The sequence below is a fragment of the Condylostylus longicornis genome, unplaced genomic scaffold, assembly GCF_029603195.1.
Source record: "Condylostylus longicornis isolate FDR11 unplaced genomic scaffold, ASM2960319v2 ptg000012l, whole genome shotgun sequence".
NCBI classification, from domain to species: Eukaryota; Metazoa; Arthropoda; class Insecta; order Diptera; family Dolichopodidae; genus Condylostylus; species Condylostylus longicornis.
The window spans coordinates 632,115-704,203 of record NW_026577981.1 but is presented as its reverse complement, the minus strand read 5'-3'; the positions used below and the strand labels follow the sequence as shown (position 1 = coordinate 704,203).

Sequence of the window (72,089 nt, the reverse complement as noted above, 5' to 3'; positions counted from 1 at the left end):
CATTTTCTTAATTTTTCTACATATTGAGCTATGTGAATCTCTTAAAGTCGGATCATTACTTATCAGAAGCTGTTGTCTTATGATTCTTCTTTGTTCTATAACAACCCATGTTTCGTCAGAGATCCATTCTTTCTTTTGATGGTTAATGGTGCCCAAAACTTCCTCACCAGATTGACGATATATGTCCTGTGTTAGTTTTTGATTTAAATTTTGACGGCAGCTAATTTTCTGCTGGACACTTGATACAAATTCTTGCTTGGTAGCTTCTGTTCTCAACTTGTGAACGTCGAGCCGCTTTAGTCTACTACCTTCTGTGACTCTTTTGGCTGCTAGTTTGATTTTTATGTCTGCTGTTAGGAGCATTTGGTCACTCTGCGCATCCGCTCCCCTCCAAGTTCTCACGTCCGTTAGTGACTGGCACAGAAGAGAGATAACTGGAGAGGCTATGTTGAAGCCCTATGTTCCCTAGGGGAATCACAAGGATAAAAAAAAGTTAAGCGGCAACAGTAGGAATTTAAAAGGAAGCCCATCATTCAGGCAGTTTTGCAGTTTTTTTTATCACGTTGTGGATAATGAAGAATATATGCTAGACAGAATTAATAAGGTGGCCATCGTCTTCATTGTTGTACACCGTGTTTAATAACGTGGATAGCAAAATTTTGCTAAAAGTATTATTTGAATACGTGACAACGGGTAAAGGATACAAATAATTCCGCAAGTATTTCAGTAACAGAAAACCGTTCGCAGAATGTGATGGGCTGGAAAGTTATTCCTTGAACAAATAATTTGGTGTGTTTCAAAGAAGTTCGCTTGGTTCCACATCATTATCCTTATATATATAAGTAGTTTGCTAAGTCTAGGTCTAAATGGCAAACAGCATCTATATGTAGATGATTTATCTATAGTCTATGTTGTTAATACAGGTCGATAAATGTAAGGTAGTATTAATTGAAGTATAATTTGGGTACAAAAATTGATGAAACTCGTATACATTGAGAAAAAATTTTATCTGATTTAGATATTTCATTTATAGAGAACAAACAGAAACTATATATGAATTGACAACAACCATACTTTATAACTAATTCACAATATTTTTAATTCAGCTATATATTATTTTAAAAACAAAAAAGGGCTATTGCCAAAAAAACTATTTATATTGTTATGTTAGCAACACAACACGCGTATCAATCTAATGGAAACTTACATATTTCACCCTTTCAATAATTTCGTAATTTCATTTTTAATTAAATTTCATTACCTTTTAATTTAACGTTATTCTTTTTATTAAAATCAAAATTTGCATTATTATTTCCTTTTGTTTTTTTTATATAAAAGTTTCATGTTTCAAGCGAAAAGCCAAATGAACTTATTTTTTGCTTGAAACATTAGAACGTATGCACAAAGGTTAATGAATTTGAAACACCAATAAAAAGTTATGAATTAAGTTTTAATTTTTAGATTTCGTAATAATAAGTAGGTCAATAGCAAACGTAATAATTGTTGTTGTAAAGCGTTTGTTCTTTTATAAAATAATATAAAAAAATTAAAAAGTAAAAGTAATGATAAGAAGTCAGTTCGTGTTAAAACTTAAGAAAGTTAACTTGTTGAATTTGTAAAATAAAATAAAATTCAAATAAAACTCTTGTGTATTTATTTTAAACAAGAAAACTTTAAATAAAAAAAATTAAAATAAAATTGGCGCAGTCGGTAGGATGCGTCAGGTGTAATAATAAAATTTTAATTAAATAATTGTAAAACTACACAAGTATAATAAAAAATTTATGTTAAATAAATTTGTCAAAAAAAAAAAAAAAACTAAAAGTGTAAAAATTAAAAAATTAATTTAATTAAAATTGTCTAAAAACGTTACACTTAAATTTTCAAATTTTTTGTGGCGCATTAAAATCAGAAAAAATTCAAAGTTAATTGTTAAAAACGAACTCACAAAACAACAATTAAATTTAATGATTATCAAGAAATAAAACTAATAAAAATTATAAAAAATTAAAATTTGATTAACCTAATACTCTAATAAGCAAAATTTAACAAAAACAAAAATTACAATAAAAGATTTTATGATAAAAACCAATTTTAACCAAAACCTGTAGAGAAACAAAAAAAAAAAAAAAAACAAAATAAAAAAATAAAACAATCAACAAATAAAAAAAATTAAATTTGAATGTTCAAACGCGAAAGTGCTATCAGAAGAGCTAGAACAACAGCAAAGAAATTTTACCAGAAGAGTGAAGAGGATTCAGACATAGAAGCATCAGCCGGGACATCTCAAGCAAATCAAGATCAACAACTTACGTTGCAGATAGATCCACTAAAATACATCGAACGTCTGCCAGAATTTGATGGGAAAGGTAACGACTTAAATAATTTCTTAGAATTAGTTGAATTAATAATTCCATCTATAATTAAATATGATATAAGTAGTCAGAATTTACTTTTTAGTAGAATTAAAAGTAAATTAATTAGTAAAGCTAGAACGATAATAGAAATAAACAATAATGCAAAGACTTGGCCTGAAATACGCGAAGTTTTAATAAAAAATTTTGGAGAAAAGAAAAATTCACTCCAAATTTATAATGAACTAAGGAACGTAACGTTTACTTTTAATAGTGTAGAGTTATATAATAACATAAAAAGTATTTTAAGAAGATTAAATAATAAGGTAAAGGAAGAACCTAACTCAAACTTTAATACCGATACAAATATTAAGACCGCGTTAGAAATTTTTAAAGACAAACTACCCGAACCCATGCGTTCGATAATTTTTAGTAGAAACCCTTCAACTCTCGAAGAGGCAATAGATATTTTACACGAAGGAAATTACGCGAATTATTATCCTTTGGAAACTAAAATTAGAAATAACAATAATAGAAATCATCAAAAAAATCCTAGTACTAACAGAAATAATTATAGTCATTATTCAAACCATTCACAATCCAATAGTAACGGTAACAATTTTAATAGGAATAATTATAATACTAACAGAAACTTTAATAATCCAAATAATCGAAATCAAAGCTCCAATTTTTATGGATACAATAGGAACAATAACTTTAACTATAATAATGAATTTAGTAATAGTTTTAATAATAATAACAATAGCAGGAGTCCATTTTCTAATAATCACAACTCAAGACCAAATTCAAGAAACCAAATTTCGAATGTAGAACCTATTGATGTAGATCCTTCAATCAATTCTAGAATTAACCCTGCAACTGATAGAAATCGTATTCAAAATTTTCATGTGCAAGCCTCGGACAACAATCTTTACCCTATATAAAAGTGCAATCTAAAACCAGGCCTTTACGATTCATTATTGATACGGGTGCGTCAATGAGTATTATAAATAAAGGAATATGCAACCCAATATACACAAGTAAAATCAAACCCACAACTATTACAACCTTAACTAATTCAACAATTTGTGATACAATAGTAAATATTGATTCTTTTGTTGAGTTCGATTCCAATCATAAAATGTGTTTTCTCGAATTAAACTTCCATGATAAGTTCGATGGAATCATAGGTAATAATATTTTACGTGTTTTGGGAGCTGAGGTTAGTTACCAGAGTAACACCTTAAAATTAAACACTGGTATCCCACTTTTCTTCAATGAAAATGAAGAAAAAGACTATTACATTCCATTCCCAACTGAAGAATTAAAATTGTTTCACCAAGAAATATTCCTAGCAGAAAACCAAATCAGATGCGGATATTTGGACGCATGTACAAAAAGAGAGCTTTTGAATCTGATAAAAAAATTTGATAGTGCCTTCTATCACGAGGGTGACAATCTTACATTCACTCATGCTATTAAACATAGAATAAACACTTTAAACGAATTGCCCATTTACACAAAATCTTATCGGTATCCTGAGGTACATCGTCAGGAGGTTAATGATCAAATTCAAGTCATGTTAAAACAAGGTATTATCAGGCATAGTGAGTCCCCTTATTCCGCGCCATTATGGGTCGTTCCAAAGAAACAAGACGCATCGGGCAAACAAAAATGGAGGGTTGTGATTGATTATCGCAAATTAAACAATATTACAATTGACGATAAATATCCCATTCCAAACATTGAAGATATTTTGGACAAATTGGGTAGGTCAATGTACTTCACTACTCTAGATTTGGCGAAAGGGTTCCACCAAATAGAAGTAGCTGAAGAGGATATAAAAAAACCGCTTTTAGCACGAATAATGTCCATTTCGAATTTGCCAGGATGCCGTTTGGTCTCAAAAACGCTCCTGCCACTTTCCAAAGACTGATGAATTCTGTTTTAAAAGATTTCATTGGAAAAAGCTGTTATGTTTATTTGGATGACATTATTGTGTTTAGTACTAGTAAAGAGGAACACTTTGATGCTTTATATAAGATATTGCAAAGACTAAATAGTGCTAATCTGAAGATTCAATTAGACAAAAGCGAATTTATGAAACAGGAAACCGAGTTTTTGGGCCATACTGTAACGACCAACGGTATTAAGCGTAACCCTAACAAATTAGATGCCATCAATAAATTCCCGATCCCAAGAACACAAAAGGAAATAAAATCATTTTTAGGTCTTGTAGGATACTATCGTAAATTTATTAAGGATTTCGCGAAAATTGCGAAAGCAATAACTAGTTGTTTAAAGAAAGGAAAACAGGTTGACATTACTAATACAGAATACAAAAATGCTTTTAATAATCTGAAACTATTAATTTCTACTGATCCTATATTAGCATATCCTGATTATACAAAGAAGTTTATTTTGACCACCGATGCTAGTAATTTTACACTTGGGGCTGTGCTTTCTCAGGACAACCACCCGCTTTGTTACGCCTCAAGGACGCTCAATGAACATGAGTGCAAATATTTCACTATAGAAAAAGAACTGCTTGCTATAGTGTGGGCAACAAAGTATTTTCGCCCTTATCTGTTTGGTCGAAAATTCACAATTAGAACTGATCATAAGCCTTTACAGTGGCTTCATAATTTAAAGGAGCCAAACTCCAAACTGCAAAGGTGGAAAATTAAATTGGAGGAATTCAATTTTGACATAGAGTATCTTTCGGGAAAAGAGAACAAGGTTGCAGATGCCCTATCACGAATTCATATCAATACAAATGATATAGAAAATGACGGTACATGGTCAAATAATGCAACAATTCACTCTGCTAACGAAGACAATAGTGAATACATTCCAATATCTGAAGCTCCAATTAACCTTTATAAGACTCAATTAATTTTTAAAATAGGGCCAACTCCTAAAATTAAAACAGAAAAATTTTACGGAAGAACAAGAAAAACAATTTTTTATTCAAACCCTAACGAAGAATACTTTATTAACATTTTCAAGGAACATATTCCGTCTAAGGGAACTGTGGGTGTTATGTTTGATGATATAAACATTTACACCATATTTCAAAACACATACTTAAAACATTTCTCTAGAAATAAACTTTTAAAAATAAAAAAATGTTCTCTCTTGTTGGAGGACATTGTATATCGCACAGAGATTCAAGAATTTATTTTAGATCAACACCAAAAAACTAACCACCGTGGCATTAACGATGTCTATTTAAATTTAAAGCAAAGGTATTATTTCCCTAAAATGAGAGAGGAAATACAAAGAATAATTAATGATTGCCACATATGTAATAGTGCAAAATATCAAATATCAAAACGCTCAAATATCAATCAACAAAGAAATTTCAGATCAAGTCGAAACAATAACTAAACATGTTAATTTAGTTCCAAATAAAGATACTAATTTAGAACTAGATACTAATTTTTATAAAGTAATAAGTTGTAACACAAAAATTTTTAAAAATGTAGGAAATAATAATATTCAAGAAAAAAATCTCATCCCAATTGAGGATGAATGTGTTTCAAATTTATTAACCACAAATCTAATGACTTGCCATTATAAACAAAATTTAGCAGTAGAGATAAAACCAATATCCAGAAGTATTATTATAACAAAAAATCTAAAAGAAACTACTCTTTATAATAATTGTGGCCAGCAAAGTGATATAATAATACGAGCAAATAACTTAATAAAATTTACCAATTGCAAAATTTCTCTTGGAATTTTCCAACTAGAAAATTCCGAAGAAGAATATCATCATAGAATTTCACCATACGTAAATCGCAATATAACTGTAGCAAAAATTTCAAATCAGTTTCATGCAGATGATTTGTATTACACACAAATAAATAATATAATATAAATGGTTTTACTATAACAAGTGTTGAAACATGTTTATGTTATATAAAGAATAAAATTGTTTCTACTTTGAGCAAAAATATTAAGATTCTTCAACTATTTTATTTAGAAAACAGAAATATGATCTTCGAAATGGTTTACGAACAGTTTAGATATGCGTGATTTTCGTGTAAATACAATTAAAACAAAATATATTCAGCTGTTTAAGAGTAGAGTAAACAATATTTTAAGACTAAGCTTTGATGGTTCTGATTTGGAAAGTCATATTTAACATAAGTATTTATTTATGGCATTATAATTGATGAAAACCTTATTTGGCAACAACAAATCAATACACAATTAATTAAAGCAAAAAGAGTTGCTGGAGTTTTTGAACAAGTTAAATGTTAACTGCTGGAGTTTTTTTAACAAGTTAAGGATTTCTACACTTATGCACGTTTTACTTATCTGTAACGTGTTATTCATATATGGTGGAACGTATGCAATAAAAATTCAGACGTTGCAAAATAAGATAATGAAGAACTTATTTGAATATAAAACTAGAACGACCGCGTGAAATTCATATTAGCAACAAACTATTACCACAAATTTTTAATTAATTGTAGGTTAGAAATTCAGACGCTTTCAATATTTTATGTTAATAATATAAGTACAAATGTGAATTTAAAACAATGTTTAAAACAATATTGAAATTAATGTTTGAAATTTCACAGTTTAGCGACTGTTTTAAAAAGAAGTGTGAACAATCTGACAGTGATGTTCGAGAGCACCGAAATTTATCAGAATTGCATGTTTACTAGCAATATACGAAATATATTTCAAAAAGTTAGCGCATTACGAGAGCTTGCTTTTAAACATCCTACAAAGATTTTTTTTATTTAATTTCTTTTAAAAATTAAAAATTAAAAATGTAGCAAGGCAAAAATCCTTGTTTATTAAATTAATACACTTTTAACCCTTTGAAATCAACAAGTAAAAGTGCTGTTTAAAGTTTTTAAATCATGATAAATGTTGTAGACAACATTAAATGTACCTACATTATAAAAAAAATTACTTGTAAAGATTTGAGAAAAAGGACCTAGGTGCAGGTGCACGCTTAGAAAGTTGTGGGTCACTGGTTCGAGTCCAGTTCGAGTGGATAAAATTTTTAATTTTTCTGCCTTGACTCGTTCCTTTAAGGTTATCTTATCCGTCTACTAAACAACTATATGTTGTATTATTTATTTTTGATATCGTTAGGACAATAGACAAAATACCTATTTTTCTGATTGTGAATTGACGAGTGTTTGCAGCAGTCTCATGTAAACAATACTTGATCATGTAGATTACTGTGTAAAGCAATGTTAATAACAATTTGCTGGCTATTTCTTAAAGCCCCTGTAGTCGGTAAAGCGGCAACCTCTTCTTCTGAAATAGCGATTTCTGAGACTATAATGGCATCTCATATCTTCAATATGACATGCCACAAGTGCATCCAAGACCATCTGCAAGCTCTACAGTGCTCAAATCGAATGTTACATATGTTACTTAGAGGTCATAAAACGAAAAACGCAATATAAAAATTTGTTGTGAATTGTACATATATTATACCACTTATTTAAAAACAAATAGAAAGCCACACGCTATTAAAATAACATGCTTTCACAATTTCAAAAGGGAAGTGCGTATAACTTTAAATAATAATTATTGCATATAAAATCTAGTTTAACTATCAATATTCAAGGGATAGGAGAATAATGATTGAAATAGAGTATAATTTCAATTATGGAATAAATCTTCAAAATTTAAAAATTAAGATATTTAATAATTACAATTTTATAAAATAATAAATATTAATAACAATATAATAATAATTTTTTATTTCAAAACAGCAAGGAAGCATTCAAATGTTTCTTTGATCTTCAAACTTTAGAATGTTAAATTTGCGATGCATTTTCATTGTAATGTTGCTCTTCAGCTTACTTTAGCTTAAATATATTGGGGAGCTTATTTCCCCAAATTTCTACAAAATTACAAAATATTTATATTTAATCACTTTTTCTATTTTGTGCCCTATCATCTACTACCTTCAGATATATGCAAATATTATTTTAAAGCAATTTACAGTTCTTCAATTAAAGCATATTCAAAAAGCAATAATTTCAAATTTTTAATAGAAACGTTGTAATTATTAAATATACTCATTGCCTGCAAAAAATTTCCTAACACCCAGTCGCCACTGTTTATATTAGAACAGAACTGCAATAAAGCATCTTCAGCAGAAACTCCCGAATTAAATGGAACTAAAATAATTTATAGCATTCAGATAAGTTACAACTCTACGTTTAATTGCCTTCTCCAAAATCTTAGAAATAAACGGTAACAAGGAAATTGGTCAATAAAAAATAAAGAGGTATAGCATATGATCATGGTCTATAATTATTAATAACTCGTCTATAATTTCGTCACCCCGAAATTATTTTGTCGTATATCCCGGAAATCTAATTTCGGGAAATTGAGTTTGAAGTTTGAACTACAAAAGCAAAAAATTGAGTCGAAAAAGTGCCTAATTTTCAATAAAGATCTTGTAGTATGATGAACTAGCTTTAAAATGGTATTGTAAAATAAACCCAGTCCGAACAAAAATTTCGAGATTTTGGACATTTTTGTCAAAACCATTTTGTCGTAAGAGACACGATTTACGGTTTTTTTTTCATTCTTGCACGTACGACAAAGAAATGTAGATACATATACCACAAAATAATTGCAAATACTGAATGTCGAAACATACATATATAATGTAAATTCAAAGCCGTTTTAGTGGGAATAATAAGTTTTTGGCTTTCTGATTCCTATTTAATAATGATTTTTAAAAATAGCTTAATCTATTTCAAATAGCCTCCGAGACAGAGAATTACAAAATGAGTATTTTAATATTTTAGCAAATAAAGTAAATATTTGGGCTGCATAAAACAGTTAAACTTTTCTTTCTGCTTTATTAAACAAAACGGTTTTACTCACAATTCTTCTTGAATACCAAATTATATCAATTTGAATTTTGTGTAAACAATTGTATCACAATAAGTTTCAATTAATTTACAAAAAATGATATACATATGTATAAAGTATTCAAAATGATAGAATTATTCAAAACAAAACAATTCCTTCAAAAGGCTACCACGTTCTTAAAAATTCGATTTTAAAAATGAATTAAATATTTTCTTTGGTAATGAATTTTTTTGAATATTTTAAACAAACTTCAGTATTAAAAGTATAAAATAACACTAACACTTTGTTCCATAATAATAATTTTTATTAAAATCAATTATTTCTTATTACTTCATCTTCAGAGAAAATGTACATATTTGAGTATCTCAGAAGATGATATACTAATCGAGCATAAGAATGTAAAAAATAATAGATTTTAATAAAAATTATTATGAAACAAATAGCTAAAATTCTTTTATTATTTTGATAACAAATATGTATTGTTTGAAATATTAAAAAATATTTCACCAAAGTTTGATAAAAATTGTAAGAGAAACAATTTTTCCAAAAATATTTTATATTTGATAAAATTAGATATTTTATCAAAAAATTTATTGTTATAATTTTTCTAAGCATAGCCCACTAATTTATCCAAACATAAATTGTGAACCATTTTTAAATTTAAACAGGTTGGTATGAATATAAACCGACTGAATTATATCCTGCGACTTGTTAATTTGAGTTTAGAAATTTGTTTTAGAAATATCTGTCAAGTCATTCCACCGTTCCATTCCAAAGCTTCAGAGATATATGTGACCTACATTGGACGCACGACTGCCAAGTCTCTGACTTTACTAAATATTTAAAATAAGCTTTTGGAGTTGTATGGTAGCTAGCCGAACCCATTGTCCGAATTGGTTCAATTACAATAGCAGCCTTTGTTTGCACAAAAGAAAGAACTTGTAAAAGTTTGGTGGTGATTGCATTATTCGTTTTTGAGTTATCGGACGGACAGACACGACTAAATTAATGCAAAATTTTTTCGCAGAATAAGAATATATATACGTGTTCATACCTAGGACGAAGGTATGAACACGTATATCCTTCACGAAGGCGCAAGATATATTACCTTTGGTTCAAAAGACTTGTATTATAATATGTATTTGAAATTTGAACTTCTAACTGAAGAAGTCAGCTTTTAATGCAAAAAGTAATCCTATGGTAAATAGACTTTTATATCTTTTTTTAAACTTGATGTAGCTTTGCCAAACAAAACTTTTACCTCAGTTTCAACAACTAATTTTGGTATTCCAATAATGCCTTGTTTGTTTTTAAATACAAGTAGTTTTAATATTGGTTAATTTAAATATAATATTATTTTTTCCATTTGAAAAGATTTAAATTTTTTTTTTGTTTCAGATGAAATCTCCCAAAATACCTAACCAAAAGCTTTCATAAAAACTTTTACAATTTTCGAGTTCTTCCGCAACGCTGAAATCTGGATTCTTTTGTATATAGTCCAAATCAAACTCATTTTCAAAAAAGGTTTTTTTGTTTAACATTTGTTTAACAAAATACGTCAGTGGCTTTAATATATTCGTATTTATTCAATAATACTAACCGTTAGAATTTTCTTCATGAAAAATTTCTTCACAAATTCTGGATAAAAGAATGTGAAATTGAAGTTAAATTGAACTTGAATAATTGTCAGGTGGTGATACCATCACAACAACAATTCAATTAATGCGCAACAACAATTTCAAATATGTACGTGCAACAAATTAGTATTGTATTATGTGGTATACAATACTAATTCTATGCACGTACGACACAATAAAATTTAAGAGATTTGAAATAAAATTGTTTTTAACGTACGACAAAATAATTGCTTAAATTTAAAACTCTATTTTTATATGAAATTTTTGTGTATACATCCACAAATTTGGCATATACGAGAGAATAACGCAAGTTCAATGTACTCATCTGTCCTTTACGACAAAAAAACGCAAAAATATCTCAGGAACCAAAAGAGCTAGGACCGCGAAAGTGACAGGGATGGATAGAGCTTCAAAAACTATTAAACTATAAATAGATCAGTAAAAAATTCTAAACAGTTTTTTAAACTAGCACAAATTACATATTTTTGTTACCACTTAGTTAATCATAGCAATATAATAGGGACAGTGCAATGCAATTGTTGGAATGCAACTCAGAAATCAAATTTGTAATCATTTTGACATAAAGTTAAGAAATCAAGTATAAAATACTAGATAATTTTTTTATTTATCTCACGGTTTTAATTATATCTAAATATTTTAAAACTTGTAACAGTGTAATTTATTTCTTCAATGCATTCAAGTTGAATTTTTTCTGATTTGTTGCTTAAAATTTTAAATTTGTTGCTTAACTAACTGTTTGTTGAAATAACTAGCTGATCCCAAAAAGATTAGAATTTCTTTAAACTTTTTGGAACTTTAAGTTGGATTGGCTTTTGTTTGCGAAATATGTCTGTTTTTAGTATGATAGCCCAGATGCGCAATCTCCTCCAAGTATATATAATTTTTCTAAAAAATACAAAGCTGGTGGTATGCAATTCGAATAAATTTTTATTAGTATATAATTTCATTAATAAGATTTTCCAAATTAACTAGATTTAAGTATGTAAAAATACTTAATAATTAAAAATACGAAAGGGGAATCGGCTCAAAAGATAATCTTTCGAATTCATGTTGACGATCACATGTCAGAAAATGTTTTGCTCTTGTCTTCAACCAAAATGCTGAGAGTCCATTTTTCCAAATCAAAAGTGATGGAATACTTCGCTTGCCAAAATTTGTGTATTTGATTCGTTATATTGGGTTGCGATATTAATTTTTTTGGTTATTTACTTTTCAAAGATGTGACTACATGTGACAAACATTTTTGCTCTTACCTGTAATTCAGGATGTCATCAGTTATCAAAATTTTTATCTGAATTGTAAAGGATTTTTTGGAACTTAATTTTCAATTAAGTGAAGTTGATAAAGTCAACTAACTTACCTTAAGTTGAATTTCTTTTAAATTTGAAATACACAGTGAAATCATTTTTGCTTTCTTATCGAGTTGAAATCATTTTCTTATAGAGATTTCTCTTACTCGAATTTGAATTACTTCTAAAAATCCATTCCAAAAATAAAGGTTGCAATAAATTATTATTTGACGTCTTCTGTATTTCGTTATTAACTTTCATTATAAAAATGTAAGAACTGGTCCAAATTCTGATACCTTAGTTTACATTATATTCTTTTATTCAACGTATTACGCTGTCAGTGTCGACCAATCTACAGATTGACAATAACAATAAAAGATTTTGTTAAATGGGTTTGTTCAAGAATAAAATGGATATTTAGAAGATTCAGAATTTGAGCAAAGTAGTTCCTAACCTTGCTATCGTTTTTTGCTATTTCCCTTCTACTCTGTTTATCATTTCATCTATTTCTACTATCTGATTCTCTTTAATTATGTTTTGCTATTTCCCTATGTCTCTAAGATTTATTTAAGTTCTTTAATTGATTTTGCGCTTTACACTACAGTTTTGTCCCTGAAATAATCTCTTGTTTTATTTGAAAGATTCCCACTAATAGACACAATAATTAATTTTTCCTTTATGTCTCATACCGCATCAAAAATATCAGTGCTATTTACTTTGGGGATAAACCCTTGTATTAAAACTTTTCCTAAATCATTATAATTTAAAAGTTTGACTCACAGATGACAAAAATTTTGCTGCTTCTCTTGGTAAAAATTTACACAATGTAGAAAAGTATCACCTTATTATTGAAATTTCAAAATCCAATTCCTTGCTGATAACAAAAATAAATAAACAATATAGATATGCAAGAATTATGAAGAAAGCCGACAAACTAAAACAGACAAAAAGTTTTTTTTAATATTATGCTCTCAAATTTTTCTTGACGTACATTGCACATCTGGAATTATATCTACTCATTGTTTTATTTGCGATTGTGTAACATTTCGCTTATACTCTTGAGAAAAATCATGTGAACCTATTGAAGACCCTCGTGTATCAATATCGAAATCGACAATTGACGTTCTAATGCGCCTTCTATTTTTTCTTTCGCTCATTTTTAAATGACTATATGAAAAATCTTCAATATTGTAAAACTCATTAAAAAAATTGATATAATATACAATTGTTTTATATGTATATCCATATCATATTAAACTTAAATTTTGATTTGATAAATTAAAAGTTATTAAAATTGAATTTATTAAATCATTCAAAAAGCTAATTGCATTTGCGAGTTTTTTTTAATTTTGTTGTGCATTCCAAAGGATTCGTACCATTCAACTAAACATAAAATGGCAGCGTCCAATTCTACGATCCATAGAATGCTAACCACACCGATGGACAAACACAACTTTAGATCAGGAGTAACTTCATTTTGGACACGGATATGAAAAACGGTTATTCTACTGAACGTATTAACAAACTCATTAAGAAGAAAAAACGAAAAATTGAGCAGGAGAATATGAGCACATTGTTTAAACAGAACAGGATATTGGAAGAACAAGGAACAACATGGACATCTTTAAGTTATGATCATCTCTGTACAAACTTGATAAATAAGTAAACACAATATTCGGACATCGGAAACCAATAGTAAATATCAACTTAGGAACTTGTTAAATTCGGCTAAGGATAAATTGAAGATACATGAAAGATGCGGTGTGCACAAAATCAATTGCAATAATTGAGATAAATTTTACATAGGACAAACGAAGAGACCCGTTACAACAAGACTTAAGGAACACTTAAGTGAAATAAAACGTGGAAGGACAGCAGGATTTAACAGGATTTTCGATTCTATGGTTGCTAAACACATTTATGAAACGGATCACACAATCACGGAAGATAACTTAAAAGTATTAAAAGAGGTAAAAGGAAAACACAGGAGAGAAGTTCATGAAAGCATGCAAATATATAAATAAAACAAGGACTGCCTACTGAACACGGACGAAGGTAACGCGGCTACTTGGCTCTTTAAATTAATTATTTGACCAGTTTTAAGGTTCAAAAAATGTATAAATTTAGTTTGTAATTAATAATAAACAAAAAATATATATAAAAAATAAGAATTTGATTATTGATAAATAAATAATCAAATTCTAGATTAAGTCAGGTAGATAATTATATTAAGTCAGGTATAATATTCCTAATTTTAATAGATTTTAATTTTTATTGTTTGTTTTCTTAATTAGAAAAAAATCTGATGTGGTCAGCACATAACCGACCGCATTGTGTATTGTCTAGTTAAATAAAAGTGTTACAGAATATTATAAAAATGTCTGTTAAATACTTCTTTCCAATTTTAAGGACATTAGTAAGCTTATAGTTAACATACTTAGAAAAATGTAAATTTGGCTCTTAGTAGAGTTTCGCTTTGTGCTACCCGAATTCCCTGAAATGCTCGCCAGTTAGTTTCGGTAACAACCAGAACTCAAATATCAAATTTCAAGAAATTTCATCAATTTGTTCTGTGGATATGATGAAAAATGTAAAATCGGCCCGCAAATCAGTTCTCGAGCCCTGATCTTTCCAAAAAAGTTATATGTTCATTGCTTTAATATGAGGAATTCATATATTAAATTTCAATGAAATCGGTTGATTATTTCTCTTTATATACACAAAAATGTATATTTGGCCCGTAGTAAACGTCCAGTTGCCGATGTCTGATCTTTCCAAAAAATTTACATGTTCATTGTTTTAATACGAGGAATTCAAATATTAAATTTCAATGAAATCGGTTGATTATTTCTCTTTATATACACAAAAATGTATATTTGGCCCGCAGTAAACGTCCAGTTGCTGATACCTGATCTGTTCCAAAAGCTACGAATTTTCACCGGCGGTCAAGCAAAGCTCACGTATGAAATTTCAAGTAAATCGGTAGAATATTTTCTTCAAAATGGTAAAAAATGTAAAATCGGCCCGCAAATCAGTTTTCGAGCGTTAATCTTTCCAAAAAATTTACTTGTTCATTGTTTTAATACGAGGAATTTAAATATTAAATTTCAATGAAATCGGTTGATTATTTCTCTTTATATACACAAAAATGTATATTTGGCCCGTAGTAAACGTCCAGTTGCTGATGCCTGATCTGTTCCAAAAGCTAGGAATTTTCACCGGCGGTCAAGCAAAGCTCACGTATGAAATTTCAAGTAAATCGGTAGAATATTTTCTTCAAAATGGTAAAAAATGTAAAATCGGCCCGCAAATCAGTTTTCGAGCCCTGATCTTTCCAAAAAATTTATATGTTCATTGTTTTAATACGAGGAGTTCATATAAATTTCAATGAAATCGATTGATTATTTCTCTTTATATACACAAAAATGTATATTTGGCCGGTAGTAAACGTCTAGTTGCCGATGTCTGATTTCTTCCATATCATAGGAATTTTCGCGGACGGTCGAGCTGAGTTTATATATAAATTTTCAAGTAAATCGGTTGAATATTTTCTTCAAAATGTTCAAAAATGTAAAACAGGCCCGCAAAAAAGTGCAGTTCCCGAGGATTGATATATCCCAAAAGTTGATTAATCCGTGCCATGGTAGAAATAAACTTACATATAAAATTTCATTAAAATCGGTTCAGTCGAACTTGAGATACACGCGTGCACACACAGACCGGCAGACCGACAGGTCTATTTTTAGCAGACTGCTAAAAATAGTTTATTTACTCTTCCCTACTATGGAGAAGTACGTTCCCACCGAAAACTCGATAAGCAAAATTTGTTGCCATCACATAACCTACCTATTGTTTACACAATACGGTCGGTAAAAAGTATAATGTTACATTTGGAGCAAACATCTCTTCGAGAAATTGGAGCCATTATAGGTATAAGTCAATTTACAAAGAAAACGGAACAGAAACCATTAAGTCACGAAGTCGTCGACCAAAAATACGCACTTCAAAAGAACAGCGAGTTACTGTCAACATGGTAAATAAAGTTGGGTCAAACCAATGGTTTATGTTGTAGCACTTTTCCCTTCAACAAGTGAAAATTCTGCTTTTAAATACTGTCTATGTATACTTATCACACTATTAAAATTTATTTTCATTCATATATAAAACTATTCTAGGATTGCATATATTTAGGATGACGCATATATGCAGTCTTCGATATAAAGCAAAAATTAATATAAAAAGGGGTTAACATAATGCTCGATTTTAAGGGTTAATTGTGTGAGTTAAGCAAAATAATTATATTTTTTAATTTCATGGAATTTACTATTAGCCTTCTGCGTTTATAAAAATTTGAAAAAGCTTGCGGTTTCGGAAATATAAGGTGTCAAAAATTCAAATTTTACGAATTTCAAAATGCGATAACTTAAGAGGGGGTGGAGATGGAAAAAAATTTTCTTCTAACGAAGTGAACTCTTTGTTAATGTCTAAAAGCTCCTAAAATTTCAAAGTTCTACAGTATGAGGTCAAGAAGAAAAACGAGATCAAAAATTTCAAAGGAAAAAAAGGACTTTAGATAACGGTAAATTTGAAAGGCCATTTTGTTTTTCTAAAGTTTAACTATAGTATACCGCGCTAGGGAAAGCAAGCCACTGCCTTTCTGCGTTTGAAAAATTTCAAAAATGCTTATGGTTTCATTGCAACAAATATTTAAAAAAGGTCATTTTTAGGGTTTTGGGGGTGTATAACTTCTAGAGGGGGGAGATAGGTAAAAATTTTGTTCTACGGAAATAAGTTTCTAGTGAAGTTCTATGTACGTATGAAATTTCAGCTTTCTATCTTCAAGGACGTAGAAGTTTTGTAAACAAAAAAAGTGTCCACGGACGGGTGAACGAACGGACGGGCGGACGGACAGTTTTTTCAAAAAATTTTTTGGAAAAGTGCTAAAAAAGGACCAAAAATGTCATCTCTTTCTATTCAGCAAAAAATGAAAGATATCGCAGAGAAGAACTGCTATCCACAACCAATTCGAAATATTTTACAAAATGCTGGTTTTAATGGACGTTCACCAAAACAAAAACCTTTCATATGAAATATCATTGAAACAAAACGCCTTAAATTTTCTAAAGAGTATAAGATCACTCAAATAAATTCAATGATTTTTGGAATAACGTAATTATTAGTGATGAAAGAAAGTATAGTATTTTTGGTAATGATGGTCATCCAAAAGTGTGGCAAAAACCACATACTGCTTTCAATAAAGAAAATATTTTGGCAACAAGTAAACACGATAATATGATTGTGTAAGGGTGTATCAGTACTGCTGGAGTTGGAAACTTGTTTTTTATTAATAACACCCAGAAATGGGTATTTAAATATTTTGAGAAATAATATAAGGCCAAGTGCCGAAAAAATGGGTGTTAGTGTGCGATCATTCATGTTTCAACAAGTTGAGGATCCTAAACATTGTGCAAAAATGGTTAAAGAACGGCTAATTTTCAATGTGTCAAAGCAGACATACACATCTTCACACCTGACCTAAATCCAACAGAAAACCCGTGGGGTTTATTGGAATGTTGTATTAGAAAACATGAAATCACGTCAGTAGCCTCGCTAACGGAGTTCTTTTAAATGAATGGACAAATATAACATCTCAAGAGACTTCCAAATTGGTTGGTAGTATGAAAAATCGTTAAATTGCTGTAATAGCAATGAAAGGCATCTCAACAATATATTAATAGCAATTTTTTACCAACTTGTTTTTGCAATAACGTGAATAGTATTACTGTATGAATATTTTTTTGATGTTATTTTTTGTTGTGTTTTAATTTTTTTTGTTGAATTGAACTTTTAATTATTTTTTTTTATAACTTAGTACAAAAAATTACTGTAAAAACTAAAATACAAAAATTTAATTGAACATCTTTAACGGTATAGAGCTAACAATATACAGAATCGTTTAGTGTATGGAAACTTTTTTCACTGACTGTATATATAATAAAGTTGGGCCTAACCAATGGTTCGTAGTGTAGCACTTTTCCCTTCAACAAGTGAAAATAATGCTTTTAAAAACATAGATTATGTAATTATTTAAATTACTTTCATTCATATCCGAATATATGTATTTAAAAAACTGCATACATTTAGGATGAGAAATGTATGCAATCTTTGAAAAAAAGCAGGAAAAAAATTAAAGAGACGTGAGTTAAAAAAGTGATTATATTTTTTTACGGCATGGCATTTACCGTTAGCTTTCTGCATTTTTAGAAATGAACTTTTTACTTCAACCATTTTTAAGAGTCTCGTATCATGAAAAATTTTAACTTGTCATTGTACCCTTATTGTACCATTTATTAAATTAAGTTTTATTAAAATGTACCGTTTTTCAATTGAGATTGAAAATTGTTAGAATTTGATATTTTTCTCAAAAGAAATTTTTTCTTGAAACAAATTATATACAACAGAAATTAAGTAAATACATATAGAAATGATTCAAAAGACCAAACACGACAAGGGTGATCTTTATAGCTTTGGCTAATTTTGATACTACATTGTAAAATTATTTATATAGTATAATATCTTCGCGAATCGAAAGTGGATAAAACTTTTACTTCAAAATGGAATTTGGCGCAATCAATTAATACTAAAATTTTGCAAAAAAAAATGTGACACTTTTTCTGTTTTAAGAAAAGTGGAACCTTTAAATAAAATTCCTTAAAGATTATGACTTACACACTTTCAGATTGATCAACGTAATAAATTTGGAAAAATTTAATTTTTTATGATTTTTTTTTTTTGTTTCTAATTCAAGCTAATACTGAAAGTTTTTAAAAATGTTTTATAAATTTCGTGAATTGTCCGCAAGACCTTTAAATCGCAGAAAATATTGAGTTTTTAGATTTATTTTTAAAAATGTGGAAAAAGACAAAAAATAATTAATTTAATATTTTTATAAATAACACTTTGATTTACTTATTAGTTGGGTTGCTGCTCAAAATTAAAAAAAGTACCAATTTTTGTCTGTGGTAGCGTGGTTTTAGGTTTGGCCCTGTTTGGCCTTCAAATTAACGTTATTATTTTTGCTATTATATTTTATTCTATTCTAATATATTAAGAGCTGCGCATATAGCATTTATTAAGATTTTTTTTTGGCCGTTTTCCAGAAGAAAAAGAAATTTTTATCAGTTTCATTCTATTCGTCCATACGTTTGTCCATCCGCCTGCCCATGTATCTGTTTATAAAACTTCTACACCCTTGAAAAAACAGAAAGTTGAAATTTTATATGCACATATTCGGAAAATGATTAATAAAATTATTTTTAAATGCATTTTTTATGATAATTTAATATTTTTAAGGATAACATTGTATTTGTTATATTATGATAAGAAATTATATAAATTATAATTTTTTATCATTATCAGATAAAAGCCATTTTGATTAGCCCAGAACTTTTTGAAACATTTTGATTCATATGCAGAATGGCATAACCCACAAAAACGTGATTTTTTTATCGTGAAGTTAGTATGAAAAAACTGAGAATAACAATATATTGTTTTAAGTCAATACAGCTGCAACATTGATTTTGCTGGCTCTTTAAAATTTCGTTGTTTTCAATTGCATTTTCTTCAAAATATTGTGAATGTGGCGTATGGACTAAAGAATTAGGCAAATGACATTAGATAGGATTTCATGAATAGGGTCCTACAAAATGCCAAAATTGCGCACCCTCCAAAGACGTTTTGTAACCGTTTATTTTATACCGACCGTACAATGAGGTAGGTTATGTGATGGCACCAAATTTTAGTTGTCGAGATTTCGGTGACAACGCACTTTTACATAGTTGAGAAACGTACATAAATTATTTTTAGAGAGATGTCGGTCTGTGTGTGCAAGCGTGTATCTCCATTTCGGCTAAACCGATTTTGATTAAATTTTATATGTGAGTTTATTTTGGCTATGGCGCGGATTGATCTTTTGGGATATATCAGACCTCGGAAACTTGACCATTTTGCGTGTAGTCGCCTTTTTTATTGTCTCAATAAGCAACCTTCCAATTAGGTGTTGCCAAGTCTTATCACCTTTTGCATAGCAGAGATCTGCTATATCTAGACAAAGCTAAATAATCCGGAGAACGACTGGTATACGGATGCTTCATTCGCCACGGGGCTACTTATCTAGGCCCCCAGCTGAGTATCGGATTGGTCATGTAACACTTTAATCCGGCCCAGGAAAATCGGGAAAGATGGGATCCATTAAGGGAGGTTGGGTTGTAAATGATCAGCTATCTTTTGATTTCAGATCTCATCTGGGGACAGGTCTGGGTAGAGTTCTTGCTCTATTCAGCCTTTACACCACAACAAGCTAGATAAAGTAAAGGTGTATAGTAGCTATATTTCAATTCTTGTCTAGCTTCATACTGAAGATACTGTTCATGAACATTATACAGGTGCTAGATTAAAACGACAAGACGTACAGAGTTGCAATATTTTTATATATTATTATATAGAATATAATTGCTGAGCAAGTATATGAATATAAATTTTCATATTTTGCGAGTTGACGGCAACCTGATTAATTTTAAAAATTTTTGTAATTTTTTAAGTTTTAGTTTTTAATACTAAGGGATGGGGATTGTGGGTTTTCTGTGGTAAAGGTGTTTAGTGATTAATTCTTGTAATTTATTTATGTTTTGTTCATAGGGATTTAATTCTATGGTATATGTTAGAAATATTATGAACCGTAGAAGATTCTAACATTGGTTATTACAAAAGGTACTCTGAAATTTTAGTTTTATTCATCCTATACCAACCCATGTTTGACAGGTATTATAAATTACCCACACCTTTTGTAACGCTTACAAAAAACGGTTTTAGCTATAGATCCACGAATATGTTTTTGATGAGCGTCAAATTTTGAGCCATGTCTGTTCGTCTGTTCGTCCGTCACAATAACTTAAAAGCTAAAAAGTTGAGTGAAATTTGAGTTAAATAATGAACAAAAATTTCAACATCGGTACGGGAAATTCAAAAAAGCTTACACATTAAAACAATATTTAACAGCAACTAGAAGCAACAAAATTATTTTTAAGCGATAAAATAGTACAAGAAAAATTGTGACGATATACAGGGTGTTTCATACAATAGTACTTTGACATATAATTAAATTTTATTTTTTTTTTTGGTTGACTTATTCCCCGGTAGGTAGGGAGTTCACTAAAATCCGGACAAAATTCAGGCCCGTCTAATCCAGAGTGGATGGTTTCCTGGTCTGCGTCTGATCCCGTAGGGAGAGCAGTGGAAGAAACCCTGGGAGGGTTAATAGCTATATAGCTTATAAACAAATATGAAATGTCCAATAATAAGAATATGAGGTAGGAATATCTATCAAAGTGTCGAGAGAAGCCTCAGCTGTCAGCGAGTGATTGGTTGAATGTTTAAGGCGTTGAGAAAAGTCGTCAGTGAAAAAAAAAACAAAAAAACTTAGTGAAATTGATGAACCTTTTGGCAAGAGCTCAAAGGTTGCAAGGTCTCTTCCTATGGGAGAAGTTAGAAGAAAAGAAGATCTTATATAGAAAAGAAGATCTGAAGAAGACAACGAAAGGAAAACCTCTGCAGGTAATGTAAAATGTATTTAATATCAGGGACGAATGGTCGATTCTCGTGTTACTTGGTGAACCCGTGTAAGAAGAGATCTGCGAGCTTAAAGCAGAAAATTTAAGATTATTGGGACTGCAAATAGACCGATTGGATTCTTAAAACCAAAAGAAACTCAAAGAAGAGAAAAGCCAATAGTTCACCAGAAATGGAACCGGCATTAAAAAGTAATAGCACCAGGGTGCAGAAATTTCCACCAAAAAAGAATGCTCAACCTAAAAATGATAAACCTGCACCAGTAATAGTAAGTAATTTAACTAATTACACGCAAAAAAAGGATCCTGAAAGAGGAAAGTATTAACTTGAAAATAAATATGATGAACAATGATCAAGTAAAAATAAATGTTAAAAATGAAAATGAATATAGACAATTAGCTAAAGCTCTTAATCAGGCCAAATTGTAACGGCATACTTATGAAAATAAATTGACCAGGTCATTTAAAGTAATGATCAAAAACCTACATCCATCATGTGAGCCACAGTATAATAAAAGTGAAATTATCCAAAGGATATTGAAATTAAATATTTTATATAAAAAAAATTAAAAAAATAAAAGAAAATGATATAAACACTATTAAAAAGTTGCCCTTTTTTATGTTGTCCTTCGATCACACCGAAGACATAAATAAAATATATAAAATAGAATATCTACAGCACATGATCCATCCCGCAACGCAAGAAATTCACAGGTGCGGTCATACACAAAGATTTTACCAAAGATGAACAGAAATAGATGACCAAATACGCTAAATGTGCTGGTAAGCATATGATAGCAAAATGTAATAAAAAAGATGATTTTCACGCCAGGCGCACACACTTTAAAAAGGCACACCCTGCTATTTGGAGGTGCTGTTTAGTGGGTAAGGAATTACAAAAAAGGAGAATTAAAAGAAATCTTCCTAAACGAGTCTTGGGTAATCATGACGAGACCCCAAAAATGATTAGTGCTTTTACATCAAATAAGGTAAAAAATGGTGTTACATACTCACAAGTGGCTTCCAAAATGACAGAAAATTAAATAAATAAGAGACCTAAGAAACACGTGAATAATAAAGAAATTAACAATAGTACAATACAGTAGCCTAAAGAAATTAACAGTAGCGTAATGCAAATGATGTAAGACGTGCTACAAAGAATTGATGAAATCTCAAGAGACTAACTACTATGGAGAATAGATACGCTAACGTGTATTTAGCAACCTCGAAGCGATTTCTGAAAAATGTCAGTTAATAAAATACGAATTGGTACGTAGAAGGCTAATGGCCTTCTAAATAGAAAGCACGAATTGAAGATTTTTCTTAGACATAAAAATAGCGGTTAACGTTTACTGCCAGAAGCACACTGAGGGAATTGGATGTATTGGGTTAGAAATGCTATAGGGCAACTCGCCCTGATAACCATTCAAGAGGAGGTAGAGCTATTTGAATTAGGGAAACCATAAAACATGATGAGAAATCCAAAATAGAGACTGAGTAGATTCAACTCGTTGTGGTTAAGATTGAGTCTACCAAGCTGGACTTCATTGTTGGTTCAGTATATTGTCCAACTAAATGTGACATAAAGAAGGATATTTTTAAGCATTTGTTATGCGCGGGAGGAACCCTCCAGGAAGATGACTGCAATGCCAAACGTGTGGATTGGAGCTATAGATTGATCCCCCAACTAGAGGTCAAGAACTATGGCAAGCTATTCAGTAGTTGGGATGTTTATATCATTCCACTGGCAGCCCGAACTATTGGCCTACTGATGCTTGCAAACGATGTCATCAAATTTTTTGAACTTTATGTTTTTCCTTTTTTTTTACCGAGAGGAAGGGTGAAAAATCTCGAAAGACACTGCCAGATGAAAAAAAGTAGTGTGGAACTTTAATCCGCTAAAAAACACCCTCCTCAAAATGAATTATAAAACTAGTCGGAAACGACTAACCATTAATTTTTGCTCCAACCTTTTTGATTATTTACAATTTTGATTATTACAATATTTTGATTTGGCACAATAAAAAACATTAAACTAACTCAAGAGGTCTCGTACGTTTTAGTCTCCTAACAAAGCTTTGATTGTCAACCAATCAAGCCGCCTTGATATTAACACGATTGGATAAACGCATTTTATGATTGGCTGCTTGCTTTTTAATTTCGTCTGTGACACTAAAGGATCGTGATATCGGCATTCCGAACATACCAATGGGCGTTTACAATGTCCCATAATACCTAATTTTGAAATCTTTGAATAATTTTGGATATGAGTCTACGCAGCGCAACTCCATAATTGAATACCATAAGCCAAGACATGCTTAAATATTCAATTATATATCAAAACTTTGTTGTATATTGTCAACTTAGAGCGCCTTCCCAAAAGCCATTCAAATTTTCTGTATGCCTCTTCGAGTTGAGATTTGTTTTAATTCCGTTCGAGCCGTGTTTGCGGACGGAAGTAAGCCGCCGTTATCCGAACCGAAAATGAATTGTCAATTCTCCTATTAGCGAAATTCACGTGTACTGATTTCACCTCATTAAGTTTTATATTCCACTTTCTAGTCCATTTTGAGATCTCGTCACTGTCCAAAACTATGATAGAACATTTTTTCTTCCTGCGAATTTTCTATTAGGCCAGTTATTCTATGAATCTGATCTATGGTTGAGTGGTTCCGGGGAAAACCAAATTGATAATTCGGAATTTCTATTATAGGCTGTTTTCTTTAAATTATAGGCTGAAGCCTTCTCAATAAAAGATTCTCTAGCAGTTTTGAAATCATCGGCAACAATGAGACCGGCCTATAAGAAGTCGTCCTGTCTACAGGTTTGTGCAGCATGATTATCTCTGTAACTTTTCAAATGTCAGGCATCCCTTTTGGATAACTTTTTGAAAATATCGGCCAGTACTACGTCAAATCCCGGAGCCTTTTTAGGTTAAGAGTTTTGATTTCCTCTATAACATCTCTTTCCTTGACAATTGGAATAGTCACGCTATCCTCAACAAAAGCAAACTTCTCATTTTCATACACGCGACTGTCATGTGGACAGAATATATTGGCCAAATGATCCGCAAGCGCATTTGCCTTGTCCTTGTCAGTCTTTGATTGCCTTCCATCTTTGGCTTTAGAAGGGAGATGTTTGATAGGTTGCTTCATTTCCTTGCGCTCCACAGTGAGTAATTTGTTTTCTCGTACGCCGTCAAATTTTGAACATAATTGGCAACCGAATTCCCCTTGAATTTTCTAATACAGCGTCTTAGTTGTTACGATTCACGATTATATCTGGTTTTATCAGTAGGATCACGCATTTGCTGCCACCTCTTTCTCACCCGCCTGCTTTGTCTTACTTTTTCTAGTAAATGTGCGGGATAGTTAATGCCTCCCCTTCTAATAGCATTAATTTTCGAACTACTCCAAGCCGTACTTTGAATAATTTTAGTAAAGTTTTCTGTCTTCTCATCTACGTGCTGGGTCATTCTTATTCTTTTCCTTAGATCTATTTGTCGTTCAATTTCTCTATGCACTATATTTTCTTCTATTATTATCGCCGTTCCGTCTTTTGCTATATTTCCAGGGTGGTTTTAGTTGTAAATTCTATAACCTGGAAACCAAATCCTGCTTCTTTTTTTTTTTTTTTTTTTTTTTTTTTTTTTTTTTTTTTTCTTAAGGTCATATGTGTTTCAGTTACGAGGCACACGTCTATATTCTGTGTATGTAGAAAAACTTCAAGGATGTCCTTTTTATTTGCAATATCATTGCAATTCCATGTTGCTATTTTAAAATTACCTCCTGCCATCATTTACAAGGTCTTATGGTATTCGATTTTTTCCCTTTGTTCTCTAAAATACTCGATCTCTGAGAGATTTTGTCAATCATATCTAGCATGTTCTGCATCATATTTTGCATTTTATACAAAACATTCACGTCACTGGCCCGTGCTTTACGGCTCGTGCCACCGCCATCAGTTCTCGTTTGGAGAACGTCCTTGTATGTTACATCTTTTGAGACTATTCTCGAGGCGAATTGCCTTGGTGGCCGGTCAGATTTCTTCTTCAAGTTGTTGTTGCTGTTGTTATTTCTACGGTTTTGCAGTTCCTTAGCTACAAGACATCCCCTATAGTTTGCTGAGTGGGCCTCCAAACACCTGGACCACTTTGTTGCAGTACTTCTTGACTTACTACACTCTGCGGTTAAGTGCCTGTCTGCAGATTTAACACAATTTGATTTCCTCTGGCAAAAGTTTTGTTCCTCTGGAATAGTCATGTACCTTCGAAGAGCCTCCATCCTAACTTTTATCCTTTTATTTAATCGATTTCATAAGTTAATTTCATCTTCTCGACATTAAACAACGTTAACATAAACAGCGGTAGGGACATCATAATGTTTTCCACATTTTCTTTTATTTTTTTAATTTTATTTGTTACATCTTAGATCTTGTAATTCCTAAAGCTTAAGTCTTCTTTAATTTCATCTGGCTTACAACTGGGGTGAAGATTTCCTATCACGACTCGCCTGTTTGTTTTCATAGATATGCCATTCTAGTCCAGATCCATTCATGGTCCTGGTAAGATTGCTGTAATCAATTTCGAAATTCACAATGAGCTTTAATTGATTGTTATTCATCATTTTAACCTTATAATTGATGCCCTTATTTTTATACCCGTACGAACGTATGTTCGAAGGGTATACTAAATTTGCCTTACCGTTTGTAACGCTAAGAAATAACGGTCTTAGATATAGACTCAAGTGTATGTTTTTGATCAGCGTCAAATTCTGAGTTGATTTAGCTTTGTCTGTCCGTCCGTCCGTCCGTCCGTCCGTCCGTCCGTCCCTCCGTCCGTCCGTCCGTCCGTCCGTCCGTCCGTCCGTCCGTCCGTCCGTCCGTCCGTCCGTCCGTCCGAACGATAACTCAAAAACTAATTGAGCTAAGTTCACCAAATTTTCACAAATGATTTATTGTAGTAAGTGCCAGAACCCTATTTAAATTGGACATGATCGGGGTACCGGTTCGGGTAGCTGCCATACAACTTCAAAATTTATTTGGCTATATCTCAGAAACTATAAAAGCTGTGATATTGAGATTTAACACAAGTGAATATATTAGTAGGGCCGATGTGTCTGGTAAAAGTCATTGAAATTACTTGGCTCCTTCTGGTACCTGCCATACAACTTCAAAAGTTATTTGGCTATATCTCAGAAACTATAAAAGCTGTGATATTGAGATGTCACACAAGTGAATATATTAGTAGGGCCGATGTATCTGGTAAAAGTCGTCGAAATTACTTGGCTCCTTCTGGTACTTGCCATACAACTTCAAAAGTTATTTGACTATATTTCAGAAACTACTAAAGCTATGGTATTGAAATTTCACACAAACTTATATATTAGTAGGGCCAATGTGTCTCATAAAAGTCGTTGAAATTACTTGGCTCCTTCTGGTACCTGCCATACAACTTCAAAAGTTATTTGGCTATATCTCAGAAACTATAAAAGCTGTGATATTGAGATTTCACACAAGTGAGTAGATTTCACACAAGTGAGTAAGGCCGATGTGCTTGATAAAATTTGTTAAAATTGCTTGGCTCTTTCTGGTAGCTGCCATACAACTTCAATAGCAGTTTGCCACACACAGTATTTTGAAAACAGCAGTGAAATTTTGCATAAATTAATATGGTAATACGGCAACTTAAAGTCATAGTCTGCCCCATAGTTAGTTATGGCACATTAGTTACTCGCACATATGATAACAAATTCGTACGGGTATCACAGAGTTGACAAGGTCAACTCTATTTTTTTTCTCGTTTTAAGTTGATTCTATTTGATTATAGTCAACCACATTACCTATGACTACTGGAGGCGGCCTAGAGTTTTTCGGCACACCGCCTCGATTTATTTTACTTTAGGATCCAATCTGTTTCTCTGGCGAGCTCTTCCTCATCTGTTCAGTAGGCGTCTTAGATTGACCACACCTGCTTTGCTTCCGTTGTAACGCCTTTTTCTTTATGACTACTATCATTAGACTTATTGTTTGTAATTTACCAATGTTGCTCTTCCTTTAGTTTCTCATTCTCAGTCCTCAGTTGAAACAGCACGTTTTTCAAAGCCATACAGAGCTGTTCCAGTTCGGTAATCCCTTTATGTATGTCAACATTTTGATCATCACTTTTTTTGGCTTGAAGTTTACTCATGTTTATTTCCTTGTTGGTTTGTGGAGCTTGAATGTTCGGTAGTCCACTTTCCATAGCTTTATTGTTTTCTAAAATCCCTACATCAGATTTAGGTGGTGAACGCCGGGTCTTCGCATTCCTCCTGAACGGATCAATCAAATGCAATAAATAGCTCTCCCCAGAATCCGTAGAGCCCACTCCCGAAGAGTGTGGTAAGTAAAAATATCTCTGGATTTATTGAATTTGTTAACTTTAACTTGAACATTTTAATAAATTGGTTTTTTAATCATAATTAAGTAAATAGTGAGAAAACTAAATATATGATTTACAGTATTTATTCTTCTCCAGTTTCTGTTTATAAATTAATATTTCCTTCTGTTAATTGTAAATCCAACTCCTGTGCCTACTTTATCTCTTGTGATTCATACCTGCTATCTAAAGGATTATTTTAATAATGTTTTGATTGTATTTCAAAAGTCTATACAATGGGTATAAAATGGTAACGCCCTTTTCTATTCAAAACTTTAATATGAAATAGTTTGTTGGGGTGGTTCATACTTTAGCAAGTTGTATTCGCTATTAACAACCCAAGTAACAATTTAAAAGAGTAATACCCTAAACAATCGACCAAAAATCTCATAAAACTCTCATACCACACTCGAATACTCTCATAACTTTTTTTTTTTTTTTTTGTTATGCAACTCTCGTAAGGTTCTTACAATAAGGACTTAGCACTTGTAGTGTTAAAAATTCTGCTACTAGAATAAGCGAGAGGGTTGTGGTAATAAAACGACAGCGTTCCACAGAGGAACCACCTCAGGAAGCTAAAAAGCCAAGGCCACCGAGCAGGCCCTTTAGTGCATCCATTACGAGGCCTTTTAGTAAGATCCCGAAGGACCATCTTGCTGTCGCTGTGGTTGACCAGGCGCTAGAAGATGTCAGGATCTCTGCGAAGGAAAGTTAAAACCAACTAATAGCGGGCTTTCCTCAAATCATGAAGGAAAATCCAGGCCCATATCCCTCGTGCAGAGACCAAGGTTGGCAACAGGGGTTTGTCAAAATTGTGGCCTGCGCTGACGGCAGGTCCCTCAACCTTTATAAAAAGGTACATATGACAACCATTAGTTGAAAAATCTTTACCAAGTCAAAATTCTCAACTTAAAGAACATAAACCTCCACCCGAAATACTAACAAATTACACATAGCTTATAAGCCCCCTCAAAGAGGAAAGTATTAACTTGAAGGTAAATATGATGAACAATAATCACCTAAAAATAAATGTTAAAATTGAAAATGAATGTAGACAATTAAATAAACCTGTTAATAAGGTCTAATTGAAAATAAATTGACGATGTCAATTAAAGTAATGGTCAGAAACCTACATCCACCATGTGAGCCAGAGGATATTAAAAGTGAAATTATCCAAAGGAGATTATCCAAAGAATTTAAATGCGTAAACGTCATAAATAAAATTCAAAAATAAAAGAAAATGATATAAATGCTATTAAAAAGTTGCCCTTTTTATGTTGTCCTTCGATCACACCGAAGAAATAAATAAAATATATAAAATAGAATATCTTCAGCGCATAAAAATAAAAATGAAGCCTCTCAGAAATAATGGATTCATACCGCAATGCAAAAAAATTCCAGAGATACGGTCATACACAAAGATTTCACCAAAGAGGGGCTAAGTATGTTAAATGTGCTGGTAAGCATATGACGACAGAATATAATAAGAAACATCTGGAAACATCTGGCAGGCGCACACACTGTATTGAGACACATCTTGCTGTTGCAGGTACTGTTTTGTGGCTAAGGAATTACAAAAAAGAGAATGAGAAGGAATCGGCCTAAACGAGTTTTGTTTAATCATGATGGGATCCCGAAAACGATTAGTGCTTTTACATCAAATAAGGTAAGAAAATGGTGTTACATACTCAAAAGTGGCTTCCAAAATGGCAGAAAATTATATAGATAAAAACCTAAGAAAGGCAAGAATAAAAAAGAAATTGACAATACAATAACCTAAACAAATTAGCGGTAGCATAATGCAAATGATCCAAGACGTGCTACAAAATATTAACGAAATCTCAATGAGACTAAGTACTATGGAGAATAGATACACTAATGTGTGTCTGGCACCCTCGAAGCGATTTTTGAAAAATGTCTGTAAATAAAATACGAATAGGTACGTGGAAGGCTAATGGCCTTCTATGTAGAAAGCACGTAAAGGAGTTTTATCTTAGAGCTAAAAATATCGATTTACGTCAGTTGTCAGAAACTCAATGAGAGACTTGGTTATATTGTATTGGATTATAGATGCTATGGGGAAACTCACCCTAGTAACCATTCAAGAGGGGGTAGTGCTATTTTAATTAAGGAGACCATAAAATATGATGAGGAATCCAAAGTAGAGACTGAGGAGATTCAACTTTTTGTGTTTAAAATTGAGTCTACCAATCAGAATTTCAATGTTGGTTGAACTGGTATGCGCGGGAGGAAATAGATTCTTTCTGGGAGGTGACTATAGTGCCAAATATGTTGATTGAAGCTCAAGATTGACCTCAACTAGAGGCAGAGAACTAGGGAATGTCATTCGGAAGTTGGGATGTTCCTATCATTCTACTGGCAGTCCGACTTATTGGCTTACTGATGCTAACAAAGTCCCGGATCTTGTTGACTTTTTTATATCCAAAAAATTTCACTATATTCCTACTGATCTGAAGTGGAAGGTTTTATTAAATTGATACAAAAAGTCGCCAGGAAAGTCGCCTGTGTTAAGTAATTGTCCTAACTGATAATCGCAATTAATTTGATAGCAAAGGCTAGACCTAAATGATAAAAGTCCGTCATCCAGCCAACCAGTCATTGCAAATAGACTTTTTCAAACTAGAAAATTTTACATTATTACGAGATTTAAAATTTTACATCATTTTACGAGAATTGTACATACAATTAATTGGTAACTAAAGAAATGAATTATTCGTTGTGGAAAGCAACGAAAAATACCAAGAAGTGGATAAAGCGAATTCCTCACTGGAAAAATTGATGGATCATGAGCAAAGAGCAATAAACCTGAACTATTTGCTATTTACTTGGAAGCAATTTTTTTATCAAATGAACTAAATACTCATGTTTGCTCAATGACTCTATTTACACAAAAAAAAATTCCAAGCAATAAAATCGCTTGCAGCTTTGTGACACTAATTGATGACCGATTGCAATGTATAAAATAAAGGTCTATGCGGTTCAGTATCTCAAGTTGGGCTGAACTGATTGTCATGAAAACTTATATTTCAGTTTACTTTGAGGATGAGATAATTTGGTTATCAACGAACTTAATCAATGCATAATTATGAAATTTTATATGAATTGGTAAATTATACACACATTTATAATTTTATAAAATTTTTTCTTTTTTTTGAAAAGTTCGGTTTTTGAACTTAGTAAATTGTAGACCGTAGATTCAATATCACTATAATAAAAAATATGTATTGTATAATGATAAATAACGCTTTTATTCAAGTGGAAATGTATTTTATTTCAATTTTCTTACATTTTTGTTTTAACTTACAATGTTTCTATATATTCAAAGAATTAGATGTTGGTTCGTTGCCTACCCATAAGTGAATAATTCTAAAAAAAACCGTACCTCCTTATATAACATTCAAAAAAATGGCACTTTTTTGCATACAAATCTTAGCATCATCCTAGGTTTTCTCGTTAATTACCTTAATTATCTTACCGACTGAGTGTCATTTTGATCTATACCACATATTCTTTGAAATTAGAAAATTTTTTTTTAAATTTAGCAACATTTTATTTTAAAAATTCGCGGTAAGATTTTTAAGTTTTCCTCTGTAGTTTTATTATATTTTTAAGATTTTGAGTACAACGTTTCGTTAAACCCCCACACAAGCTTCAAAAGTTAACGGAAGTTAAGTAAAAAGATCTGGCGTGGCCAGCACATAACCGACCACAATGTGTATTTTCTAGTTAAGTGAAAGTGCTACAGAATATTATAAAAATGCCTTTTAATACTTCTCTCAAATTTTTAGGGCATTAAGGCATTAATAAGCTTTTAGTGAACATACCAAAAAAAATGTAAATTTGGCTCTAAGCAGAGTTTCGCTTTGTGCCATCCAAATTCGCTAAATGCTCGAATTTAATACCTAGTTAGTTTTGCTAACAACCACAACTCAAACATCAAATATCAAGAAGTTCTATCAATTAGTTCCATAGATTTGATAAAAATTGTAAATTCGGTCCTTAGTTCGGTTTCCAAGTCCTGACCGTTCCAAAAAAATTATATGTTCATTGCTTTAGCAATTGCTCCAAATTTAAATATTAAATTTCAAGGAAAGTGGTTTATCATATGTCTTTATATGGACAAAAATCTAAAATTGACCTGAAAAAAATCCTATTTCCCAAAGTCTGATATATCACAAAATTTGATCAATGCGTGACATAGCAAAAACAAAGTCACATATAAAATTTCATGATAATCGGTTCATTTCGAACTTGAGATACTCGCTTGCACATACAGACAGACACACCGACAGAATGCTAAAAGTAGTTTATTTACACTCCCTTACTATTGAGAAGTGCGTTTCCACCGAAAACTCGATATGCAAAATTTGTTGCGATCACATGACCTTCCTTATTGTGTGCAATGCGGTCGGGAAAAAAGTTCGGTTCAATTTCGATCCATATTTTTATACCCGTACGGACGTATGTTCGAAGGGTATACTAAATTTGCCTTACCGTTTGTAACGCTAAGAAATAACGGTGTTAGATATAGACTCAAGTGTATGTTTTTGATCAGTGTCAAATTCTGAGTTGATTTAGCTTTGTCTGTCCGTCCGTCCGTCCGAACGATAACTCAAAAACTAATTGAAGTTCACCAAATTTTCACAAATGATTTATTGTAGTAAGTGCCAGAACCCTATTTAAATTGGACATGATCGGGGTACCGGTTCGGGTAGCTGCCATACAACTTCAAAATTTATTTGGCTATATCTCAGAAACTATAAAAGTTATGGTATTGAAATTTCACACAAACGAATATATTAGTAGGGCCAATGTGTCTCATAAAAGTCTTTGAAATTACTTGGCTCCTTCTGGTACCTGCCATACAACTTCAAAAGTTATTTGGCTATATCTTAGAAACTATAAAACCTGTAATATTGAGATTTCACACAAGTGAATATATTAGTAGGGCCGATGTGTCTGGTAAAAGTCGTTGAAATTACTTGGCTCCTTCTGGTACCTGCCATACAACTTCAAAAGTTATTTGACTATATCTCAGAAACTATAAAACCTGTAATATTGAGATTTCACACAAGTGAATATATTAGTAGGGCCGATGTGTCTGGTAAAAGTCGTTGAAATTACTTGGCTCCTTCTGGTACCTGCCATACAACTTCAAAAGTTATTTGGCTATATCTTAGAAACTATAAAAGCTGTGATATTGAGATTTCACACAAGTGAATATATTAGTAGGGCCGATGTGCTTGATAAAATTCGCTAAAATTCCTTGGCTCTTTCTGGTAACTGCCATACAACTTCAATAGTAGTTTGGCACAACCAGTATTTTGAAAAACACATAGTACTGAAATTTTGCATAAATTAATATGGTAATACGGCAACTTAAAGTCATAGTCTGCCCCATAGTTAGTTATGGCACATTAGTTATTCGCACATAGGATAACAAATTCGTACGGGTATCACAGAGTTGACAAGGTCAACTCTATTTTTTTTCTCGTTTTTTTTTAATGTTCACTTTGTATGACAAAAATTTAATGGAGTACATCAAAACAACACAAATTCAAAAAAAAAGCTTAACTATGTTTTTCATTTCTCATTTGTTTTCACACACTTGTGTCATAAAAATGCTTAAATTAATAATAAAATTATGTCGCAAAATGCTTACATTTAACATCATCAGATTGAAAAAATTCGTGCAATGGTTTTTGTATTTGTTGAACAATGTAGTTATTGTCCTATTTTAATGAAGGGAGTAATAGATTAATAAGAAAATATGTATTGATTGAAATCAATTATAAATATGTATACATATAAATGGAATTTAGGTATAATTTGGAGACTCCTATAGTGAGTGTCAAATTAGTTCGATTTTTAGAACTTAATTTTTTTAAGTTTTGTTTTGTGTCCAGTAATAAAAATGTATAAATAAATTTCATAATAATAAAAACTAAAAAAAAAATTGCAATAACCTAAAAACAAAAGAAGCAAACACCACCAAATTAAATTTTTCCAGAAATTGGTTTTTTCTGTCAAGAATGGTACTATTATTAAAATTGATTAGATAATTTCTTTTGAGAAGAAAAAATCTTTCATCACAATTACTGGAAAGATTTACATTATTTTAGTTCTTGGCAATTACTAGCCCTTTTTCAATTTCCAAAACTTCTCATATATTATAAAATGATTTATAGCAATTTCTTTTTACTAGGCAATGGCTTGATAATTTTAAATTTTTCAAATCCGTATTTTTTACATAGGTAAAAGTTTTATTATTAAATTTTACAATGTTTTCTGGAGTAAATTTTAATTCTTTGTTAGTTTTATCGGTCATTGGTATTAGTAATGAATTTGTTAATGTTATAAGTTCTTTTGAACTATTTATGGCGAAGATTAAGTTATTTTTGTCATCTATTAGAGTCCCTAATTTAATATTTTGTAATTTGTCAAAATCATTATCGTATTCAATGATTTCCTCATTTGTTAGTATACTACTGTATATTGTACCTGATCTTGCCGATGATATGTTATCTTGTAAGTGTTCTATGTTGTCTTGTAAGATTTTTAATTTTAATGCATAATCAGTGTAAATTGTTTGTGTAAGCAATTGTTTATCATATTCTCAAATCATGTTAAATTTTCTCGAAATTGTATTTCTGTCTTGTTCTATTGCTTCTTTAAGTTTCACGATTCATTAAGATTCATTAAAATTCTGATTAATCTTTACTTGTTTGTTAATGTTGGTTATGTCTAATCTGTCGGTGTTGTCCATTGTTCCATAAAGCCATTTGTGTACTGTGCCTACGAAATCGATTAGGCCACGTTTTTGTCTGTGTGGAACTAGTGTTTGTAATTTTGTACGAATTGTCTGTACTTGAAATTGTAAAGTGTTTTCCTTTTCGTTTAAGTTAGCAAGTTTTAGGTTTGCTTCAAAAGTGTTTAAAATATTCGAAATTTCTTCAATATTAACTATATGTAGAATTGTATCATAAGTCTTAACTAATTTAACATTGTCCAGTTTTATTTCTGAGTAACCAAGTTCTGTATTAATTTTTTCTACTGTTAGATGTCCCTGGCAAAATGTCAGTATTATTGTCAGCAATAGCATTTTGAAGATTAATTTTACCTGAATATTTTGATTTTCTCTTAATATTTCTAATATTATGAGAAGAATGAATGTTATTCTAAGAATGAATGTTATCAAGAGCATCTTTTATATATTTAGGTTGTTCTTTGTGCCTAAATTTTATAATTTTTTATATAACCTTCTACTCTATCATCTTGGTAATTTTCTCTTTTAGTATTATTTTTATTTAGAGACCCAGTTTTTTCTTTAAGGATATTATTACAAATTGTTTTTATGTCACATTTACCTTCCTGAATATTTATTGGTTTTTCCCTGGTTGTGGAATGATAACTATTATTATACCATTCCAAAGCCCTAAAAATTTTTTCTTTAATATTAAGGTCCTTATTTTCAATTCCTAACATTCTAATTTTTTCGCTAAGTGTATTGTGTAATCGTTCTATGTCAGAATTCCCGGTATGAGAATTCGGTTTAACTAAATTAAGTTCTATATTTTCTTTTCTTAAGTAGTCTTTTATATTTACGCTACAAAATTCATTGTCTGTTACTAATTTTTTAAAATGCCCTCTTTGTGATTTGTATTCCCTTAATTTTTCAATTATAGTTTGGTTGTTTCTGTCCTCGAGATAGTAAGCGGTTGCAAATTTAGAGAATTTATCTAAGAAGGTAAGGAAATTTGATTTAGAATTCGTTTATACATCCATGTGTATAATCTGTTTGATATTTTCAGGAGTTTCAGTGAATTTGAATTTTTCTCTTATTGGATTCCTGTCATACTTTGCTCTATTACAAGTGTCACAATTGTTAATGTATTTTTGAATAAGAACCTTGTCGTTTGTAAATATGTCATTTTAAGATCTCATAGTTTTCCAAAATTCCGGTATGTCCAGTCTCTAGTCTATGATATTTGTTTATTTGTTTGTAAGTTTCATCTTCTATCTTCATGTCTTTTGCATAGAATGAACATTTGACAAATTTTATTCCCTTAATGTCACTGAACAGTTCCTTTAATTTTTATTGCAAAATGTTATATTAATGGTCAGGTAGGTCTGTGTAAATTCCTATTTTACCCGATTTTATGTATCTTCTTAGAATGTCTTAAAATTTTCCTATTCTTATGTGTTGTCTCCATTTCTCTAATTTTTTGGTCTGTTAAAATAAATTGTGTTTTAAATCGGTTCACAACCGTCTCCAGTATTGGTATGTGGTCATTAAGGTCTTCCTGTTGAGAATGTACTGTTTCGGTTTCGTCAACATTGTTGTGTAAAGAATTTGTATCTTCGTGACCCCCCTTTCTGAGTCAATCGTCTCGATGGCATTTATTTCATGAGTCCCATTATTTATTCTGCTCAGAAAATCAGCTACTTTGTTTTCTTTACCCTTTATGGAATCAATGTTAATGTTGTATTTCCCTAGTTTCAGTAGCCAACGATATAGTCTTGGGTTAAGGTCTTTACCCTGTGTTTTCGAGTGCAACCATTTTGATGGTTGATGGTCCGTTAGTAAGTCGAACTTAACACCGTAAAGGTAAGGTCTAAAGTAATTCGTCGACCACACAATTGCTAATAGTTCTTTTTCAGTTGCTGAGTATTTCCTCTCATGTTCGTTGAGGGTCCTACTGACGAAACATACTGGGTGGCTGTCTTGTTGGAGAACAGCACCAATAGCATATTGGCTGGCATTTGTTACAAGTTTAAATTTTTTGTTAAAGTCAGGGTACTTAAGTATGGGCGTTTCAGTAACCAGTTTTTTTAATTTTTCAAAAGAGTTTATATAGTTAGAGTCGTTTGTGTCCACTTTCACATTTTTCTTTAGGCATTGAGTTATGGGCTGGGCTACCTTAGCGTAGTCTCGAATAAATTTGCGGTAGTAGTCAGACATACCTAAAAACGATTTTATTAATTTTTGAGTTTCCGGTAATTTCAATTTACGAATATCCTCAATCTTCTTGGGATTCGGTCTAACTTCTTCGGGTGTTAGAATATGGCCCAAATATTCGGTTTCTTTCGAAAAAAATTGCATTTATCGAATTGAATCTTAAGATTAAATTCGCGTAATTTATTAAATATCAACTTTATACTGTTAATGTGTTCTGCTAGAGTTGTACTGAAAATTAGTATATCGTCGAGATAGACGACACATATTTTATTTATAATATCTCGAAGAATAGAATTCATTAGGCGCTGAAAAGTACCTGGTGCAGTTTTCAGGCCAAAGGGCATCCTTATATACTCATAGTGCCCCTGAGGAGTAGAAAAGGCTGTTTTCTTTCTATCTTCCTCCCTTACCAAAATTTGATGAAAGCCCTTGGCAATATCAAGAGTGGTGAAATATTGTGCCCTGTCAAGTTTGTCTAATATAGTCTCGATGTTAGGAATGGGAAATTTGTCGTCAACCGTCACTTCATTGAGTTTACGGTAGTCGATCACAATTCTCCACTTCTTCTGTCCTGAATTGTCGGCTTTTTTCGGTACAATCCATAAAGGACTATTGTAAGGTGAGTTGTTTTTTTTTATTATTCCTTGCTTAAGTATGTCGGATATTTGTTTTGATATTTCCTTCTCATGTATTTGAGGGTATCTGTACATTATATAATATATCGATCTGTCAATAGTTGTTATGATTTGATGTTGAATTTCTGTAGTGTTAGTTAAATGGTCTCCCTCTTTAAAGAAGAGATCGCTATAGTTATTTAGTAATTTATTTAAATGAGCCTTTTCTTCAGAGTTTAAAGATTTCGTCAAATTTTCAAAGTCATTTTTACTTATTATTGTAATTATTAGTATGGTTGTTGTTATTGTTACAATTAAATCTAGTCTGCAGTGAGTTGTTAGAGTGTCCTAAGTATCTATTATTATTTGGAAAATTAAAATTTCTCTGATTGTAGTTTGAATTTGAATTAAAACTTTTATTATTTTTTGGAATATTACTAAATTTATTTTTATTATCAAACCAATTGCCATAGTTATTGATAGAATTTCTTTCTCTTATTAAATTTTTTTGAGCATGGTGAGGTAGATATTTTGTTAAATAGTCTAGCTTGATATTATAAGTATTGTAGATTAATTAATTCAAATATTTTTAGTAAATTATAAAATTAAGTATGTTATAATATAAGTAAAATGTAAGATTTAAAAAATTCTTTAAGTTAATTATTTTTTAGTTTAGTAAAGGTAAATTGAAACAAATAATTGTGGAAAATACAAAAAAAAAAAAATTTGCTAGTAATTAAAGCATTAAGTAATTGTAGATTTAAATAACAACACTGGTAATTAAATAATGCGGCATGTACACTATTTTATTGCTAAATAATAATGCCATATTTCTTATTCTCCTAGTTTAAGCAAATTTTGTAAAAATATAGAGAATAAAGTATAAATAAATAAAAATAAAATAAATAAATAAAAATTTAAACTAGTTAAAGTATTGTAGGCTTCTCTTAAGCTCTGAATGTCTTTATTTATTATTATAAACGCCAAATTTGCATCTATATTATTTAAAAAAATTCCTAAAATTACAGATTCATTTGTATTAGGGCTGAATTCATTAGGTTTATTTACATCGAATTCATACTGTATAAACTAATGGTTTAACTGAAAACACAGTTAGATTCCACTTCGATTATACTTGTCCAATATTGTTATTTGTCGCAAAATATACAAGTAACAGGGTAATCGAGAGTAACGCTCGCTCAATGATACTTGTATAGCAGTCAAAATAAAAATAACTTGATATATGTCTCTTGAGAATATTTCTAATTCTGACTTTATTAACCAAGAATTAACTCTTATATACTAAAATTAAAATAAACAACTCATCCCTACTCTTACAACTTTAAATTTTAAAACTATTAAAATGAAATTATAATTGCATTTCGTCCTTTGTCGCTATTTAAAATTTATTGCCTAAATGTTATTTCGTTACATTTTATTATCAACACATGTAGTTCAAAATATGTATTTACTAGATTGATTAACATGTGTTATGCTATTTTTGTATTTTTCTTTGTAATTTTATTTATGTTTCTTAAACAAGTGCAAAAAATTATCCTAAATAAACAATGACGAAAATGCGACACAAATTGTGATATTATTTTCAAATTTAAGATTTTACATATTTTTAGAAAAACTATTAATTTTTATGACGGTCAATTTTGAACATAATTCATATTTTATTCTTAAAACTAAAATCATTTTAGCTGGCGTAAACATTCTCCCCGCGTTGATGTCTCTGGCATCAAATCTGGAAGTCTTGAGTTCTTAGTTGTATATGTTGTGGTTCTTCGACTAATTTGTGATTTTTATTGAATATGTATTTCTTACTAATATACATTGATATTATCAGAGCACTGACTACAATTGCGCTGTAACTTACTATATACTGATGTTTATCATGATATGACATTGCTTGAAAACTGTTTTCCTGCTTCTTCAAGGCTTGTAATTGCTGCTTAATTTTGCTATATTTGGCAGAAAATGTATCTGTTAAATTTAAACTGTTAATATGCACACTGCTAAATAATGAAGATTCCAATTCTTTTTGTAATTGTGGCATATTTATTGAAGGTGAGACTTTCTTGTATTCACTGCTTGATATTTGAAAAGTTTGTATGACTACTCCGTTATCCTTTAGTAGACAATTTTCATGAAAATTCAATAATCCAGTCCCTTTAAGCCTTTGTTGATAAACGAGACCATCGCACACAATATTAAAAAGATACTCCTTATCTAATGAATAAAGCCATGAATTCTTTCTTGTTAGTTGAACCCAATATTTATTACTTTTGGTTAGTTTTATGTTGCATTTATCTGCTATTGTTTGCTGAGCTATTAAATTAAATTCGCATTCTACTTCTTTTGTTTCTTTAGTATATAATGGTCGCAATTGTTCACATAAGAAATTCTCAGAACTGACAGAAATACACTTCCTCCATTCTATATCTGATAACGTATATGCTGTATCCCTATGCAAATTAGTCCAAAAAAGTTCATTACTAGTTTCAATACTAAAAAATGTGCCGTTAATTAGTTGAGGAAAAGGAATCATTTTGTATACTTCGAATTCTGTTGATTTTATTAATGGGATGTATAACACGAATATAACTGATGTTTTTGTAATTTTGGACTTTATTGTTGTCAATTTATATAACTGTGTTAGAGATGGTGCTTGTAATCCTTCCGGAATGATTTGAACCAAATCTTCTAAATATGCTGCTACTTGATATGGCCCCAATAATAGAGTGCTGAATTTGTCGTGATGAATATCATGAATTATGTCCAAAATCGTAACTTGTATTTTTTCTAACTCGTTATTAAGTAATGAAACATATTGTGACAACATTAAAAACATCTTTTGCAGATTTTCATCTTGTTCCTTTGGTAATAAATATTTTAGCGTTCTGTTTATTTCTTCTATTTCATCTTTGATTATGTTTAACTGTTGTGCTCTTTCTGTATTTGTTTTCTTTAGTAAATTAACTGTAGCCTCAACAATTGATGTCTGATTTTTAATAAGATTGAGCGATTTTTCCTGCTTATTGTTAAGATTTTTTAATGTATCCTCGATTCTGCTTGCATATTCGTCGTCCAGTACTCCAAATAATTTGTTTGCTATATTACCCACAATATTGAGTAACCCACGTTTCTGTCGGTAGTGATGGGACATGTTGGTAAACAAGAGTTGATTTCTCTCATGAAGTTCTTCTAATTTATGTTCATAACTTTCCAGGATTAATCTGGGTAACTCTTTGTTGTTCATTTTTTTTATTAATGTTGACATTTGATCTACACCTTGTATAACTGCTGCGTTGTGATCCCAAAAACTTTTCATGTTGTAATATATTATTAATTTCCACTTGGTTGCGATTAGTTGTCCATTCCCTAGTTTCTCAAAATATACTCCATTGCTATTAAGTTGTGTATTCTTATACGGCACTGAAGAACCAAATAGTACTAAAGGAAGTAATAAAAGCGTTAATATCATAAATAATGTAGTATTGGGTAGACATTTCTTTTTATTTTTTGGTTTCTCCTTTGGTTCTTTGATTTTTCTTTTGGTTAATTTTTGTGATTCTTTCTCAGCTTCGATATTGAATATTGGGCCTTTGAAGTCAGTCATCTCTTCCATTTCTTCGGAATGGGTTTCTACTGGTAATAATGCTAAGTTTTGAATTGTCCGTTTAAATATTCCTTTAGAAGTTCTTACTTTTACGACTCTTACTAAACCATCTGAACCTTTTATTACTTCTTCAATTCGACCCATGGGCCAGTTTAATAAATAAATGGTATATTATTTTCTTCTTTTATAACTACTAGCATTCCTGGCTTCACATTTTCATTAATTTCTTTCCATTTATTTCTTTTTTGAAGATTGCTTAAGTATTCGTCAGTCCATAATTTCCAAAAGTGTTGTCTAATAGATGTTACTAATTTCCATCTTGATAATGACGTTAATTTTTGCTCTGATTCTCTATTTTCTGGAACTGCTGTCAAAGGTTCACCGATGAGAAAATGGCCTGGCGTTAATGCTGTAAAGTCATTTGGGTCAGAAGGCATAGGTGTTATAGGTCGAGAATTTAATACCGCTTCAGCTTCTGCAGTTACTGTACTCAACTCTTCGAATGTCAAGGAAGCGGATTTCAGTGCATGTCTTAAAATTTTCTTTGTTGATTTTACTGCCGCTTCCCAGAGACCGCCAAAATGAGGAGATCTGGGTGGTATAAAGTTGAACTGGATACCTTTCTGAGCACTCTGGTTGATTATTTCATCTTTTACATTTTGTTTGTTAATTAGATCTCCCAGCTCTTTTAATTCATTTTTGGCTCCAATAAAATTTGTAGCGTTGTCACAATAAACTTCCTTACTTAAACCTCTTCGAGCCATAAATCTTTTCAATGCACCTATAAATGCTTGAGTAGTCAGGTCAGATACTACATCCAAATGGATTGCTTTGGTAACGAAACAGCAAAATACTGCGATATAACATTTTGTTGGTCGTTTGCTGTGTATCCAAAATGGGTACACTAAGATGATAGTGTATCCAAAATGGGCCACAAAAGTCTACTCCGCTATATAAGAATGGACGTGCAGGGATTACTCGTTTGTCTGGTAAATTACCCATTTGTTGTTGTAATAACTGAGGTTTTGCCTTAGAACATGCGACGCATTTACTAACCGTTGATCTTGCAAGTAATCTTCCTTTGATTACCCAAAACGGTTGTCTAGCTATAGCCAAGAGTGCTAATGGTCCGGCATGATAATGTTGCTTATGTAAATGGTCAAATATTAATTTTGATACAAAATCATTACCTGGTAACAACCAGGGATGTTTTGCATTATATCCTATTGAACCATTCTCCAATCTTCCTCCAACTCTTATTATTTCCTTTTCGTCTAAAAATACTGATAATGAAGCCAGACGATTGTTTTTATTCACCTGACCATCTTTTTTAAGTTGTTTTATTTCTTCGAAAAAATGTATTTGTTGCGTCTCTTTGATGATTTCGCTTAAGGCATTGTTTAACTCATCTGAAGTTAACCAAGATTGTGAATGAGGGACAGATTTAATCTTTTTCATTTTGTTAATCGCTCGTAAAACATACGCCATTGATCGTTGTAGAAACATAAATGAATTACGATGATCAATTAATTCTATTAAATGTTTAACTTCATTGCTGGACATCTTGTTTATCAATAACACAGTATTTTTTTCTTCTTCTACTACCCTTACTATAGACAGACTTCTTAGTGGCCATTGATCTTCTTGTAATGTTAAGAACTTTGGTCCTTGAAACCAAAGTTCAGAGTCAATTAATCGGCTCGCTGACATCCCTCTTGAAATAATATCTGCTGGATTATTTTTTGTGGCCACATAATTCCATTGATTAATTGTTGATTTTTCATGTATAACAACCAATCTATGTGCCACATAAGTTTTAAATGAACTGGGTTCGCCTTTTATCCATGAAAGAACGATTTGAGAGTCTGTCCATAAATAAGTTTCATCAATAGTTATTTCCAACGCCTTTTTTACTTTTGACACCAATTCTACCACCATAATTGCCGCACAAAGTTCCAGTCTAGGAATCGTTAGTAATTTGACTGGAGCTATCTTTGATTTTGAGCACAGCAACTTAATATTAATATTTCCTTGGATATCTATTGACCTTACATACAGAGCTGCTCCATATGCTTTCTCGCTCGCATCTCCAAATCCATGTAACTCGGTTCGCACAACTGCATTGTTACTAAAAACAAATCTATTTATTTTCAGTTGATTTAAATGGGTTAATTCATGTTTAAAATTCGTCCATTCATTTTGCATTTCTTGACTGAGTTCTTCATCCCAATCGATTTTCATTATCCACAAGCTTTGAATGAATATTTTGGCTATAACTATTACTGGATTCACCAATCCTAAAGGATCAAAGAGCTGAGCTGCTTCTGATGCCACCTTTCGTTTTGTCAATTTGTTTGAATCCTCTAAAACAGATGTCTCGAACTAAAGTCTTAATGTAACCGGATTCTTCTTTTTCAAAAACCTTTTCTTTTTCTCGATCTTCTTCAACAACATCTTCCATTATTTTGTCATTATTTGAAGACCACTTATGCAAATGGAATTTTGCTGTTTTTAACATTGATATTAACTGCTTTTTCAATTCAATAGTTTCTGTAAGACTATTACATCCCGTAATAACATCGTCTACATAAAAATCTTTGATAGCCTTTGCTGCTAATGGGTACTGACTGAACTTATCTGCTGATAACTGTTTCAAACATCTAGTAGCCAGATATGGTGCTGCCTTCGTACCATAGGTTACTGTTGTTAGCTTAAAATAGTGAATTCTGTCCCTAGGATCTGAACGCCACATTATCATTTGTAAATTTTGATCTTCTTCAAAAACATTTATTTGCCTATACATTTTTTTTATATCTGATGTAATCACATACTTATATGTTCGGAATCTAAGTAAAATGTTAAATATGTCATCTTGCACTTTGGGTCCTTTTAACATGATATCGTTTAATGATAGATTAGATGTCGTTTTACATGACGCATCAAATACAACCCTTAATTTTGTAGTACTGCTATTCGGTTTCCACACGCCATGATGAGGCATAAAGTAGTGTATTTGCGGAATGTCAACTTCATTCACTTCTTTCATGTGTCCTAACTTCAAGTAATCTTCTAAAAACTCAATATATTGTTGTTTGAGTCTTACATCCTTTCCTAATTTCTTCTCAAGGTTTAGAAATCTTCTAAACGCAATATTTTTGGATTCCCCCAGCACCCCTGGGGATCCCAAAATAGGCAGATTCACTACAAATCTACCCTCTTGATCTCGATCTGATGTATTCATAAAATATTCTTCACATTTCACATCAGCTGGCTTCATAATTACATCTGTGCCTATATCTTCTACTTCCCAAAATCTTTGCAATTGGTTTTCTAATTCACTGTTAGATACTCCAGCAAATGGAACTTCTTGGTGCACTTTTCCAATAACAATCCAACCAAATACAGTATTTTGAAACATGGGCAAATGTTTGTTCAATTTTATCTGCCCTATCCTTAATAGTTCGCTAAACATTTCCGCACCTAATAGAACATCAACCCTTTGTGGTTTATTAAAATTGGGATCAGCCAGCTGTACTTTCTGCGGTATATTCCAAGTTGAAATATTTATAAATCTCTGTGGTTGTAAACTGGTTATTTCTTTAATCACTCTTGCCTCGATATTTGTTGAGAAATTATTTATTCTTGAATTTATTGTCAAGTTTACTCTGCCTTTGGATTCTACTTCTGTTTTTCCAATACCGTAAATTGAAAGCCCTTGATTTGATGGTTCCAGCTGCAATCTTTTTCTTAATCTCTCACTGATGAAATTGATTTGAGAACCGGAATCTAATAAAATTCTACATTCAATTTCTTTATTGTGTTTATCTAACACAATGCCTTGCACTGTTCCCAAAAAAACGTAATTGTTGCTGTTGTCTTCTGCCATATTAACTGTTGTATTGATTTGTGGTTTGTTTTGAACTACCTTATAATCATCATGTAATAAGGTGTTATGTTTCTTGTTACATTTTCTGCAACCTCGGGAATAACATGTTTTTGTGTTATGGCCTTTTTTTAAACAATTAAAACATAATCGTAATTCTTTAATTTTTGCCTCTTTTTCTTTTTGATTCATCTTTAAAAGCTTATCGCAATTGTATATTGTATGGTATCCTTCACAAATTGCACATTTTGCCCCATCTATGACAGTAAATGAGTGGGAATTATTATCTTTTTTAGAAATTTGTTTTGTTGCGTATGACTTGGCTCCTAAGGCCTCAAATGACTGGAATCTCAACTCCAAAAACTTCATGAATTCATCTAAAGACTGAATTTGTCTAGGAGATTTTAATGTTTGTTCGTATATTGTATGTGTATCTTTATCTAATTTTTTATACAATATATGCAGAAGAATAGGATCCCAAGAATCACTTTTTATAACTTTTACATTTTTTAGCAGAAGGATACATTCTTTCGTTGTGTCAAACATGGACTTTAATGACCTTGCTGAGCCGGCAACTAGACTCGGTTGATTAATGAATTTATCTAAAATAGTTGAAATTAATAACCGAGCGTTATCATATCTGTCTTCAAGAATCTTCCATGCTACTTTGTAATTTGCTTCTGAAATTGCCAGATGTCCTATTAACTTCAGTGGTTCTCCCATAAGATTGCTATTCAAATAATACATCTTCTCAACATCTCTAAGCGATTGATTATCTATTATTTGCAGAAACATATCTTTGAATTGAATCCATTTCAAATAATTACCATCAAATTTTGGAATATTAATGGTTGGTAATTTTATTGAATCATTGTTTATTTTGTTACTTTTTTCCGACAGCTTGGCCAGTTCCTCAGATAATGTAATTATGAGGTTTTGCACCTCCGTTTCCGTGTCTTCAAATTCTTCAACATCATAACCATAGTTCTCAGGATATTCTGCTCTGCTTGAAATAACACGCTCATCTTTTTGTATCTCATCCCATTTAGTTTGTAAATGTTGTATGTTGATTTCATAGTATTGTCTTGATTGATCTTTTGTTTTCACATTGTTCATTATCTTCATCAACTTTACTATGTTTCTTTGATATCCTCTGACAAAAATTTTAATTTCTTCATTTTCTACAGAACTTCCTGATTGAAGTTCTTCCTTTCTTGAATTATTTTTGTTAATTTTCAATTGTGCAATTTTATTTCTTAATTTTTGTATAATATCTGTGTATATCATTTTAGTTTGATCATACACCTTTTCCGTAAAATACATATGGTCAGCCTGTGTTCCATCTTCTATTGATTTATGATTTTCTTGAAACTCTGCCCATATGTCTTCAATTTTTTCAAGTTTGTTTTTCACAAATTTTTCATTTTTTCTTTCTTCAGCAGTCTGGTCGTAGTCAGCACTTATTGATTTTAACTGCCTACCCAACTGCACTTGTTTTGATGCTAAATCATCCATGTTTGTTATGTTGTATAAATTTATTTACGTGATGTTTGACTTTGTACTGATTCTTTTTTGATTGATGACACCTTCACTTCTTGGCTTCTTTTTACTACAAACGTTCACCCAACGACGATTATCTTCTCTTGTTAATATTAGTAATATATAGTCTGTAGTACAGTAATGTATAATAACAAACAGTACAGTCAAGTCCCAACTATCACGTCGGGGTCACCAAAAATGTATAAACTAATGGTCTAACTGAAAACACAGTTAGATTCCACTTCGATTATACTTGTCCAATATTGTTATTTGTCGCAAAATATACAAGTAACAGGGTAATCGAGAGTAACGTTCGCTCAATGATACTTGTATAGCAGTCAAAATAAAAATAACTTGATATATGTCTCTTGAGAATATTTCTAATTCTGACTTTATTAACCAAGAATTAACTCTTATATACTAAAATTAAAATAAACAACTCATCCCTACTCTTACAACTTTAAATTTTAAAACTATTAAAATGAAATTATAATTGCATTTCGTCCTTTGTCGCTATTTAAAATTTATTGCCTAAATGTTATTTCGTTACATTTTATTATCAACACATGTAGTTCAAAATATGTATTTACTAGATTGATTAACACGTGTTATGCTATTTTTGTATTTCTCTTTGTAATTTTATTTATGTTTCTTAAACAAGTGCAAAAAATTATCCTAAATAAACAATGACGAAAATGCGACATAAATTGTGATATTATTTTCAAATTTAAGATTTTACATATTTTTAGAAAAACTATTAATTTTTATGACGGTCAATTTTAAACATAATTCATATTTTATTCTTAAAACTAAAATCATTTTAGATGGCGCAAACACATACTTCTCATTTAATTTCCCTAATATAACTTTTAACTTATTAAAAAATTACTTACTGAACTTACAGGTTGAACCTCTATAGATAGAGCCTCCTGGTACAGCTGATGATAAGTTTCCTTGACGCCGAAGTTGTTGACTAGGATTTCTTTCATGTTATCTCAGGTTGCATCTGCATATTATTTATTATAGTTCTTTGAAAGACGTATTGCTTTAGATCAGGATTACTGTTGAATAGAGGTAATATAGTATCAACCTCTCTTAGAAATGACGACAATGCGTTGAGCATCTCTTAATGAATCACTGAAAGTTAGAGTAAGTTGATTATTATTATTATTATTATTTGTGTTATCACTATTTAATGCCATTTCTGTTTCTGTTTTTTCAGGAATTTCGTAAATTAAAAGTTTTTCATTTTTTATTTTTGTTTTTTCTTTTGGCATTCGATTTTTGTTTTTATTTTAATTTTTTTAGGTTTAAATTTATTATGATTAAGTATTTTAAAACTTTATATTACTCTTTTTTTTACTATTTTAAAATTAAAAATTATTATTATTTATTTTTGATTACTATTTTAAAATTTTAAATTATTTTATAAATTGGAAAAAAGAAAATTTGGCAAAGTTTAAACTTTAGTTTAAATTGTCAAGTTGTCTTTAAATTTAAATTTATAACAGTAAGTTATAAGTGAGGTTCGATCACTAAACTGTCTATCTTCGGATAGCAGAATTACCGTTCTGCGCCAAAAAATAAAAACACCAAAATTTAAATTTTAGTTACTTATTTATTTATTTAACTTTATTCTTCGGAATAACAGTTAATCGACTTGTTCTAGAGTAAACCTAATAGTCAGCAGTAATTACTTTAAGTGTGTTAATTTTATTTTAGTAATTTGATATTTTAGCTTTTATGTGAAAACAATTTTTTTATGTGAAAGTAATTACTGTTGATTATGAGTTTTTTTTGTATTATGCAAATTTATAATGAAATAAGAAATATGAAATTTATAGGAAAGAATTTTATTATTTTAAGTTAACGGAAAATTTTGTTAAATTTTATAAAAGAAAGACGACGGAAATGAGGTGTCGTCTTTCAAATTGACCTTACTTGAGTTTATTGACATGACTTATATGTATATAAAATTTGTATTGGTAAAATAATATTTAATTGTATTTTAGATATTATTTTCTAATTCCCTCTTAAAATTTTTTCTTTATTATCCGTGACTCCAATAATACGCTTACGACGTAAATTATACAAAGTATCACATTCCAAAAAATTTAGTAAAAGTTCTTGACATTGTACACTTTTCTTAAAAGCGTTCTATACGTAGTGGAGACGTAAAATAAAAGTAAATCGGGTATCGAAAAAGCTTTTCTTATACCTTGTCATATAAATGTTGCCATAAAATACAAATTTAATAAATTAGCATTTATATTCAGCAATAAAGTGCTAGCGTGCTAAAATGCAGCATAAAAATGCAATGTTTTTAATGACTAGGTAACGTTTGTTAAAAATTTGCACAGAACTTTAAATTGAACTTTTCAAACAAACGTCAAACTATATAATAATCAGGGACGGATTTTTCATATATGCAAAGTATACATTTGCAGTGGGCGACAGAAAAGCAGAGGTGCCATTAAAAACTTTAAAAAACCATAAATTTAAAAAAAAAAATTTGATACAAATTCAATTCAATTTACAGCGAAATTAACTTGATAAAATGTACTTACATACAAACATAATATTTTATTCCTAATAATATAAAAAATGTGAATGAAAAAAACGGTCAGTTACGCAACATATAATTATATCACAAAGCAAAATTTTTATTATGCTTAGTGATCTCCCTGGCTACACTCGTTCGTAGACATTATATTTAAATTGTTTCATATATGCAAAATTTTATTTATGCTTAATTGTCGCCCACTCACCAAACAAACAAACACATTATTATAATGTATTACTTTTTCTGTACACTATTGCATTAGTAAACAACAAGAACAAAACAAGAAAAACAAAAATTAAGAATGAGAATAGGAAGAAATTAGAAAAAGAGAATGAGAGCAATATTATTAAATAATGGAGTGCATAGCTTGATATTGAGATTGTGTATACCAATATTTTCTTTTTGTTTAACAAAAAAAAATTTTGAATGAATTTCAAAATTACATGATCGTTATGAATTTCTACTATGTTTTGCTTTCGTTTTTGAGTTAAAACTGTTATCAATCACATAATTAAATATTAATTGGTAATTTCTACTACTTATATTGAATTGGAAAAATGTTGTTTAATAATCAAGCGAATGTTAAGAATTTTTATGTTGAATTGATGTAATGTAAGTCATCCAAAAAATAAGAGTAAAACGAAATGGTGCATAATTTGTTTCACACATTTTTCTCTAAAATTAAAGTAGTTAAGCAGAACGACATTCTGAAATTTCAAAAACCACAAGCCTATAAATACCAGTAAATGCATTTATTTTAATAAAATCTAAAAAATATAATGAACAGTATAAAAGCTTATGGCTATATACATGAAAGCTTAGTTTTTAAGTCACAAATTTTAGAACGAAACTTTGACTTTCCTTAAATTTTTGAATACAAGTCGAAACTTTTTTAATACGCAGGTTCATTTTAAAATTACGAATAAAAATAATTTTTTACTTTTTTTCATACTCAAATAAGCTTTGAAAAAGTTCATTTGATATAATTTTCATAGAACCTTTTACAATAAGTTTCACTTACGTCAAAAAGTAAATTTTTTGGTTGTTAAAATTAAAAAAATCAAGTTTAAATGATTGATATAAATCTGATCATAACTTGATAAAAAAACATTCAGTTAAATAAATTACCTTGTTTTGGAATTTATAAAACAAAAAATTGAAAGTTTAGTTTCAGACTTTAATTCTATAATTAGTTCTGCATTCAGCATAATAAGGTTACAAGAAAGTGCTTTATGATGCACAATGTGCATTGCCTATTAAATTTTGTTCACAGCAATTAAATAGGTGAAACGGTTGAAGGAGGAGCGCACTTTTTAGGAACCGCTTAGGGCGACGAATACAACAGAACCGCGCCTGATAATAATATTGTAAAAATTGTATTCCAAAATGTAGGAAAAGCTTTAGTAGTTTTTTTTACAATGTAAAGGTATTAAAGGCTTTGAGACGGTACTACGAGCGTATTAATACCGTACTTAAATCTTTTTTAAAGCATTATTGAAGTCACGATATGTATTCGTGTCAATATTGAATAATTATCCTTTCATTAGTTACATTTTCAACTTGACACTACAGTTACTTCCTATACCTTGAGTTAACCTACCCTATGAGGAAAAAATGCTGTTCACTTAAAAATAATGAAGTACTTTCAGTACCATATAAAATGTTATAGACGAAGGTTGTGCTTGTTGTTTTTCCGCTTTTTTGTATGTATTTCAAGAATTTTAAAATAATTACGAATGAAAATATTAATATATTTAATTGATTTTTTAAATATATTTTTGGAATTTTACCTGCTTTATAATAAGTGTGAATATATTTTAATACTTCTTCTCAAAAATAGCCACGTCGATTAAAAAAAATCCATATAAAATAAGGTCGTGCTTTCAAGTTTCTCTCTTAGCCTTGGGACTTGTTATTTGATGAATAATGGAAATGAAAAGTTGAGAACTATGGATAGCACCATCGATACAATCGATAGTTTTCAACTATTAAAACTGTCAATGGTTTTAAATTCTATATAATGCTTTCGTCAAATAAATTAACATTAAATTACGCAATTAACAAATTTAAAAAAATAGGCAGGAAAGGAATATCGTTTTGAATTTTATGAATTCCATAACATTGTTTTCATACATTCAATTTATTACATCTGTGAAAATTAAAAATTTTTTCCTTCTATTTTTATGTTCTTTTATTTCATTTCAAATACTTCTTGAAGACGTGAAGCGAAGTTAAGCTGGCATTGAGTGTCATTATATTCTTAATATTCCTTCTTTGAAATAAACAAGAGAAAAAACTTGTTACTACTCGTAGCTATGTCAAAAGTAGAAGTTTAACGTGCATCATTTCCTTTAAATACTGAACTTAACTGATCATTTACATGAGCGAGTTATTGGCATATATGTTTCAAAGAATACAATAGTTTTGTATACATTGAATAATATGCTAAAATATCTCAACTTGCCACTATATTGGCAACCCACAAAAAATTTGTTTTGCTTAAGCGTATCGTGTTAACAAAAGAAAAATATTTATTAAATAATAAAAAATATTTAAAGTTAATATTATACACATTACAACGCCTATGTAAGCCGTTGTTAAGTTTAATTGCGGTTGATATTTTTCAAATAATATTATTTGTATACTTTTTCTTTTCATTCCATATAAAAATATAAAATATAAAAATATTAAATGTTTTTTTACAGGTCCCCGGTGCATTGTACTATACTTCAATTTGCGTTATGAAACTATCGATATATGGCGACTGTTTTGCGACGATATATCGAAAATATCGATAATTCTCCAACACTAAATGAAATCTATTTTTATGGCAAATATAAGCTTACTTGAAGCGTATTTTATTTCCATATAAACGTTACTTGACCTGAAGCCGGCTCCGCTCAAGTCAAGTCAAATATTTTGTTTGACAATTTAAATTGGCTTGAAATGAAATATTTAAACGTCATTTTTGAGCTTCTAACCTGACATAGCAAAAATGTAGTTTGAGTTTTGTGATGATTTTAGTCAAGTAAAATGCCATATAAACGAAGTAATTGTGACAATTAGATAGCAGAAAGAGTTTTTTAAAATTAAATGAATAAATTTGGTAAGCATCTTTTTTTTATAAATTTTAATGCCATCTTTGTTATTAGCTTCTCTTTTTTCTTGCAGAAATTTGAAGAGGACCAATTATATGATAGATTGAAGTACACATGGTTTAACGAGTCTTAAATGGATTCCAAAATTCATGCAAGTTATATTAACTTTCTATTTAATTTTGCTTTTTTATCTGTACTAATGCGCATTATTTATTTGTCAGGTTAATTTACACAGAAAAAATATAAATAGACATGACAATGCAAATCATTGGAACTAGTATATTTGATCAGATAAGTATACTATATTTACATTAAGTGAAATCATATCATGGCTCACAAGATGAGCCGAAATACCGCTAAAAAATTTTGTATTTCAATGCCGACATTATATTACTCATCATTAGCAGAATTTTTCCTTTTGTATTAAGGAAAATGTTTTGTAGAAATAAAAATTAATATCCAGTTTCCAGTTATACCTACTTGAAATAATGAAACTCGTAAAAATACAAATATAATGCAAAATTATCCACCACAATTATCTAAATTGTAACAAATTTTATCGTCACTTTTTCTTTTAATTTTTTTCGTATTTTTTGTATAATTTTTGCAATTTTAAAAACGTTTTAAATTTTTGTAAAATCAATAAAGCTCAGCTTATTTGTTACCAATAAAATGAACAGTTGATCGAGCAAACACAAAAAAACTATTTATCTCTTAATAAATTTTGTTATTTTTTTTTTGTGCAGCAACTTTGTACGTTATTGGCGCAGTAGGATAAATAAAAAAGGTGTTAAAGATTAAAACAAACAGTGTAATAATAAAAGGTTATATATTACAAAAGTTAGCTCAAAAATATAGTAAAATAACTACATGTTTAAATAATAAAAAATAAAACTTAAATATACTCTTAACATCTAAATTATTTTACTGATATTCCAGTATTAAAATTTTTGAAAATTAATAAAAAGAAATTTGTACGAAATTACTGTGACTTTTAAGAGAAAATAAATAAAAAGAAAGAACCAAATAACAAATTAAGTAAAAATAAGTAGTATATAAAAATTAAAAAAGGTAATTAGGTACCAGGTTATTACTTCAATAAGCAATTGCATTACCGTAATTATAAAAAAAATTTCATAAAAAAATAAATACTGTAAAAATAAATAATAAAAACAAAAAAAATTAAACACAAAAGAATACAATGGAAACACAAAAGAACTCAAAAACAAGCATATTGGTCCCATCTCAATTTAATCGTCCGAAGAAGATAAACAAAAACACTGCCACAACCAGCAGCAACGATATCCCCACTTTACAAACTCCAACCCCAAGACCAAGAAGAACTACACCAGAACTGACATTAACGTCAGACTCGATTAGGTATCTGGTGGATCCCCCAGATTTTAATGATAAGTCAGAAGAATTGTATAAGTTTTTAGATCTCATTGAAAGTATAATATCTTTAATAGCAAAATATGATCAAAATGGTCAAATTTTGATGAATAGAATTTAGAGTAAATTACCAGACAGAGATAATTTATTAAAGTAAAGAACCATTTTATAAATTGGCTTGAAATAAAAAATATAGATAATTTTTTATAGATATGAAAAATTTCGCAAAAATTATCTATTATCTAAAATATAGATAATTTTTGCGAAAAGAAAACAGCTTTGCAACTTTTCGAAGAATTAAAATTTGCAAAAATTAAAATTTAAAATGAGATCAAAAAGTTTTATGTAAATTAAGCAACAAATTAAAAGATGAGACAAATGCGGATGCCATTATCCGAGCCAATATTCAAACTGGGTTACGAATATTAAAGGAAAGGTTATCTAAATCAATGCGTTCAATAATTTTTAGTCGCATCCCAGCCTCTTTAGAAGATGGTGTTGAAGTCTTCTATAAAGGCAATTATGAGGAACCCATATAAATCTAATGATAATAGAAATTCCTACACAAATAAAAACTTCTTCAAAAATAACAAATAATATTATACAACGGTAATACTAATACTAGTAACAACAATAGTAAGCATTATAATACTAATCATAGTGAAACTAACTAAACAAATAATAATAGAATAAAGCCAAATTACTCGACTAGCCAAAGAAATTGTAATTTTGATAATAATATACTGAACTTAATTTACGTTAAAATAATAACTACGTAAATTATTCCCCAAATCAAAATCATAATTCTAACACTTTTACTAACCTCAATTTAAGCCGGCTCAAGCCGATGGATGTAGACCCATCGCCGTCAACAATATAAAGAACATTTTGTTATATAAATTATTATATTATTTATATAAAGATAAATTCAGATAGTTCAACCGATAACTCCTGTGCTAAGTACACAAAATAAATCTTATAATTTAACTTCCATGACAGATTTGATGGGTTAATAGGGAACAACATACTTTTGTCTCTGCAGTCACAAATTCACTTTAAAAACAAAGTTTTGATAAATAAAATACCACTTTACTTCAGCGCAAATGAATAGTGATTATCATGTTCCTGTGCCGGTTAATGAACTAAGTATTTTTGATAATAAAATATTCGGATTGTGATCACCTTGTGTATAAAACTAGCAACGAACTCTTGAAAATTCTAAAAAGATTCGGTAAAGCCTTTTATCAGGAAGGCGATGATTTAACTTTCACGAAATCAAGCACAAAATGAATACGGTAAATCAAATTCCCATTTATACGAAACTTCACCATTAACCTGAGGTGCATTCAACAAGGTTTCGACAAGGTTTTAATTTTAAGTTTTCGAAAATGATCATTGGTTTTGATTTCAATACGATTTTAATAAGATTTCGAGAATATATCAGTTTTAATTTCAACACGACTTTAATAAGATTTTGACAACTGAACTTCTTGAATGAATATTGCGAAGTGAAATTATAAGTAAATTTATATTTTAGGAAATACCGATTCAAATTGTTTCATAAATCATACCTACTTTTTCTTCATATAAATTTTTACTTCTATACTAAAGAATATAGAATTCACGGTTATTGACCCTAACATTATTTTAACACACCTTTACCATTTCTTAACATTTCCAATTTACAACTAAGTCTACAAGAAAGAATGTTAAAAAATAAATCATAAATTTTGTTTCTATCTCACTATTTCAATTCCAGTATTATCTTTCTCTATAAATTTACAAAAGCTGCAAAATATAGAACACGTTTATTGCTGAATAATGCGCATAAAAGAGTAGCTACAATCAACTATTGTCAATATCAATAATTACTTTCATAAATAACAAGTGTGCGGTATGTGTTGGTTTTGTTTTCAAGTTTTTTGAATTTAAATTTTAAAGTTTTAAAATTAAAATAAATTATGAAATAAAATATAATCCAGAAATGAAGTGAAGGATGAGCATACTACACAACACTCTACAATAAGGATTCGCATGGAATGAAAAGAAACCCAAAAGATCCAAAAAACATGTCAGAAAAGTATTTTTATCCAAATAATTTCCAAATAATAACAAAAGTTTTATTAAACTTCCTATAGGAAATCTAATTTTTAACGTATAAGTTTTACAATAGAAATTTTAAAGTGATTTTAGTTTCTATATAAAAATTATATAAAAAATAGATAAAACTTTTCAAAAATCATAAGTATAACAACACTTTCCAGGTCGTGATTTGTACACAGTTTGCAAAGGTAATGAATTCCACTTTTGGCTGCTAAAGCAAGTGACTGGTATTTGTTCATGTGTTACTGCGCTTACAAAAACTAATTGTTAAAAATTACTGACTTTCATGTAGAAAAGGAAAGCCTGTGAAAAGAATTTATTATTTATAAATTGTAAAGCATTAGCTGACAAGCGTAAAAATAAAAATTATTGACTTGCTTGATTTGATCGTCAGCTTGAAGATGTTCTGAGAAAGTACCTATCAGAATGCAGCATTCTGGAAAATTTCTGGAAGAAATGTATTAATAAAATTGATTATCGAAAATTATTTGAGGGAAGAGCTTTTTCATTTTGCTAAGAATAAAACAGAAATTCTAAATAAGTCAAATTTTAGTAGCAGAACTTTAATGATTTAGTACAGTTTTCTAACTTATAAAAGTGATACAATTTTATTTTGCGTTCTATATTTTAATTTATTTCTTTATTGACTTATTTCTTTATTTATAATTTATGCCAACTATGGTTCTTATTCACTTTACAAAAAGTAACAATATGGTTCCAAAAAAATAAAAAATTTCCTTACAATGCAAAAGACAAAAAAAATAAAAGGTAACCCTAAAATTTAACTAACAAATTATAACAGCTTACAGAACAAAAAAAAAACGAAATTAAGTACAATAAATATTAAAATAAAAATTACGAACAAACAAGTAAAAAATTTACAATTATTTTGACGTAGGATATTTAGAAAAAATTTTGTTGAAAATTTATACAAAAAAAAAGACAAATGTTTTCACTTATAGTTAGGACAATGAAAAAAGATATGTTTAAAAATTATTTTGTGTGCTAGGAATATGTAGATGAAACATGTAAAAACGTTTCAGTCGGTATAAACCGACCGAATTATACCCCGCACGTTGGCAACCTGAATTTAAAATTTGTTTTTGAAATATCTAGAATTAGCTCTGATTGTTGTACTATACCAAGTATTCGAACCAGACAAACCACTCCATAGAAATTGTCTGGATATTTCTGATCTATAATTTGTCAAACAACTGCCAAGTTCCATGAACCTTGGTATATTATTTTTCCAAATATTCGAAATTAGCTTTTGTGTTAGAGTAGCGCGGGGGCTACCCAAACCCATCAAACCACTCCAACAAAACTTCAGGAATATATGCGACGTACAACTGGACAAATAACTGCCAAATTTAATGAATCTAGCTTTATTATTTTTCCGTATATTTAAAATTACCTGTTGGAGTTATATGGCAACCACCCGAACCTGACAGACCATTCTACCAAAACTTCAGGAATTTGATATGTGAGTCACAATTGGACACATGACTGCCAAGTTTCATGAATCTAGCTTTATTATTTTTCCGAATATTTAAAATTAGCTTTTGGAGTTGTATGGCAGCTAGCGGAACCTGTGCAGGCCTTTCATTAAAATTTTCAATTTGATATTAATATGGAATATTTAAAAAAAACCTCTTTGAGTTGTATAGCAGATATCTTTTGTGAACAACTTGTGAAAGTTTGATGCCGGTTGCTTTATTCGTTTTTGAACTATCGTGCGAACGGACGGACATGTCTAAATCAACGCAAAATTGTATGCTGAGCAAAACTATATATACATGTCCATACCAGAGACGACTCCTTCAAGTAGTTACAAACTCCATACCAAAGTGAACACCCTTCACGAAGTGCAATACCGTATTCTCGTTATGTGTGTTCGCTTTTTCTAAAATAAAAATAATTTTTATTTAGAATGAAGTCGTTATCCATTACACCAGTTAAAACGTACAATGTGAACAACAAAGAAAAAATTTAACGAAAGGATTCGAGACTAATTATATTGAGAAGTTGAAGTCTATTTCTATAACCCGAAGGCATATTAACAAAGTCCAGTTCACATACATACTAATAATTTCTTTTTTATATTCTAAAACAAAATATTTAACAATATAACTAAATTACTTCCTGCATTCAACGGCATCAGAACATCTTCATATATTTTTTTGGTGACCAAATCTTCACTCTAAAAGGGAAATATATTTCATTCCATCATTTCATTTCATCATTTAGAAAAACTGTATTTATACAAAAAAAAGATCATTTAAAATATTTTGCTTATTTAACTTTCATTCTTAATTTGAAACTCAATAAGATCGGACGTGTTTTTGTTCTTTTTAACAAAAATACATAATTAAAAATTTTTTTTTTTTAGTAAAAATTTTTTATTTCTTGTTTCATTGTCACATTGTTTAACGTAATTCACTTTCATAATAATATAACTGAATTAACTATTAAAAAAAAATTTTTAAAGTAAAATTACCTTGGGACGTATTCACGTATTCACATATTATATTTTATTTGCTGCCATTAATATTTCTTCAGTAATTTACATTTCGTTGTACCTACAATCATGAGTAACAAATGCAACATCACTTCTTGCACCGTTTAGACAACAAATCGAAAATGGTGAAGTGCAGAGCTTTTTGCGGGAGACAAGTCCATGGAGTGTGCATCGGGGCTGATAGGGATTGGTACCATCCCTCCATGGATCAATTTTTCATATGTAAGGACTGCCAGGACGTTGAAGTACAATTAAGAACGCTTCATGACAGGTTGCTCGCCGCCATCTCAAAGCTAGACGACAACAAAAGAGGTCTAGCTCAAAAGTCACTTAGTGTAATAGATGCTAACTCCGCTATTTCGTCGAGATGGCTAAGTCATTTGATAATGTTAACAGCTTGTTATCAAGCCATGCAAATGCCTCTATTGAAAAACTGAGTGAGGTGAAAGAAAGCATTCTTCGCGTGGTCAGAGATAAGCTAAGCAATCTTAAAGATGTACTTGCGATTGCAGTTGAAGAGAAGGTGAAAAATGTTAATTCCCAATCAACTGAGGTTCTAAAACAATCAAAAAAGACCTCCATGATGATAACGTAGTTCTAGCGAAGAGGGTGGACTCGCTATATGTGTATTTCAATGAGTTCCCTCTAAAAGCAATTCAAGATTTACAAGAACAACTGGATAGCCTAAAGGAGTTGATGAGCGACTATAATAAAAGAAATGATGCCCAAGTTCCGACCATGAATACATTGAGTTTATTTGACGAGATTGCTAGTGTAAATCATGCCAATGTTACATTACAACCTAAACAAAAAGCATCCACTCCGAATGTGTCCACTACAACTGATACAGTGTTCAGACTTGGTACAAAGTGGTCTACACAGGATTGGGATTTTCATATCAATAAAATTAAGAACAATCATGACTCGTCGAGCAAATCACGGCACCAGAAATCATCGAGACGTTGGGCCAAGTGGAGTAGACGGTTGAAAGGGAGAACGCTCTGTGAAGATCAGATGGTAAGCAATGATATAAGTAGCTATAAGAATAATAATAATAACAAGTATAATAATGATAATATTAATAATAATAATAAGAATAATAATAATAATAATAATAATAAGAAAAATGATGATAATATTAATAATAACAATAATAATAATAATAATAATAATAATAATAATAATAATAATGATAATAATAATAATAATAATAATAATAATAATAATAATAATAATAATATTAATAATAGTAATAACAATAATAATAACAATATTATTAATAACAACAATAATAACAGTAATAATAATAATGATAAGAATAATATAACTAATGTTAATAAAAATAATAACAGCTCTAATAAATTGAATCATAAAAAAAATAGAAATCATAAGGTTAGGAATTCAAAAAGCAAAGTCAGTAGTTACAATAAAAGAACCGGTAAAAACAGTACTAATAATATTAGCAAAAAAGACAACAGAAACGCCAATAACACCCGAAGCAATAATAATGATAATAAAAATAGTAACAATATTCATAATAAAAATAATAATAGAAACAACAACAAAAACAACAACAATAACAACAAAAACAACAACAATAACAACAAAAACAACAACAAAAACAATAAGTATCATAATAATAACGGTATTAATAGTAATAATAATAATAACAATAATAGTATCAATAACAATAATCACAACAATAATAATGATAATAATAGCAATAATAATATTAATAGTAATGATAATAATAATAACATTAATAACAATAACAATAATATTTGCAATGACAACAATGATAATAACAATAATCCCCTCTATTATGAACATCGGTATCGGCCGATATATTATCGGCAGTTCTCATCGGTTTTGGGTTTCTTCTGTATTATGAACCGATACCGATAAAAATATTTCAACCGATTAAAAGAAGCTTTTTCATACAAATTTTTGTTTTTGTAAATTGGAGAAAATGTTTTTTTTTCTAATGACATTTGTTTTCTTTCAAAAGTTATTTTCAAAAAATTTTTAAAACTATTTTGAATTTGGTTTTGATGTGCTAAAAAGTTGTAGTAAGAAAATTATTTTCTGTTAAATTTGTAAAATAAAAGTATACATATATCGGGAAAATGTCACGTGCATTATATTTTGAAAGTGAAGAAACGCAAGCTATTCAAAGACGACATATAAGAGATTCAACTAATCCATTGGATTTAGACAACAAAATGTATGTTTATGTACCTATTTTATTTTATTATTTATATAATATGTACACATTTTTTAGGTTTATCCAGAATTTCAGATTATCATTCCTTGCCAGGTTTAAGTCCTCTTCCATTTTTTCTACTAACCGCGCAATTTGTTTTTTGTTGCTTACGATTTTACTCCTAAATAAAATATATGAATAACATTTTGAAAGAAAATAATTTAGAAAAAATGCTTACATTTTAAAAAAGCAATTAATTACACCAGTTTCCTTGATAAAATGAAGATTTTACAAAAAAAAAATCTGTCGTCTAAAAATTTGTACCCGCTTTTAAATCGGTGAAAACCCGACAATTTATCGTTTTCATAATACCAGCTAATACGTTTCCTATACAGGGAAAAAAAGCTTTCCCGACTCCGATAAAATTTACCGATAAACAATGTTGGTAATACAAACACAAAATTTTGCCGATAAATTATCGTTTATCGGCCGATACCGATATACATAATAGAGGGGAATATTAATAATAATAATATTCATAATAATATCAATAACAATAGTAATGACATTAATAGTGATCGTAATAAGAATAATGATAGTAATAATATTAATAGTGATAATGTTATTAAAAATAGTAAGAACAACTATGCTAATTTTGTTCATGGGGGTGTTTTCACGGGTTCTTCTTCTGTATTAGCTAGTGGACTGACATCTGGCATTTCTAGTAACCCAGCTATTCCTGTAAAATCGTTTTCGGCGCCTGTAACTCAAAGTATTGCCAACCCACTTCTTCCTCCTATAGTGCGTATGACAAAAAAAGCGGCTGAAGAGGGCGACAGCGTTTACGTATTATCGCGATTTAGAGATCGAGCCGTGTATGACAATGTAAGACTTTTCCTTGCTTATTTACATGATGCCTCTGACAATGTTCATCATGAAGGTAAAACTAGGATAAGTTTGAAAGTTTTTATTCAGAGTGAGGGTCTTCCTACTGAATATGCACATTTATCTAAATTATTTAAAAAATTTCACGAGACTCTAGATGTATCATCTCTTCAAGTTGACAAAGACTTAGAAACATACAGGAATCATATGAAAAGTAGATGGGTTGAATACATACAACGAATGAGAGATGCAAATTATAGGTTTTTTCGTCCCTCCGACTCGACGTAATAACTCTAACCTAATCCATCTGACTGATTCTGGTAATAGTTCAACTAGGTCACTAAAACAGCTTTCGTTATATTACCAGAATGTAAGGGGCCTTAGGACTAAAACGAACGAAATCCATAAAAACTCTTTGTTGCTTGACTTTGATGTTTACTTATTGTCTGAAACATGGTTGCATAATTCTATTGACTCATTAGAGTTGTTTGATCACTCTTATGTGGTCTTTAGGAAAGATAGACTTCATACGGTTTCTGACAATGTAAAAGTCCTTGTTTTTTATTTGTTCTTATATTCCTCCTAACTCTTCGTGTGAAACTTATCACAATTTAGTGGAGGCTGTTGATTACATTTCGTCTCTGGCTAATGCAGAGGATGACTTAATTATCTGTGGTGATTTTAATTTACCTCATATTTCATGGAAATCGGTCGATGAGGAATATTACATGACGCCAGCTTATATATCTTCTAATGCTGAAGCAACACTTATTGACGGTTTTAACTCTTATGATTTACAACAAATTTCCAACACTTTTAATTCTAGTGGTAGAATGCTTGACCTTATCTTTACTTCTGATTGGGTTAATGCCTTTCACTCTCCTATCTTCACGCCTTTAACTAAAATTGACAACTATCACCCTCCGATAGGATTTAGCTATAACTATGATAGTCCTATAAACTCTCAGCCTAATATATCATTTGGATATAATTTTGTTAGAGCTGATTTTGTAGGTCTAAATAATTATTTCTTTACGGTGGATTTCGAGACATTACTTTGTAATGTTCCTATTGACGAAACAGTAAAGAAATTTTATGATGTCGTTTTACATGGTTTTGACATGTATGTTCCTAAAACGCGTAATAAGAGTATTGATTCAGGTCCGGTTTGGTTCTCAATTGAGTTGAAAAAATTGAGAAATAAAAAGAATAAGGCGTGGAGAAAATATGTTAAAACTCAGAGCTCGGAATCTTATTCTACTTTCATAAATTTATTTTATTCGTTTAAACGTATGTGTGAAGTGAGTTATATTAATTATTTGTCAGGTTGCTCTTTGGAATTAAAGCAAAATCCCAAATCTTTCTGGAAGTTTGTTAATTCTAAAAGGAAATCTGATCAATTTCCAAACTTTATGACTTATGGTAATCAAACTACAAATGATCCTCAAATAATTTCAGATTTATTTGAAAAATTTTTCTCCAGCGCTTATTCAAATAATATTTTTAACATAAATCCGCAAAATTTTGACTACTTTCTCAACTATATTGGCCGACCCCTTCCTGAAATAGATCTATCGTCAACTAAAGTTTGTTCTTATTTGGAAGCCTTAAACAATGATTGCTTTCCGGGCCCTGATAATATTCCTGAGATTGTTTTAAAACAATGTTCTCGTGTCTTATCAGAGCCAATTTCAACTTTATTTAATAGAACTATTTCTGAAGGTACTTTTCCGAGTTGGTGGAAAACCTCTTTCATACGACCGGTGCATAAAAAGGGAAAAAAAAGAATATTGAAAATTACCGTCCGATAGCTAAGCTTTCTAGCATCCCTAAAGTATTTGAATTAATGGTTTATGATGTAATCTACAATTATTGCTCTGAATTGGTAGTGCCAAATCAACATGGGTTTTTAAAAATGAAATCTACAGTTACTAATCTTGTTGAATGTAGTTCTAAATTTTTAAATACGATGGAGGCTGGATCCCAGACGGATGTAATTTATACTGATCTGAGCAAGGCTTTTGATTTACTACCACATAATGTAGTACTTTTTAAGCTAGAAAAGTATGGTTTTCCTCCTTTTTTCATTAAATGGATTGGTTCTTATTTGTGTAGTAGGAAATATGGAGTTATTTTTCGTTCATGTACCTTCAATTACTCTGTTGCAAATTCGGGTGTACCTCAGAGTAGTCATTTGGGGCCTCTTCTTTTCAATATTAGTATTAATGATGTAACGCGCGCAATAAAACACAGTTAAGTATTTATGCTGATGATATGAAAATTTACAGAAGAATAGACTCCGCTACTGATACCTTGCTCGTACAGCGGGACCTGGATTCTTTTGCTAATTGGTGCAACTTTAACAATCTTTCCCTTAACGTCTCTAAGTGCTCCGTAGTTAGTTACACTCGTCGTTCCTTAACTATAACTTCCAACTATGTCTTGAATAAAGCTAATCTTAACAGGGTTAGTTCTATTAAAGATTTGGGGGTTGTATTTGACGAGAAGTTGACGTTTAGACAGCACTATAACGCCGTGATTAGTAAAGCTAATTCAGTCTTAGGTTTTGTTAAGCGTTATACAAAGGAGTTTAATGATCCCTACGTTATAAAAACTTTGTTTGTGGCTTTGGTACGACCACATCTTGAATATGCAAGTCAGGTTTGGTCTCCTTCTTACCAGGACCACATCAATAGATTGGAGGCAGTTCAAAAAAACTTTTTAAGGTATGCTCTTCGTAATTTTCATTGGGAAAACCCTATTATTCTCCCACCATACGGAGATCGGTTATTATTACTTCAAATGAAAACACTTGGAAGTAGAAGAATTGTTGCTGATATTTTGTTTATTGTGCAAGTGTTTATGATCCGCATAAACTTTACATATGCTAAAAATAGCATAGAAGCTCAATTAAATAGTGTCACTCGTTTTCGTAATAACAAAATTTTTAATCTTCCTTTTCACCGCACAAATTATGGGAAGAATGAACCTATTTCTCGAATGTTAGTTGCTGTTAATAAATACATTTCTCGTGAGGAGTTATCGCTAACGAAGACTCAACTTAAGAATACCCTCTTTGCAAAATTACATTAGTTGTACACTTTATGAGGTCACTAACTTTTAATTATTATCATACATAATATTTATTGTACGTGAAAAATAAATTTCATAATTTTCTGACCTACATTAATAACAACTAACTTTTGCTGACTTTGCAATCTTTTGTTGTAAATGTTTTCATTGTTTAAAAAATTTTTTTTTTTTAAGTTGAACTTTTTGCTAGCTAGGCAACTTTTGTTCAGGTATTTTTAAGTAGTATTAATTTTAAGTTAAAGTTTAATAATAACAATAAAAATTATCATATAGGTTAAATTGTATAATGTAATTTGTAAATTGTAAATGTTTGAGCTAAACATAAATAAATAAATAATAATATAACAATTATCAAATACAAACTCATTTTGCTTATTTATCAAAGGCAAACTCATTTTGCTTAAAACAAAACATTTAATTTCAATTACAACAACATTTGATACTTAATGTTAACTTTAGTTTGGCAATGCTCGGAGCAAAGAAAAAGACTTTTCTGAAGTTTTTGGTTTTCACTATGTGTTATGGGAGTCGGGTTTACGATCAACAGGGTAACAACTGGTCGGTCGCTGACCAGTTGCGTAACTGTTTGAATTCCGGGACAAGAGGTACCTCCACGTGGGAGCCCCTAGGAACAGTTTTACCAGCATCCGCTGGTGGAAATCGCCCAAAATGTAAGTGCGCCTTCATTTTCGAGCTTGGGGTTGGCGTAAGGTAAGATTTCAAGGAAGACGCGGATAAACTGTTTGGCTCTAATAGTAACAGATACGGTAAATGTAATAAGGACTATGATTTACGGATTTACACCAGAAATATAAGAACAGTCTACACCCCAAGTTTATCTAATAATTTGCAAAACATTCTCGTGCAGTATAAGACGGATATTACTGCAATGCAAGAAATACGTTGGATAGGATGCAGAAAAAGAAGTGCGATATTTATTACAGCTGCCACAAGAAACATATTGGGATGCGGATTCGTGATTGGTGACAGGCTTAAGCGTAGCGTCATCGATTTTTTGCCGATCAGTGAGCGTGTGGCCGTTATCCACATCAGGGCTAAATTCTGTAACATGACCCTAATATGCGCACATTCCCCTACCAATAAAGCAGAAGATTCTGTGAAGGAGGATTTCCACGATATCCTCTACAAAATATATGGAGCCTGGCTACGATATGATGCAAAAACCTTGTTAGGAGATTTTAATGCGAAGATCGGTCAAAAATAAATATTTGGAGAAACTATCGGCACCCATAGTCTTCACCATACAACCAATGACAATGGGTTAAGCCTGATCGATCTGGCGGCGTGCTGCAACATGGTCATAAGTAACACGTATTTTCCACACCGAGATATTCATGAGGGGACCTGGCTGACTCCGGATGGTCGCACAACCCATCAAATTGAACATATTTTAACTGACACTCGGCACTGCTCAAGCGTTTTGGATGTACGTACGTTCAGGGGGGCACTTCTTGGTTACAACGAAATTCAGAATTCGAATATGCAATGTTAACAAGCTGCAACACGGAAATTTAACATTGAATATTTGCAATCTGGCGAGGTAGCCGAGGCCTTTAAAGAGCAACTTTGCCAGAAACTCGAATCCGCACCTCTTTTCTTTTTACGTCCTTTGATGAGCAATGAAAAAGTTGCGAAGGCATCGTGAAAGAGGTGGCCACAGACCCATTGGGTTATAAACCACCATTCTCAAGAAACCCTTGGTGTGGCGATGCATGTTCCAGGAAAACGGCGGAAGAAACCGAGTCCTACAGCAAGCAGCACAACAGAAATATAAGGCAAAGAGACGAGGAGGAAAGACGGTCCTTCGGAAGAAAAAGCGAGACCACGCGAAGTCTCGCTCTTGGATATAGAAAAACATAGGGGCAGAGCATAAGTAAAGACCTTTTAAAGAAAAACGAAACAGCTTTCAGCTGGATTCAAGCCCTACATGTGTGCTCTGGACGATGGTGCGGGAAATTTAGTGACCGATGAGGAAGGGATATTGCAGACGTAGAAGCAGCATTTTCAGCGGCTGCTAAATTGAGAATACACCGGAAGCGATGCATTCACATCAAACACCCCTGTTAGCAATTAAGAGGTAATTTCACCTAACCTTGCAGAGGTCAACATTGCCATGCAAAAGCTAAATAACAATAAGGCAGCTGATTCTGATGGCCTGCCAGCGGAGTTGTTCAAGGCTGGAGGTGATATTTTTGTTGGGAGCATGGCCCGGATTGCAAACCGCATTTGGATGGAGGAAAGTATGCCCGAGTAATGTAGTGTTAGCATCATACGGCCAATCCACAAAAAAGGTGACACCACGTCCTGCAACAACTATCGTGGAATATTTCTATGAAATATTGTTTACAAGTTGCTATGCAACATATTTTGCGAACGCCTAAAACCACTTTTTGGCATCGTGGTAGGAAACTATCAATGTGGTTTTAAAACTGGGAAATCCACTACCGACCAGATCTTCGCACTTCGTCAAATCCTGGAAAAGACCCACGAATTTCAAATCGATACTCACCATCTTTTCATCGATTTTAAATCTGCTTATGACAGCATCCGTCGCGGCGCATTATATGAACGACGATAAAATTTGGTTTCGCGAGGAAACTTGTCCGATTATCTCGGATGAAGCTAGAAAATACTATACGTGCGGTGGCAATCGGCAGTTTTCAACAAGGATATGCGCTGTCATGCAACTTTTTCAATCTGGTACTGAAACAGAGAGTTCGTTGCGCGGGTCTAAACACTGAAGACACTATCTTCTTTAAATATGTACAGGTGTTGGCAGTTAAGGAGTCCTTTTACCTGGAAACCAATGTAAAATCTGCCAATGACACCGGTGTGGAGGTGCGACGCACAATAGCTCTATATCGGTTTTGCTAAACAACTGGGCTCAAAACTACTATTGAGAAGCACTAGGCTGCAACAGTATAAAACGCTCGTTCTTTCGGTTTTGCTTTATGCCTCGGAAGCTTGCACATTGTATAGGACAAATGAGCAGTGCCTCGGTGCTGTAAATAAGCGAGGGGTCTGGAGGTCGATATATAACGACGAACTCAACGAGCTGTGCCAAGACATGGCCGGGCCACGTCGAATGAATGTCCGAAGGCACTTAAGGAAGGAGAGTTTTCGATTCCAGACCCGAGGGAACAAGACGTCTAGGCAGGCCGCACCTTCGTTAGAGAGATGAAACAATGGCGGATTTGAAAAAATTGGGTATCTTTAATTGAAGGAGAGCCGCCCAGGACCGTGGTAGATGGGACAATACGTTGAGTCAGGATCGGGACTTTCATGTATTTTTTCATGATACGGTTTTTAGGAAGTGTACGCAAGATAAAAACCAAGATAGTGCTTCCTTTAGCATTTCTAATTCATTGATCTAATAAGTCTATTAGTTTCTCTTAATTTTATTTTGCGCATTTGTCAAATCTTCAGTCAAACAAAGACAAAGGGAACTTTCCGGAAAATTCAACAATAAGGTGAAGAGATTATTCGAAAAATTAGTTTTTTTCATATTGTTTTTTCGTTTCGGCCACACCTCAATTAAAAACTATAGATCCAAAACAATATAATTATATCAATCAGTTCAGTTAAATAACTAGATTTTCTCTATAAAATACTAAGCAGAATTATAAATTTTTTTATTTTATTTTTACATTATAACTATAAATTTTCGTTATTTAATTTAGTTTAAGCTTTTAATTTCATTTATCAATGATTTTACAATTTCAATAAATAATGTACATACAAACGAGTACATATCTTTAAACTTTTCCATCGCAAAAAGTAATTTAAATTTGTACTAGATGATTAAATTTTCCTTGTTCATTAACTTTATTCCTGATTTTTTTTCTTGTGTATACTAGTACATATACTAGTACATATACACTAGATCCTCGATTTACGATGGCTATACGTTCCGAAAAATTGCAAAATAAGCAGCGTTATAATGATACTTTAGTAGCAAAAGCGCTACTTTTTTTGAGTAAATTTGAAAGTACTACTTAATTTTCGAAGTTGCTGCTCTTTAAATATTTTCAAATCTTTTGTGTACAAAAGTTTACTTTTTCTATTGAATATGTGGCAAGCCTGGTGGTAAGTCGATTCGTCGTTCAACGAGATTTTTAGAAAAGTACACATACACGTATACATAAATATATATTGCATACAAAATGTATACATATATCGTCACCCCAAAGTTATTTTGTCGTTTATCCCGAAATTCGGGTTTTGGGAAATCGCTATTCAAGTTTGGGATAAAATTTCTCAAAATCCATCGAAAATTTTGAAATTTTTATGGTTTTTAGGATAGCTAGCAATATAAAGAATTAATTAACACCGAAATCAAGTGCTTTGGCACAAAGGGGTCGAACTTCTAAAGAATTTGTCCAGAAACATCTTGTCGTATGTGCATTTTTTACATAATTTTTCCATAATACACGTACGACTAAAGAATATTGCCATACGACATTATAATTTTGAAAATTATACGAAACATATGACGTTTAGATTATTAATCATTTTATTATTTTAGATTAATAAAATATTTTTTTATTATTTCATTTTACAAAATAAAGTTTTATAGTTTGTTACATATTCTGTTTAATATGATAGGTATTCAATTCTATACTTATCAAATTAAAAATAACATCGTATAATTAAATTTGAACCCTTTTATTACATTTTGTTTAGTAAAGTCTTAACATATTACTTTATAATATATTCTAATAATAAACAAGATTTTCCTTAAAAAGTAAATGCTTAATCTTTTTTCAAATAATTTTTAATTTTATGCTTACAATACTAATACATATTATTTCAAAGCTATAAAAAAATTACCTGATTTTATTATTTGTTACCTGACATATATACCTGGTGCTTGTCATTGTTTTTTTCAAGAAATATAGAAAACTTTTTTGTTTTTTATTAGAATCCTTTTTACGTCGTCTTGTTACTTCTTTTTTTAATGAGTACTTAAAGTGCTGTAGTAGTAAAAAGTTTGGAATATTTTGTTACTATAGTCATCATCAAAAGTGCAAAGATAGAAACACGTAGATTGGCAAGGAGATTTTAATTTTTTTTCTTGAACATTTATATATAAATGTTCAATAAAATGTTATATATATATATATACCTTCCCTTATTCGCTTATTTTGCTTCCAATTTTTAATATGAAGCTGTCTTTTACAAGTTGTATATTTAAATTAATATTTTTTTTTTAAAAAATATTAATTTAAGTTATATATAATATGATACAAAAAAAGAAAAAACACATGAAATATATGAGGATAGTACATTTTGTAAAGCTAAAACTTCTGGACTTTTTCGAGATGATTTCGAGCTGAAAGTATACGTAAAAATGCATAGAGCAAAAACAAAAATTTCTTTAATTACATGAAATATAAATAATTTACCAATTGAGTAATGTTTACAAAATTTTTTAATTGGGTCTCGCACAAAATCGTCACTGCCAAAATCTTCATCTAAAATTGCATAAATTACATAATTTTCTTGTTAGTTTTTCAAAAATCAAAATTACATACCTAATTCAGAGTTTTTTATACTTTTATCACTGTCTTTTAATAAATCCATTATCCTAAATTTTAATAAGATGAACCAATTCAACATAGGGTATTATTTTATATAATTAATTACGTAAATTGTTTTATTTTTATGAAATATTTTATCAATTGTTACGTAGCAAAAATTGGAGAAAACGTTTTTTATTAACTTTTTGCACGATATAATTTTCTTGGTTATTTAACTAACATGTATTTGGACAATACGTGCTAATAATAATAAACAAATAATAAGAATAAGTTAAAAGAAAGGAAACTTTTTTTTACTTTTGCTACATAAAACTTATTAAAATGTGTAGCTACATTTATTTAATACGTAAAATTTCCAAATTTACTTTTAAATTTTACTCAAGTAAATGTGGTGACAAATTTGGTACAGAGTACATTCAGAAAACTGACAGCAGATTTTCAAAGCATCAATACAAATCTTAATACACGTATTACACAATGATTGCAAATTTTTTGCGTTGTTATTATGCACTATATCAAATGCATTAAGCTTATATACGATAAAATAATAGTAAAAGACTATGATCGCACGTTGTTATTTTTGACAAGTACGATAAAATAATTGTGAAAAATTTTTTGGCTATATTTACTTATATGGACTTCTTGTCGTATAAACCAAAATTTGGTTGATATTACAATATAACTTAAAAGTTTTAATATATAACGGCGTTTACGACAAAATCGCTACTATTTAGTAGTTTAAAAACTAAAATAGTTAGACAAGTGTGAAAAATACACCATTCGAAAGAACTTGAAAAATTTAGTCATGTCCAATTCGTAACTCATTTTTTTTTAATTTGGATTGTACGACAGTATAACTCTGCGGTGACGATATGTATAAATGTAATATGAAAACATACGAATGTATGTGGTAAAATTATATGTCATATCAAAAAAATTGACAATATTGTGACCGGTTTTGCAGAATAAGTTTATATTTTTTATTTTTCAATGTTTTGTTGTATTAAAAAGAAGGCACATTGCCAAAATTGTGAATGCAGTAAATGAGAGCGCTTTACTCTTTTCTTTTATTACTTGATTTAAAAGTGTTGTAACTGCAAATATGTAAATGAAACTCAAATGCAAATGAAAACGCGCTTTAACAATGTCAGAATAAATTTAATTTTTTTTCAAGTACATAATATTACCAATTTTTTATTTAATCCTACCAAAAATTATAATTCGTCTGTTGCATATACGAGGAGATTTCGTGCTGGATGCTTCTATTTCCAATAACATTTTACTTTTTAAAATTCAAGTATGTACATACATTGGTTTAGGTTTTGCAGAAGAGCGAATTTAAAATTCTAAATTTAATTTTTTTATGATTTTGCAATTTTGCAAAACTCGAAGTAACAGACATTTATAACTTTAATTTTTTATGCTTACAAATTCAATCGCTAAATCAATTTCTCTAAGAAATTACAACTTGAAATATTTAAAAGTTTTAAAGGCAGAAGAATCCTCAGTTCACTTTTATGATGATAGGATGATCATTCAATGCATTTTTATTTTACCACCTTCAGTTCCATGTATAAAGCTTTAACTTGATTTAAAGTAATACAAATTTAATATTGTAACTTTTATATTTTATTTGAAAATTAATACGCGAATAAGTTTTTGTACTATAACAAACATAGATACGCAGGTAGTAGGTTGTAGGTTTCGAGGGCATCAAATTAAGGCAGGAGGATATTCCTCCCGAACTACCGCAGCTACCATTTGAGACTTATTCTAGCCGCCCATGTCGCTATAATATCCCTGTTGCAAGTACAAAACTGGAG

The 72,089-nt window shown here is 30.5% G+C and overlaps 4 protein-coding genes across 4 annotated transcripts; all 4 read right to left on the bottom strand.

Annotated features, from left to right (window-relative positions):
- Positions 1-27,828: 27,828 nt before the first annotated feature.
- LOC129619374 (uncharacterized) lies at positions 27,829-37,899 on the bottom strand. Its single transcript, XM_055534616.1, has 5 exons — positions 37,506-37,899; positions 36,691-37,314; positions 35,598-35,969; positions 34,952-35,379; positions 27,829-28,188 (listed from the first exon to the last, which is right to left on the bottom strand). Exons 1-5 carry the CDS (start codon positions 37,897-37,899, stop codon positions 27,829-27,831), a joined length of 2,178 nt encoding a protein of 725 aa, XP_055390591.1.
- Positions 37,900-41,580: 3,681 nt separating this feature from the next.
- On the bottom strand, positions 41,581-42,192 carry LOC129619373 (uncharacterized). The gene has a single exon (XM_055534615.1). The coding sequence runs from the start codon at positions 42,190-42,192 to the stop codon at positions 41,581-41,583; it is 612 nt and encodes a 203-aa protein (XP_055390590.1).
- A 40-nt stretch (positions 42,193-42,232) lies between these two features.
- LOC129619372 (uncharacterized) lies at positions 42,233-43,669 on the bottom strand. Its single transcript, XM_055534614.1, has one exon. It carries the CDS (start codon positions 43,667-43,669, stop codon positions 42,233-42,235), a length of 1,437 nt encoding a protein of 478 aa, XP_055390589.1.
- Positions 43,670-43,733: 64 nt separating this feature from the next.
- On the bottom strand, positions 43,734-46,826 carry LOC129619370 (uncharacterized). The gene is made up of 6 exons (XM_055534613.1): positions 46,793-46,826; positions 46,615-46,696; positions 46,199-46,524; positions 45,548-46,087; positions 44,360-45,436; positions 43,734-44,200 (listed from the first exon to the last, which is right to left on the bottom strand). Exons 1-6 carry the CDS (start codon positions 46,824-46,826, stop codon positions 43,734-43,736), a joined length of 2,526 nt encoding a protein of 841 aa, XP_055390588.1.
- Positions 46,827-72,089: the final 25,263 nt, after the last annotated feature.

Excerpts from the sequence above, each read along its gene's own strand:
- LOC129619374 (XM_055534616.1), bottom strand. The coding sequence starts at position 37,899 with ATGTACAGATACCCTCAAATACATGAGAAGGAAATATCAAAACAAATA. Across the intron at positions 35,380-35,597 it reads ACCAATAAATATTCAGGAAG|AAATATTAAGAGAAAATCAA; the intron begins GTAAATGTGACA and ends TCATAATATTAG. Across the intron at positions 28,189-34,951 it reads TAACCAACATTAACAAACAA|AGATATTTTTACTTACCACA; the intron begins GTAAAGATTAAT and ends CAATAAATCCAG.
- LOC129619373 (XM_055534615.1), bottom strand. The coding sequence starts at position 42,192 with ATGGCTCGAAGAGGTTTAAGTAAGGAAGTTTATTGTGACAACGCTACA.
- LOC129619372 (XM_055534614.1), bottom strand. The coding sequence starts at position 43,669 with ATGAAAATCGATTGGGATGAAGAACTCAGTCAAGAAATGCAAAATGAA.
- LOC129619370 (XM_055534613.1), bottom strand. The coding sequence starts at position 46,826 with ATGGATGATTTAGCATCAAAACAAGTGCAGTTGG. Across the intron at positions 45,437-45,547 it reads TGGGGCAAAATGTGCAATTT|GCCATAACACAAAAACATGT; the intron begins GTGAAGGATACC and ends GTTTAAAAAAAG. Across the intron at positions 44,201-44,359 it reads GGTTGTATTTGATGCGTCAT|ATCAAAATTTACAAATGATA; the intron begins GTAAAACGACAT and ends TTTTTGAAGAAG.